At 39.8% G+C, this 59,534-nt stretch overlaps 2 protein-coding genes across 3 annotated transcripts; both read left to right on the top strand.

Moving 5' to 3' along the window:
* Nucleotides 1-6,947: 6,947 nt before the first annotated feature.
* Nucleotides 6,948-9,663, top strand: LOC114770230 (uncharacterized). Its single transcript, XM_028963976.1, has 2 exons — nucleotides 6,948-7,082; nucleotides 8,298-9,663. The coding sequence occupies exons 1-2, from the start codon at nucleotides 7,038-7,040 to the stop codon at nucleotides 9,246-9,248; spliced, it is 996 nt and encodes a 331-aa protein (XP_028819809.1). The 5' UTR covers nucleotides 6,948-7,037; the 3' UTR covers nucleotides 9,249-9,663.
* A 2,591-nt stretch (nucleotides 9,664-12,254) lies between these two features.
* Nucleotides 12,255-58,494, top strand: col22a1 (collagen, type XXII, alpha 1). 2 transcript variants are annotated; one of them, XM_028963915.1, is made up of 66 exons: nucleotides 12,323-12,340; nucleotides 12,480-12,513; nucleotides 14,594-14,739; nucleotides 14,870-15,436; nucleotides 21,971-22,051; nucleotides 26,327-26,438; nucleotides 26,743-26,866; nucleotides 26,950-27,225; nucleotides 27,827-27,907; nucleotides 28,841-28,957; nucleotides 29,189-29,233; nucleotides 29,334-29,396; nucleotides 30,158-30,196; nucleotides 32,809-32,862; nucleotides 33,663-33,716; nucleotides 33,959-34,012; nucleotides 34,792-34,845; nucleotides 35,032-35,076; nucleotides 36,965-37,018; nucleotides 37,104-37,157; nucleotides 37,310-37,336; nucleotides 37,897-37,926; nucleotides 38,010-38,063; nucleotides 38,539-38,592; nucleotides 39,859-39,912; nucleotides 40,022-40,075; nucleotides 40,211-40,264; nucleotides 40,699-40,752; nucleotides 40,849-40,902; nucleotides 41,271-41,315; nucleotides 41,441-41,503; nucleotides 41,619-41,672; nucleotides 41,814-41,855; nucleotides 42,068-42,100; nucleotides 42,681-42,734; nucleotides 43,353-43,406; nucleotides 43,484-43,537; nucleotides 43,906-43,959; nucleotides 44,070-44,123; nucleotides 44,917-45,021; nucleotides 45,526-45,570; nucleotides 46,194-46,271; nucleotides 46,370-46,405; nucleotides 46,497-46,550; nucleotides 46,662-46,706; nucleotides 47,293-47,328; nucleotides 48,494-48,607; nucleotides 49,007-49,060; nucleotides 49,171-49,224; nucleotides 49,324-49,377; nucleotides 50,927-50,980; nucleotides 51,270-51,323; nucleotides 51,408-51,461; nucleotides 51,535-51,588; nucleotides 51,695-51,739; nucleotides 52,884-52,937; nucleotides 53,229-53,282; nucleotides 53,708-53,761; nucleotides 54,035-54,106; nucleotides 54,201-54,236; nucleotides 54,325-54,369; nucleotides 55,067-55,246; nucleotides 55,747-55,813; nucleotides 55,901-56,083; nucleotides 56,169-56,246; nucleotides 56,322-58,494. In XM_028963915.1, the coding sequence occupies exons 3-66, from the start codon at nucleotides 14,649-14,651 to the stop codon at nucleotides 56,507-56,509; spliced, it is 4,854 nt and encodes a 1,617-aa protein (XP_028819748.1). In that variant the 5' UTR covers nucleotides 12,323-12,340; nucleotides 12,480-12,513; nucleotides 14,594-14,648; the 3' UTR covers nucleotides 56,510-58,494. The 2 variants fall into 2 exon arrangements, with proteins under 2 accessions (XP_028819749.1, XP_028819748.1); XM_028963916.1 differs by lacking the exons at nucleotides 29,189-29,233; nucleotides 29,334-29,396; nucleotides 30,158-30,196 and having other exon boundaries at nucleotides 12,255-12,513.
* The last annotated feature ends 1,040 nt before the right edge of the window (nucleotides 58,495-59,534 follow it).

Here is a 59,534-nt window from a genome sequence, read left to right as displayed (position 1 = left end):
CCCATCATATTAATCATGCAGGAAAAGGTGGAAGACACAGGCAAATGTGGGGGAAAAATTTCCAGCAACTATCTCCAGTTTTTATCTGGTCATTTAATTGTCATTTAACTCGCACACATTTACTTTCTCAATAAGTAATATATTTAAATATATTTTATCCTGTATTACTTAACTGAAATTGTGTATGGACCAGTCTGCTCTGAATTGCCTATCTTCCAATTTTTTGTGAATTTTTTCCATTATGTTCAGAAATGGTCTTAAATTTAGGGGATTTGTTCTGTTAGGGTCTGTTAAACCCATTGAAACATTTCTAAGATGAGCTGAAATAAATGATTTTATAATTACAATGTAATTTTTGTTGTTGGATAAATTATTATGAAATTACAATTTTAGCAGCTCATGGTGATCAGATTGTTTATCACATGAAAGCAAATGAAACACAACAAATTATCCCAAATGATGAAGTCTTCCTCCTCGCAAACATTGATGACATCTGGATAGGAGGTACCATTAGACGCTTCCCAGGTGGTCAGAAGGAAACGTCATTCCAGAAATGATGGAGAATTTTGTTTTTTTGTTTTTTTTTTTACCTCACAAGAGACTCTTTGAGCAATGCAGCTGTGGACTCCTCCTTCCACCCACTGTGACCAGTCTCTACTGCCCGACTACTAAACCTGTTCAGATGGGTGGAAGCGAGCTAACAGAACACCCTACTTATTCGGCGCACACTCCCTTCTAATTACTCTGTCAACTACCGACTTGGGCCTGTGTGCATGGGCCGACACAATAAGAGCAGTGGTTGGGGGGTGGAGGAGTTTCAGCATGATCGCAGTCATTAAACCTGCAATTTGACCAACTGTTCAAATGAACGAGTACACTTCGCCAAGTCGCTGTAGGAGGGCTTTTTGGTTGTGTGTTGAAATGTCCTGAGCTGTTTTGGTGTAACCGCTTTTACATTGCGGGCTAATTTGAAAAAACCCATCAAAGTAAACCGTAGCTGTCTTTCGTTTAATGTGTTTTTTTCTCATTACAATAGTTTAAAAATATTAGTGTGCTCTTTTAAACTAGGCTGTCTAATATTCTCTTATGAGTAAATATATATATTTTTTACTATAATTTATTATATTGCTACTGACAGCAGGTTTGTTAGGTTTCGTCACATTACGGCAATGCTGAAGTATTATGTGTGACCGATAACTTCAGTTTTTTTTTAAGTTGAGCCAGTGTTTTCTTTTTTCAGTGTAGTCTGCAGTTCTGCATGGAGTTTCCCCTCAGTATCAAAAAACAGGCGTGGTTGGCGAACTGAGAACGTTAAAATTGGTGTGAGAGTGCCACCTTGCACAAGGATAACAACAACAACATTTATTTCTTATTTAGCCCAAAATCACAAGCATTATCTCTCAATGGGCATTGACAGTCCCCACTGTTGACACCATCACACTTTCTGTACACAAGAAAAAAAAAGTGCTAAAAAAATGGAGAAAAAAGGGGGGAAAAAAAAGAGGCAGAAACCTTGGGAAAAAGGGAGGGACCCCCTTGCATACAAACAGTATCACAGCAGGGTCGATGTTGACTCTACAACCTCCATTGTAATGGCAATAGATTATATGAAGTATTACATTTATTGGTGCTCAATTAAGTTAATTATGAACCACCCAATGTAAACCGGTTACACCCCTTAAATTCAATGAATAAATGTTGACAGAAATTATGCTTTTTGAATGTGTACTTTAAGTCATTGTGGGCAATCAGACGGGTGTACATTAAATATGAAATTATGGTTTTATTAGTCCATGTGCATGTATTTTCTCTGTGTTTGCAAAACACATATAGTCCTATGCACACATATCAGGACTTTAGCCCTAAGCATTTACAGGTACATTTGTGTCTGTTTTTATGATCATATACTTTATATGCATATCACAGTTGACAAATCTGCCAAAGAACTGTTCTAATGTGAAGGAAGCTTCAAATCCCACCACATGCTTCAGTCAGAGATTTTTGACATTAGCAAAACAACCACAATCCCATACAAATGTAAGTGCAAGAGCATTTAAATTAAGCACACAATAGAATGCTAGGCTCTGAAGCCTTGAATAAGTCCTGATCAGCCAGGAAAGGCCTGACTTGTTATGATATATCCTTCAAAGAAAGTAAATTTGACTTTGAGAAACACTCAAGATGTTTCTTGCTGCTGGTACTGAGTGTTCAAATGGATTTTTAATTATAAACAGAGTTTGCCAGTCTTGGCAAGGGACATATTTTGATGCCAAGCGAAATGTAAGCAAATTAACTGACAGTTACAGTGAAACATGACATTAGCGAAGGAACCTTATAACGGCACTGTTCTTTTTTATATTTGTTCAATAAATCAATTAATTTTTATTTGTATAGCACTTTTTTGTTCAGACATCTAATGTACACCTGGTCTCCAAGACAAAGAAGAGTCTAGATGAATGCTTTTCTAGTATCTTGAGAGATGGTGGTACTAGTCAAGTAGTGCTGGAGGATCAGAGAGATTGAGGTGCAGGGTGGTAGTAGCCTAGTGGTTAAGGTACTTACCTGTGAACCAGAAGACCCAGAAGACCAACTTACTACCATTGTGTCCCTGAGCAAGACACTTAACCCTAAGTTGCTCCAGGGGGACTGTCCCTGTAACTACTGATTGTAAGTCGCTCTGGATAACGGCGTCTGATAAATGCAGTAAATGTAAATGTAGGTGCAGAGCAAGGAGTGATCAGAAATAGGAGGGTGTGACCCTTCCTTGGCTTTGTAGGCAAACATCAGGGCAGCTGATGTGGGCAGATATAGGAAGCCAGAGGAGGAAAGGCAGCAGTGGAGTCATGTGGTAGAATTTGGGAAGGTTGAAAACAGGTTTTGTGGCAGCGTTCTAAATGAGCTGGACAGGTTGAGTAGACTAGGAAGACCAGCCAGAAGTGATTTGCATCAGTCCAGTTTGGAGATGACCAGAGATTGGTCATCCATTGAGATTTTAAGGACCTGTTGTGGGGAGGAATCAGAAGGGATGAATAGCAGATGTCAGACAGGCAATCATAGATTTTGGTGGACATCTGATGGCGGAAAAGAAAAAAATAGAGTTGGTGTCATCTGCATTGCAGTGATAGTATAACACATGAAAAGATAGGACCTCACTAAGAGATTTGGTTTAACGGTTGAACAGGAGAGGGCCAAGTACTGAGCCCTGTGGAACACCAGTCGAGAACTTGTGAGATGCAGATCCCCTTCCTAGTCACCTGTTCACCTGGTAAGATCTGTTCTCCAGATAGGAAGCTATCCACTTTCTGCCAATTCCCAGACCCCTAAGGATGATAAGGAGAGTCTTATGGTTAACTGTGTTAAATGCTGCGCTCCATCACATGCCACCTGTGTGCAGGGAGGTGGAACAGGAACCGTGACAGAATCATTGTCATTCTGAAACTTCTACCCTTGTTTCATCTTCATCATCCTGGTAGATGGCGGCATATTTTTTAATTATTCATCTTTATGCCATTTTGCAGATGGTGGGAATGTTCTCTGCTCTATGGTACAGGGAACATTCCCACCACCACAGAAGTCAGAACTAAGGAAGACAGGTATCTGAAGATGGCCCTTAGAACCTGTGGATATTCCAAGTGGGTCTTTAACAAAGCAGGATCCTCCTTCAAGAAAAGGACCACAGAACAACCTGAATCCCAGGGTCAACAGAAGAACCTGATCCTTCCATACATGGCTGGTGTTTTTTTGTTTGTAAATAAACAAACCCTCACTCAACAGAGGTGGAGACCTCAACCACAACCTAACCTATCTCCAACCTATTTTGCTGTCCTTTCTTCCATCCACAAATCAGGTCCAACTCACACGTCTACCAGGTCAGCCACATTTAACGACCCGCTTTATGGGGGTAGGAGGAGCTGCCAGGGCGGGGCTGTCACATCTACCCACCCCCTCTCCCTGCCCTTGTTCCACTTAATGAGCCTAGTCAAGGCGGGATTGAAGTGAAACCAACCTGGAGGATAAATTTGTGGGCACAAGCCAACTTCCCTCAGATTGACAAAGTTCTGTGGATGCAGAATGAAACGTCTCTACATTAAAGAAAGAAAGTCCAGTTGCCACGACTCAACTTTCAGACACCTCACAATAATGCTCCCACCTCCAAAATGTTGATATGGTGTTGTTGGGGTGCCTTTTGACCTCCAAACATTGTGTGCATTATGGCATCCAAAGTATTCAATTGTGATTTCATCAGACCATACAATATTGTTCCAGTATTTTACAGGCTCATCTTCAGCAATTGAGTCCAGCTCAAAGACTGTTCATGAAGGCCATGACGGCCTTTCTACAAATCTTTCTCTGACTCACTTTTTAAATTGTATTACTCAGTATTTTAGGCTCTTGGACAACTTTTTTGCTCATTGGTCTTAAATCTTGCAAAGAGCACCTGGTCGTGGCTGGTTTATGGTCTTGAAAGGCCGCTCTTTGGTTTTACCCCATGTGAGATGTTTCTTCTGTGACACCTTGGTAATGAGACAGCTTTATATAGGCCATCAGTTGGGACCGAAGCAGCTGCTATTAATTGGCACCTTGTGGAAAAAATTGCCTCCAAATTACTGATAGATTTCAGCTTGTGCCAAGACTTTTCATGCCTATTTGCACCTTGCTTTCTTTAATACTTTCCCCCTGTCTCATTCCATTTTATTACACATAAATTTATGGATATATATGGTTTGATATTTCTGCATGTGTGGATTAGATGGATTGTTGCCGGCATTGGTGAGAATTTCATGTCAAAATCATCTTTAGAAATATTTTTGGTGATGTGTTCAATATTTTACCCGTTTGTGATGAATATCACAATATTTTACCCGTTTTGTGTCATTGTGTTTTGTGGACAGTCCCCCCTGGAGCAACTTAGGGTTAAGTGTCTTGCTCAGGGACACAATGGTAGCACGTGGGATTTGAACCCGGGTCTTCTGGATCATAGGCGAGTGTGTTACTCACTAGGCTACTACCACCTGTTTGTGAAGCTGTCTGAATGTGTCCTTCCATGCACCATGCCGCCGTTACACCGTTGTATGAAAGAGTTACCTTATTTGCGGGTATCATTTGATGACTGGTAAGGGCCAAGAAAAACGCTGGCACTGTAATTTTGAATATTTTTTTAAAATCTGCCGTTCAACATGACTGACTCTTATTCTATGGGCCTGTTTGAATTTACATAGAAATGAAGGTGCGCACGGTGCATCTGGTGCCCACTGATTTGATTTAATCGGTGCAAAACAAGATGGAAAAATGCGATTAGGCTTCCATAGAAAGACCTTCCCCCAAAGGGCCGCAGGTGCCAGTGGGCAAGCCGTGTCCGGTTTCTATACCTGTGAAAACTGTATTAGGGTGAAGAATGCACAGGCCTTGCAACACAGCTTTCCACAAAAAAAAAAAGAAAAATATAAAGTTGTGTTCATCTCATTTGTATTCGTCCCAATAGGGGCCCAGTGGCACAGTAACATAAGTGTGATCTCCTTGGATTGAACTTTGTCAGGTTCCTCAAAATATTTCAGAACTTTTTTCACTTTTCGGGGTGCATTATCTTCCTGAAAGAGGTCACTCAGTGCAGGAATTGGGTGCCAAGAGTGTTATCATGCACCAGTTTGAAATACATTTATCCAGGTGATTGGAGAGAATGGGCATTGTGTCCATATTTTCCTCTACCTGCATCTTCAACTAAGACCTATATCATTTAATACCAAAAAAGCATCAGATCTTGATGGTGTGCATTTTCACCACCACAACTTCGGAGAGCATATATTTCCTTATGAAATTATGAAATATGAATTTTTTATGTCAGTACACATTGCAAAATGAGGCTACTGGCTGAACCTGAAGACTGCTCTGAATGAAAAGTCGTATTTCCCAGTAGGTAGACAGAATTGGAAGGTCTTTATAATTAACAATTCAGTTCTTTAAGTTTATTGCCAAGAAATATAAAAATGGCATGCCATATCATATTGTATGTTTAGCTCATATATGTATGAATTATGGCAATTTTTTTATGTTTGTGTGTTTTTTGGGGGGTTGGGAAATAACTTTTTAAAATGATTTTTTTTTGGGTGGGAGGGCTTTGGGAAAACCATCATATCCAAAATCAGAATTCTTTCCTGCAGGATCACCGCTGTGAAATTAATGACCTACACAAAACCAAAGGCACTGCTTGTGGCTTAAGTTTTATTTCTCAACAGTTTAATGCATAAATGTTAGTTTAAACTTGAGCTTTTTGGGTTCATTTTGGAATACTGTGTGTTTGCACTGTAAACAGAACTCTGCAGTCACTCAAACATCAGACAGCAAACATCACATTTCCCACTTATCCTTCTGGCTATAGCTTACAGGATAATGGGTGACCCTCATGCCTTATGAAAGCAATGTCAGCCAATTTCACTGCCACTTTTGCAGCTTGTCTCAATTCCCTCCCCCTCTATTGCTCTTAGCCTGCTCATATTGGCACATTCCAAAACAGATGCTTTTAAGCTTTGCCAGGTACTTAATACTTTCACTTGACAGCCTTGAACCGCATGCAAGCCTTGAATAAAAGACTCAGGTTGAAACCAACAACCCTGTCAAACATTCCGCAGCAACAGACAAGAAACGATATACTTGCCTGAAGCACCTGTAGGGTTGACTTTGTGCAAATCTGACCCTTTGTCTCCATCTAGTGTTCTTCAACAGCACTGAATAGCAACACAGCTTTTAAGTTTTTTTTTTGTAAATCTATTTCAAGTTTAAAATCTGTTTCACTGACTGATAATCATAATTAATCATGTGAAACTGGGAAAAGGTTTCCATGAGTTCTGTTGAGCTGGATTTCAAATCGGTGGAGATCACCGGGCCATCAGGGTGACCCTAATACCCTGTAATAATCTTACAGCAAGGCTCCTTCTGCACTGTCATTGTCACATGACAGTGTGTTGCTGCACTTACGTCAGCAACACACACCTTTCAGCTGAAAAGAAATAAACACACACACAGACTGAGGGCGGCCTCAGATGAGTAGACATAAACTGATGAAGCCAAAGATGATGTCTACGGTGGTAAGTTTTTGGTTTCAATAGTCTGCCTTAAGCATTCGATAACCAACTAGCATTTTTTGCTATAATGCATTGATCATACATAAATCATTAATGCTTTTTTTTTACTAAGGATAGAACATTAGTAGAAAATTAACTTCACTTTTTTGTGCATTCATGCATAGCCCAGAAAGTATTTAATATACAAACATTAATGTTCAAAACATTGTTGTGTGCAACCAGAATATAGTGGATTTGTGTGAGTAAATTTAAACCAAACATTACATTTATAGGTGCAAGTTGCTGTTTTAACTTGCTTGTGTTAATCGTGTATGTTGAAATCCAGCTTTGCTTTACTGTTTGGGTTTGCCATGTTCACATTTTACATGTGGCATTTTATGACATTTTAGCAAACGCCCTTATCCAGAGCAACTTACAATCAGTACTAACAGGGACAGTCCCCCTGGAGACACTGGAGTGAAGCGTAAATGTTTTTTCTTATATTACTCTGATATTGTATCAATTATAAACACGTGGATACTGGGTACAGAAATAACTTTTAGGGCTAATATTTTTTCTTATATATGTATGTGTGTGTGTGTGTGTTTTGAAAATACACATTTTTAATTTACAGAATTCATAATGTAAATATAAAATTACATGTTTTGTGTGGTGTAATGTTTGTTGCGTGATCTCTTGATCTTGAATGTGATAAATGATTAGATTAGTAAGTGTGAGTAAAAGTATTTTATTTTCTATGAAGCAGGGTTAGGATTTTTTACTTTAAAAAAAAAAAAAACTACTTCTAGAACAATAAAAGAATAAAATTCTTTGTGACATAATTTATTCATCCATCCTACCATCTCATTAATCTGGGAATTCATCTAACCAGCCAAAATAACTGTAATTTCCTGTAAATAAATGTACTTATTATAATAATGTATTTTGAAGAAAGTCAATGTACACAATGTTATGTGCACAAAATGTATTTGGTAGACCATATCTTGTTTTAATACAGTTTATTATTTAAATGGAAGATTATTGTGATGTGGTAGGAAACTAGTAGACCCATGTTTCACATTGGAACACAAATAAATGAATATTTATATAATATAAAATGCATTTATTTTATAGATATAAATGTATTGTGTGTTTTATATTGAAGACTGGGCTCTTTCAGAATGTGCATGTACTGCATTATATATGTGTGTGTGTGTGTGTGTGGGTTTTGTTCTCCAGGTCATTGCCAGGACAGATGAGCCACTGGCCCCCGTTTGCAGGAATGCAATGATGCAGCGGAACAGCCCCAACCTGAATCTGCCAACTACAATCCTCGACAGCCTGAAGACACCTGGTCGCCATCTGTTCACCGTCCCATGCCAAGATGAGTCCCAGTGTGCCCCACCGGCTGCTCCTGCCCCCACACATCCTCAGTCTCACACACAGTCGGCAGATCCCGAGAAGGAGTCGGAGAACCTGCCACCCAGACGGCCTCTGAAACTGGCCCCTCTGGATCGCCCCACAGAGGTGAGGGAGCTTCAGAGGAGGAAGATCCAGGGGAGGCCGCAGGAGGTTAAGGCCGTAGTACGGAAACTGGAGGCCGGGGCCAGGAAGGTGAAAACCTGCGGGAGGGAAGGGATGCCCATATCCCCCGAGCGAGCCCCATTTTCTAGGGCCCAGCCGGTTACAGCATTCCCCACCAAATCTAAACAACCAATCACAACGCTGCTCCTCCCTGTCAGCCAGGTCATACCTTTCAGTGAAAGGGCAAAGAAGAAAGAACCCAAAATCAGCCCTCCTGCTCCCATCGGCTGTAAATCAGCTCCTCCTTCACCAACTGTGCGTTCCGTCTGTCTCCAAATGGACAAGCTGGACAACAAGCAGGTGGCACGTGCCGGTGATATCACACCGCAGGGTGCACCCAGATCACGGGAAGTGGCTAAGGCCAGGCCACGTTTGCGCAGGGCCCAGAGGCTGGATGAGGATCAGGGCAGATCAGGCCCTGGATTATCCTCAGAGGAGGATGGTAAACCCAGCCAGCTGGTCCCTGGTGGAGGCCGAAGAGCAGAGGCCGGTCGCGTGCTGGTAAAGGCGTCCAGAAGGAACGTGGTACCTGCAGATGGGGCCCAGAGAAGAGTTCTGACCAGGGAAAAGCCATTCATCGCAGATGATGGAGGAGACTTGATCTGATCTGGCTTGATTTGGAAATTTTACTGACAGATTAACAAATCTAAAAATAAAATCATTTATTCATTTCACAGGTTTAGAATAGAATTACTGAGTCACATGGAACAACTGAGCAGGAACCATGAATATAGATATATACAGTACATGTTATCTAAATAATCGTAAAAGGTGCATTTAGAAATGTCCTAGCTTTGGAACCACGTCAAAGATCTAGCATTTGCTAAACAAGTCTGATGAACAGATTTTTTTTTTTTGGTGGCCAGAAATTCTTTTGTCTCACTGAAAATGTACTATTTATGAAAAAATATGGCATGCTGTGCTTCTTGTAAGTTTTATTGTATTTGCTCGAGTAATATAAAATATGGAAGAGGTTCTGTATCCTGATTACATGGTATAAATAAAATCATCTCTCTCTCTCTCTCTCTCTCTCTCTCTCTCTCTCTCTCTCTCTCTCTCTCTCTCTCTCTATATATATATATATATATATATATATATATATATATATATATATATATATATATATATCTGCCCAGAAGAAAACAGTAAATAAATCACACCTTCTGATATATAAAGCATAATTTATTGAAGTGAGTGAAAACAGTGGGGGAAACAGCCACACAGGAACTTCTCCTCAACTAAACGAAAAAAAAAAAATGGGGTAAGATGTTTGATGACCCTGTTGAGTTTTCTTCAGCCAAGCCTCTAGTGCAATTGCATCTGCAGACTTCCTGTTCTGAACCAAACAAAGAAGAAAGAGAAGCACATGATGAGAAGCACAGGAGAACACCGAAAGTGTTGGAACAAGAGTTTCCACAGAGAAAGAGGAAACCAAGAAACTACTAACTGATCCTTGCCAGATGTGAGACATGCCACTTCAAAAATATCGCTTTTAATAAAACAGGTCATTCCAAATTATGCATTTGAATTAATTGGGACATTGTACTGGAAACGTTGTTTCGACATTTTTTTTAACATGGCTGAACTTTACTCAAAAAAAAAAAATTATCATCCATGCAGCTTTTGCTCTATTAGTTTATTGCTTAAATAAGATGTTGGATGGTCATAGGCCTCCTGGAATCATGTTAAAAAATCTGCATTTCATGAAATTATAGAAAAAACGGTAGAAATGTATGACATTGTTTGCAATTTGGTATTACCTGTTTTATTTTTAGTCTGAGATAATATGAACATACACAACCTCATAATATTCCAGATTTTGCATGCATATTAAATCACATAGTTATGAATATGTGGGTGCATCCATTACTACACGACAACCTTCCGATTATGGGTCGATCTAATTCCTGAAAAATTGACTACATTGGCCGGGAATCGAACATGGGTCAACTGCTGGGGCAGCAGCTATGCTCACCACTATACCACCAATGCACAATATTACTTCAACTTCTTCAAATTGTTTGACCGAAGCCACTTCTTGCAGGCTGCCAGCAGTCATTTGGGCCATGCAGCTATAGTTAGCCTGGCCTGTGACCACTCGAACCATGAAGGGTCAAAAGCTGCAGCTGTTTTATAGCGTCTGAAGAGAAGGAGCTATTCGTGTGAACGAGCATTTGCAGTTTGTGGACAGTAGAGGGGGGTCTAGAAAGCATTAAAAAAGATTAATGGCATTCTGTAACTGTGCTTTCATCCTGCCCTAATTCAGCTGGTAAACTCACAGTCAAGGTAAAGGCATGGAGTCCTGTTGGTGAAGTCCGTTGTATGGTGCAGGATGGGACCATAAGTCTTTGTCTGGCTGACATGGGGGTTGGGTGGGGGAACGGGCATCTGCCAGACAGGAAGTCTGGCACATTCTGTGACTGAGAAAAAGGGATAAGGCCAAGTAGAAAGCAAAACAGTGGAGAACAGGTTTCACGCTTCTGGCCTGACTTCACATTTAGCACTTTTCAGTCTGTCTGTGCTTATTCTGCTCCACATTGCTCAGTGCTCACAGGACAGGAAATGCTGATGCTAGTGCACTCGCGCCCTAAACACATTAACCATAACCTGGGACCAGGTTAAACCATTAAACAATACAGTCAAGTGCAGCATGCGTGCTGTCTGGGCTTCTGTGGAAATGATAGCCTTTTTATGGCTGAAATAATTACTTTTAAATGTACAGCGTTCGGCAGACGCTGTTAACCAGAGCATTTACATTTACACGTATGGCATTTATCCGACGCCCTTATCCAGAGCAACTTACAATCAGTAGTTACAGGGACAGCATCTCAGAGCAGCTCAGGGTTAAGTGTCTTGCTCAGGGACACAATGGTAGTAAGTGGGGTTTGAACTGGTGATTTTGTGGCCTTTTCTTTTCTTTTTTCTGGTGTTTTACCCACTAGGATACTACCACCCTATAATTGTTTTTTCTTTACTGTCTGATACACTGATCCTGATACAAAGAGTCACAATGAGAGAAACAGACAGAGAATGAGAGGAAGAGCGAAAGGTGAAGGTGGGCGAGGGAGAGTGAAAGTGAAAAAAGGAAGGTTGTTCTGAGAATGAGTGTGTGTGTTCAGTGCAGGGTAGATGTACAGTTCTGGGTCTATGCATCGTTGTGCAGAAAACAACAGTGTGACTGAATAGGCTTGCATGTGATTGTCAAAATGGGTTTGTGGGTACAAAAAAAACAAAAAACAAAGAACCCTTAGGAAAAGCAGCTTATCTAGAAAATATAATACTTCATATACATAACTTCACGTGTTTGAGGGGGTCTGTGTGTGAAAGTGTCACGTTTGTGTCCCTCCCCGATCCAGCTGCCCCAGGGCGTCTCTGCTGCGGCTGTATCCCACCGGAGGGCAGGGAGGTCCTGCTGTGGCTCAGCCTGTGTTTAAAGCCGGAACGCTCACATGGGTGCAGCCTTAAACATGGTGGAGAGGCGGGAAAGAAAAGTACTAAAATATCCTGAAGCACAGTCTATAATTGGCTGGGCCTGTCAGACATTTGTGCATTTGTGTGTGTGTGTGTGTGTGTGTGTATAGAGGAGAAAGGTCCAGCCCAGCTCCAGCACCTTGTCCCCAGTGAAACCTTACACTCGTTCCCCTCCTCAAAGCCATCTTCCACCCACAGACAAGCAGCAGAAGCCTCTGTCTCCCTCCGTAAGACAACACACTGGACTCACCTGGAGGATTTCAGGATTATTCACATATGTGCTGTTATTGTTTTTTTTTCCATCATCAATTCATTTTTTTTTTTACCCAAACGGAAGTAACTTTGGTCACTTCTTTCTAAAAACAGGATGCTGCCTTAACATTGGATTGTGCGAAAGAAGGTGTGTATGTGTGTTTGTGAGAACTCATTAAAAACCTCCCAGCAGAGCTTTGGGAACCAATAGTGCAGGTAAGGATGCACCTTATTAACTTCCCAAGGCATGAAATAAGTAGGTCCTGCCCCGAATTGGGATACGTTTTGTAGCTGAAAGAACAGAATCAGATAAGGTGAGGCTTAGCGCTGGATGCTGCTTGCATTATTTTGCTGTTGGAGGAGAGCCGACAGCTGGTTTATGAATTTGCTGGATGATGGAGAGAGGGGATCTGGAATAGACATCACCTCTGTAATCCCAGGTCTGCTGTTCCGGTTTTGGGCAGGAGCAACCAATTGGACCCCAGGTTACAACCTCATTGTGTGAGAGGGGATATCCGGGCTTCAGATTACAGTTGTGTGTGTGTGTGTGTGCGTGTCTGTACTTAAATGATTTGTTTTGTCCCAGAAAGGCTTAGACCTTCTTTTAAGGAAAATGTTGGATTGCATTAACACATCTTCAAGGTTTAAATATGTTTTTTGCAGTTGATTTAAAAAACATGAAAATCATTGTACAAATTAATTGTAAAAAAAAATGTCCAAAACATGCACATATTTACTTTATTTATTAGGGAACATTTGCCTGGGTGAAATAAATGTTAAAATTCTTGTATAATTTTACATGTATTCAATGTGGTTAAATTTGCACCTAAAATACTATGGAGAGTACTGGCTTGTAAACATGAGGATATCACAATTTATTTGACATTTTATTGTAAATGCATTACCAATAAAATATCACACTAAACCAAGTACAATAAAACAAACTGCTTGTGCAAGAAAAGTAATGTCATTTCTGACGAGAATAACATGACAGGAAAAGCCTTATTTTTACTTGGAAAAAAGATTTAGAACTATGATGACAGAATAGGAGGTCTTTGGCAGAAGACCTATGTGCTATGTGGCCCACTGACCAAATAATATCCTTTTTTTAATGGACAGTTTTCTCACACAAGTGAATTTATTTAAAGCATTATCATTGCTACTATTTCAGGCAATTTTTTTTTTTTCATTGTCAGATGATTATAGACATTAACCTTTACTCAGACACCACAACTACCAGACAAGTGTCCTATTATTGTTTAATGGCCCCTGAAACATCTGGCCCCATTAGATGGAACGTGTTATGAAATGGTAAATAATTGCAGTTATTCCTTAACACAGTGTGGCTGATATTGTTTAAATATTTAATGAGCTTGGAAATCATATAAAAAATGAATAAACGGTCTATTGAGAAAATGATGTTCTCTGTTATAAGGTGGAAAGCGCTGGGTTTATGAATCAAAGAGAAAGAGAAATTCACAAAGCATTTGCAGTAGATTAATATTCTTAGTTGTATTGCTCTACATTTCTCTTATTCTTTTGGTTTCACCCTTGACCGGTGGTCTCATGTAAAGAAAAACATTTGAAAAACGTGAATAATTTCATCAGTGAAATCAAATCTACACATTATTGTTGCCCATGAGCTCCATAACTCAGACTTTCCTCAGACAGCATTTTAATCCCTGAGATGACTCCTGCAAAATCATTTAGACATCAACTTCAGATCTGGACAGTTGGGGTCCGTGTTTTATCATTTTTCTTTATTTCCTTGTTAAATTGTTTTGTACTTTCAAAGCATGCAACTAATTTGGGTTTAGTACTAAGTCTCAAAGTTTTTGTAATTCATAGATGAATTTAGCTGGTATGAGCCTCTAAATTATTGAAAACAAATGATTAATTTATGCAGAGAAGGTAGAAGCCTAGTGGGTAACACACTCGCCTATGAACAAGAAGACCCTGGTTCAAATCCCACTTACTACCATTGTGTCCCTGAGCAAGACACTTAACCCTAAGTTGCTCCAGGGGGACTGTCCCTGTAACTACTGATTGTAAGTCTCTCTGGATAAGGGCATCTGATAAATGCTGCAAATGTAAATGTAATCACATAATCAGATCTTTAGCTTTTGCCACCTGGGATCTTTGACTGTAAAATTCCAATTAAAGATATTTATTAAACATCATAATTTAAATCGGATGCATCAATAATCAATGTTTTTTTGTGTTCCCAGGGAAGCTGGATTGGCCTCTTTGTAATATAATCAGCTTTTGGAGGAGAGTGAGGAGATGGAGATCCGGTTTGGTTTTAGGATCTCATTGGTCATCACAGTCCTGGTCTTGACTCTGTCAGGACAGAGAGTCAATGCCCAGAGGGCAGGTAAGATGTTGTTAGTATAGTGCTGAGACATTGAGGAATCAGTAGCCGAGACTTAATCCTTTCCCTGCTGATGATGTCCCTCATGTATCCTCAGTCTATGTTTTATTTTATGCTCATTCATTACTTTCAGGATGTAAGAATGTCCAGTATGACCTGGCCTTCATCCTGGATACATCGTCAAGTGTGGGTAAAGACAATTTTGAGAAGATCCGCCAGTGGGTGGCCAACCTGGCGGCGTCATTTGAAATTGGTCCGGACAAGACCCGGGTGGCTGTGGTGCGTTACAGCGATAGACCCACCATGGAGTTTAACCTGGCACGATACAGCAAAATCGAGGAAGTCAAGAAGGCAGCAAAGAACATCCGGTACATTGGGGGCAACACCATGACAGGGGACGCCATTAGCTACACCATCAAGAACATCTTCAACGAGCGCGGTGGAGCTCGCCCAGCTGCCCAGGGCATTCAGAAGGTGGCCATTCTGCTGACCGATGGCCGCAGTCAGGATTATGTACTTGAGCCATCCAGGGAAGCCAGCAAGGCTGGCATCAGGATGTTTGCCGTGGGCATTGGTGAGGCGCTCAAAGAGGAGCTGGAGGAGATCGCAGCCGAGCCCAAAAGTGCTCATATGTTTCACGTGACTGACTTCAACGCCATCGACAAGATCCGGGGCCGGCTGCGGAGGAGACTTTGTGAAAGTGGGTATCCGCACATACAAACAAGAATTATTACTATAAGCATATAATAAGAGGGGCAGTGGTGGCCTGGTGGTTAAGGCCCCGTAGTCAGAATGTTGCCGTTTTGAATCCTGATCCGCCAAGGTGCCACTGAGGTGCCACTGAGCAAAGCACCGTCCCCACACACTGCTCCCCGGGCGCCTGTCATGGCTGCCCACTGCTCACTCAGGGTGATGGGTTAAAAGCAGAGGTAACATTTTGTTGTGTCACCATGTGCTGTGCTGTGTATCACAATGACAATCACTTCACTTTCACTTCATAAGGTCTGAAATATGGGCGAGAAACATCAACCCCCCAGAAGACTTAGAAACTGCTTAGAGAGCAGCCAACCACAGAGTAGGCGGAAAATGTTCCCAAAGGTTCTAACACTTGACCAGATTTCTGGACCCAGTCCTTACCTCATAACCAACGTTTTATCCCAAAAAGATGTAGCAACCTGAAGCAATGCTTAGTCTACCTCAGACATGTCAGGCCAGCTGAAAGCATGTATATGCTTTCCAAAGTCGAACATTTTTTGGTGTTTTCAGGCCCTGTGGTGAAAGGGTCTGGAGACATCAATCGTCATCAAAACCTCAACAGCTTTTCCAGATCACTGGGATCGAATAGAGTTCAAATAATACAGATTTAAATATCTATGAATGGCTTATCAAAATGTATGATCTCAAAATGTTTCTTCAGTGGGTCTGTGAGTGTCCACTTTCTGAATGCAATCAGGGGCGAAAATCCCTCATCATAGTTGGGGTTGCAATCCAAAGTTGGCATACCAGCTAAAATGAGTAAGAATGGTGTACAAGAGGAGATAATCTCCCACCCCCTAAAAAATAAGTTAAGAAACCTTCAGCACTTCCAGGCAGTGGTTTTCTCCACCATTGTTTTTAGGCTCAATTTCAATGCAGCAAAATGTAGAAGGCCGTGTGATTTTTTGGAGGAAGCTGCCTCACATGGAATGAAACAATGTAATTCCAAAATCATAGTCAACAACTGAAAGTTTCTGACTTGTCATTACTAGATGGCATTACTTAAAAATGCAGGTGGATCAGGCAACCCTCTCAGGATCTGCTCATGACCTTGCACCCAAATATTTCTGGGTGACACTCCAGCTTCACCCACAACCTTGACCTGTATAAGAGTTTTTAGGTAATGTTGGACGGGTAAATGGAGGTCCTTGCGGGTTGAAAGTGGAAACTGGAAGAATGCTTGCCCCCTCCTCTGTTGACCCTCACCCTGACCTTTGACCACTGTGTTTCCTTTTCTGTCCTGCTGCACTTGTGTTACTGGCATACAAAGATTCAGTCAACATGCCTAAGAAGGTTTGACTTAAAGTTGTATCTTAAAGCTTTCTTTTTTTATTTACTTCTTCCTTTCTTTGGCTAAAATTGTTAGCACCGTTGCCTTCCATCCATCCAAGGTCATCTTCTAAGAATATCAGTGACCAGCAGAGTCCACTGGCCGCACAGCAGAAGCTATTTCTGCACAGAAAATTACAGTTCTGATGTTTCCAGTCCACATGCTGCAGAGCCAATCTTCAGATGGGGTTTTTGCACCTTCTAATCAACAGGCTGCATTTCTGAGAGGGGATGGAAAGGCCAGCAGATGAAACATTTAAGCTTGATTGTTTGGTATAGTTTCCTGTGAGCCTGAGCAGTAGGTGAAAAATATTTGGTGAATGTAGGTGAAAGAGACAATCAATGAAAAACTAGAAAAAGCCAGTTATGAATTTGACATAAGTTAGGTGTGTTTCATTTTTCTGGTCTTACCATAAGGCATGTACCTGGTCTCTAATCATATAGGAACAGCCTCTAAATATGAGAGTGGCCCATCACACCCCTTTAGGGATGCCCTGAACCACAAATGTTGACTTTAGCTTCTGAGGCATTTCCCCCCACAATCTGTTCCTAATTTAGAGGCATGTTAGCAAGTGAGTCATGAGAGGGATTTGTTCCATTAGAGACATCCCCCTGATTTCATGGCAGCACAGCCTCGCCCTGAGCCTGTTGTCAGTGAACTTGGACAGGGGCTGGATGAACTGAATGAATGGGGCTGGATGGAAACAGGTTACAATAAAGATTTCAAATGCCCTGCATTATAAACTAAATGGTCTGCCTCTATGCAAAAATGCAATTTTATTGTAAATTCATCTTCAGTCATTCATATTTCTAAATATTTTAGTTGTACTTTACTATATTCTCTAATGTCTTTTATGGTGATGTCTATACCACAAAAGTAATAGGGAGTTTCTAGATAATTAACAATTATTGAACTAATTAAGTTAAATATTGAATTGTCACAAGAAAAATAAACTGTTCAGCAGATCAGATACACTCACTGATGCATCTCATTTCATTCATAGGAAAGGGGCGAATAATATAGACAAAGTAACTAAATATTTTTTTTACAATGAACAGTGCCAGAGTGAAAATAATATCTATGTAAATAAAGTAAAGCAATTTGTCTGTTGTTCAAATGTATTATTATCATCAATAAATCAAAATATAAATAAATAATAATAAAAAAACTGGAAAATTTTGAAAAAAAATCTTATTCTATAAAACTGCTGCTTGATTAGATGTCATTATAATATTTTTATAAAAATATAAAATTTCTGCTCTGTAAATGAAAGATATCATATGTAAATTTACTCGCTTAGCCAGACTTACATAAATGCTTAAAAATGTCCATCATAGAATTTCCTCATTTAGTTCACTAGGAACCAATCTGTAAAAACCATTAATATAAACCCATAACCATAAATATAAAAATATAAAAATAAAGAGTGAATACTTATACTAGATTTGAATGACGGTTGTGGTCTCAAAAACCATCTGAAACAAGACAAAAAACTATTTAGTATGTTATTAGACTTATTTCAATAATAGTGTAATCTAATCTAACTGCTAAAATCAAACTACGAGAAAACTAGTTCATCAACACAGTAGGAATCTTAAGAACAACTGCACATTCTCAGTATACATCGGCGGGTTCACAAGATTGAGCAGAGGTCTCAGATTGGGCAGCCAGATGTTTTACACGTTTGTGTAAGAAAAATAAAGCAATGACCCCATTTGGCAATGCATTTCAAAAATGACATAAATGACATTAATCAAGCACAAAATTGTAGCGTGACCTGATCTGGTTATAGCTGCTGTTGCAGTAACGGAACCTTCTACCACTGGCCAGATAAAGACAGACAATGAGGGCAGTCGTTGGCCTGTTACCACATCAACTGAAATGGTAATAGGTGCTTGGTGCAGTGAGCTCTGGTGGTGTTTCGTCAGACATTCATTTTAACTCTGCCCTCTAAATGACAACATCTGGCCCAGAGCACGCTGCATTTTTTGCTCCCTCCACCTTGTTAAAACAGTGACGCATTACTGAGTACTAAAGCTTGAGCTAAAAGAATAGATCGAATTTTTTTAAATGGTTTTGTTACAGTTCTTCAAGAAAAATTGAATGAGATGTCATGACAGAATTTTTTTTTACAGTAAATTTTCTTTAGAACCAAAACAGTGAAAAAACAGTTAACTATGAAAGCAATGCTGATGCTGTGGTTTTCTCATAAGACAATTACCCTCATTCAATTTTTCTGAAATAAAAAGGTTACTTGCAGCTTCTGACAGAGAAAAACTGACAGAGAATTTTGCTGTGCCAGACAATGTAGCTTACAGTAAAGCCTCTGAAATGACAAAGTGCCTTTTATAGCCACAATTAAAGAAAATTACAGGGTCTGATCCTCCATGATTGTCAGAGATGTGATCAGTTGCTGCGGTTTGGATGTCGGCCTGGTTTATTCCCACAGCAGAGGAATGAAATAATCTTATGCCTTATACACACACTCATACGAATGAACGTGTGACACACGGGGAATTCAAGCCCAGCAGACAGGTGCAATCCAGAGATAAAAGAACGGGGAGGGGGCGAGACAGGTGGAAGCCCTGACCCCCATCAACCCACAAGCACATCTGACTATTTGGGGAAAGAAATAATAAGGTATGAGCTATCTGGGTGGAAATTCCCTTAGAGGGTCACAGAGTGTTCACAATTGCTCCAAAAATAAGGTGCAGTGTTTGCGTTGGCTGTTGTACTGCTGTTTCTATAATGCATCCATCTTAAAATTTTCTGCCAAGCTATATTTATAACAGAATGTTAAATTGACTTTAATTGGCTGCGTTTTGTACAATTAATCTGCTCTTTGGGGTCAATAACCGTGCATATCAGAAAATCTGGGGTCTAGAATAATGGAACAGGACCAGTGATTTTATCTTAAAATTGTTTGATGCAGAAAATTATAAATATTCTACACACTGTCATGCCACTGAGAAAATTCTGATTTTATAAAAAAATAATTTTGAATATTCATGCTAAAATTAGAAAAGTAATCTAAAATCAGAAAATCACAAAAAAAAGAAATAATCCATATTATTATTATTAGTTCCAAAATGATAATACAATAACATAAAAATAAGTTGGTATGACAGTGTTTTGAAGTTTCATGTGGAATGTTCATCTCCCAAGTTTGATCAAATGTTTAAGGTAAAAGGTCAAATCTAAGTTCTCATTTCACTAGGAGCCATGACTGGCATCACCACCATTCTGTTATTACTACAGCATCCAACCCATTATCACAACTTCCCACAAATAGCTTGTGTCTCGTATGCAGGCGTAAGACGATGCTGACTGGTGTGAGGTGTTGGTTTTCTCCCTGTCGCCACAGAGATCACTTTAAGGGGCGGATCCCTGAGTTACGCGTGTGTGCGAGTCTAAAACTGTCACCGCTGTGGCCCTCAAGCTATCTGTCCACTTCTCAGCTGAAGACACTGTCTGGAAGTTAACTTCTCAAAGATGTGAGGCATGCCCAGCTGTGTGGACAAAGAGAGAAGTCCTCGAGGCCCGAGGCTTCATTCAAAAGCACAGACTTCCCCTGCATTTTTATCTGACAGCCATTATGCCCTTACATTTCATATTTTTTCTACTTTTGGCTAAACCTTCAATGGGTATCTGCAGTGGGCATCAACGCAGTCTTCACTTTCCTCTATCCCCTGTACCTCAGTCTTTCACTCCAGTCACCTAAATCTACTTCCTCACATCATCCTCCATCCTTTCCTCTTGCCTGGCAGCTCCATCCTCAGCATCCTTCTCCTAACAGCTTTTCCAGTGTCTCTCCTCTGCAAATCTATGCAATCTCACCTCTGTGAATTTGTGTCCAACACATCCATCTAACACACTTATTCATAATCCTGTCCCTCCTTGGCACTCCCAACACATGTAACGGCATTAGGTAATTTAATTACAAACAGTTCTATATGTAATCTGTTACGTTACTGTCGGGAAATGGGTAATTAAATTACGGTTAGTTATTAAAATATAAATGGCTACAATTTTAGTTTTATATTGTTTGACTGTTTGTGCACTGTATCCTGCCACAGAAGGCCACCACTAAAGGGTTAAGAAAGTAGAGCCCGTAAGGAAGTGACGTGCGTCACAAGCGTCCATGGAAAAGAGCAAAAACGTGTCATTTCCATTCAGAGTGAGAAAAGGACTTTTTTTGTTTACTCTTATGCAAAATCTGTATGTCTTATGTGCAATGCAGAGAAACCAAGGTGGAAGAGAGGTTGATTATAACAGTCAGTATAAATTGGGATATTATTCAGTGCTCTTGAATGTTAAATAATTGATTTAGCAGTGGTTTATAACTGTATGATGTTACAGTATCATGAGCTTTTATAATCATTATTAATCAGTCAATTATAATGATGTTAATTCATGTATTGAAAAGAACTTGGAAGTAGTCAATATTTAGTACTGCTATATAAGGTAAATTCATAATAATTTCATAAATATTTAAATATTCATTCATAATTTACAAAAGTAATGAAGCACAATTAGTTACATTAAAATAGTTTCACTGCTATTACATTTTAAATAGGGTAACTTGTAATTGTAACAATTTACATTTCCAATTAAATCTTCCCAACCCTGTACACATATAAAATCACTGGTATCACTACCTGTGAACCTTCTCTTTGTTGCTGTCTTTTTTAAAAAACCCTTCCACCCTACTCGCACTCTCTTCTCCACCTCTCTTTTGCATTTCCCATTGCTCTACACTTTTGACCCTAAGAATGTGGTAGTATATGGGATGGTAGTAGCCTAGTGGGTAACACACTCGTGTTGAACCAGAAGAAACAGGTTCAAATCCCACCTACTACCATTGTGTCCCTGAGCAAGACACTTAACACTAAGTTGCTCAAGGGGGGGGGACTGTCCCTGTAAATACTGATCGTAAGTCGCTCTGGATAAGGGCGTCTGATAAATGCTGTAAATGTAAATGTATATGAATTCCTCTACATTTGCCAGCTCTACTCCTTATGACCTGATAATTCAGTTTTTCTCCCTCTCATTCATGCACATAGATTCTATGTCTTTGTCATACTACCTTCATTTGTCTGTAGAGCATATTTAAATTTTTCTTTTAAATGTTTTATTTTCCTTCAACAGATGTTCTATGCCCAAATATGCAAGTTCAGCCAGACCGATTCAAGCCCAACAGCACAAGTGCTGGCCTCCAGGAGGTCCCAGGTAATGTGGCATTAAAATACTTCTGATGCTATGCTGTGTTTTCTATCAACGGATCAACCGGTGTAGTTGTCCAACCAACTGACATGCCCTTCCTGATGTAACCCTGTCACCTGCTTCCCCAGCGGCTGGTTTAGGCTGTTTTTCATATTAGTGTCTGGAGTCAATGGCAAAGTGTCTGTACTTTGTTAACCTCCATACGAATTTTCCTCATTTGGTTGATTGGATACATGCAGTTAATGTGGTACAGTTAATTTTTTGGTATAACGATACCACGAGTAAAATAAATTATTGAACTGTTGCTGTCGACATCTGGTGAGAATTTAATGTCAGAAATATTTCCCTTACCAACTTGGTGACATGTTCGATTTTACCCGCTGTAAATATAACTTATGCTTGTAGCAAAAGCGGAGATGGTATGCCCTATTGCAAATGTGAGTGCCAGATGTTTTGACCATTGCTACATTGGAAGTAGCTTATTTCCCACCTGAAATAAGAGCACTAGCAGACAGGTAGGATGTTGTATTTGGATCTTGAGGCCTGAGGCTCCCACTCCTACACATCATTTTAAGAGGAAAAACAGATGTGGACAAAAATGCACTTACAAACTGACTAGAGGGACTTAAGTGGCAAGAGTGAAAATCCCAATGGCCTTGTAGTTAAAAAAAAATGATTTCTATAAAATACTCATGCTTTTGTGGAACATAAAAAATTCTAGGGTGCAGTTCAGAATTAGTGCCAATGAATGTTTTTACATTATCTTAATTTTTCACAAAAAATATGAAAAATTATGGAAGTAACTTCTGCTTCTTGGGGCAGTCGTGGCCCAGCGAGTAAGGATAAGGACACATAACTGGAAGGTTGCCGGAATCTCGATCCGCCAAGGTGCCACTGAGGTGCCACTGAGCAAAGCACCGTCCCCACACACTGCTCCCTGGGCGCCTGTCATGGCTGCCCACTGCTCACCAAGGGTGATGGGCTAAAAGCAGAGGACACATTTTGTTGTGTCACCGTGTGCTGTGCTGTGTATCACAATGACAATCACTTCACTTTCAATCCAAACTGACCTCCGGATGTTGCAGTGAATTGAACATTATTGTTTCATTTACACTTTTGAGATATTTAATCAACATTTGACTCTCAAGATATGCTGGAAGTTGGGGATGAATCCCAGTTTTAGAAATCTATTAGTTTTCACAACTATTAAACATGTATCTCACTAACAAGCAAACATTTGTAAACATATTTTGTGGAACATTTATTGACCATATTACAATGCAAGGACTTTTTGCCAAAAGCATTGGGGAAAAAATGTGGATACTGAGTCCTCAGGAATTGTTAATTTGCTGCCCATGGCTGCCATTTTTAACTTTGGTAATCATTTTGTCATCAGAAGTTCATGATTTGAGTGTAAGATCTTCCACATTAGAAAAGGCCATGCCAATTTATTGCTGTTGCAATTTCCATACCAGTCATGTTTGCTATTGTGGACAATTATGTCCATCATAAACTTTGAATGGCTTGAATTTGTCATCCATATATTTAAATATGTTCAAACATAATGATTTCAGATTGATTGTGTTGTGGCCTGCTCCACTGTTTTGCCATTGCATTAATTTTATGGCAACCCCAAGGATATTTTATGATACAGTCCCAAAATGTTTTTAGTCATGGTAAAGTTAACTGCTGCACTTAATTACAGGCAACAAAAAGCAGCTAGCAAGAAAAAAAGTATTACAGTGATTTAATTAAACCCATACGCACACATGTTACCATCTGTTTGGATCAAAAGAATGCATAATACTGTATACATTGGGACTTTTCAGTCAGCGCACTCATTTGGCCTTACCCGCAGAGATGTTTTTCTGGCCCGATCAGAATGTCGTATTTTGAAGAGATGATTATAAGGCTTCTACTGCCAGTTGAAATTATAGGTCCGTTATTGTGCTTGTCCACAGCGCTGTGGACTAGAGTGTTGAGGTGGGTATTTGCATAGTGCATTGTGCACCGTATCAGAAAAAATGGAAGACAGGTGCCAGGCCGCCATACAGTATGTGGTTTAGAATCAAACATTATAGCTGATAGCATGAATTTCGATTACTGTTGCAGAATTTAACATACATTCATCATTGACATGAATGCAATGTTAATAATTTAACTGTTTATTTTCTGAGGTGGAATAGTTGAATTATTTTAATTTCTTAAACGATAGAAATTCCATGAAAATGGAAATTATCGAAAGTCCAAATAATATTGACATTCATGTCTACTATGAGTGACAATAAATTCTTACGTTTGTTTTACCGACCTTCCTAAAGTCATCCAATCATTTACTGATCTGAACTTTGATGTAGAGCTTCAAAATTTCAAAAGTATCATATGCTATACTTGATTTTTTTTTTGCTTCCTGAACTGAAAAGGCTCATCCAACATTATCCCCCATTGATTTGTGATATGGCTACATGAAGTAAAATAGACATTATGTGGATTTAAAATAAGATGAAGTTACATTCATTTAAAGGAGACAATAGAAGACTGACCTATCACCAATGAAGCAATGCACTGAATTTGAACTAAAAGTGTTGTTGGCTTAGATCAAATGCAATACAGATATATATTTTCTGTTCTATGGCATTTATCAAGATGTTGCTTGCTGGAACACAGTGCATTTAATTGCAAATAGAAATCCAAAATGCTTTACCAGCGGTTGAATCGTGGCTCTCAGACACCCTCACTGACCTGAACAGTGTCTAGATACAGTGTTCTGGTTAACAGTGTCATGCAGGGTTGGCAGTATCGGTTTCTTTACTCATCAAAGCAGCGTCCTTTCAGTTATAGTATTGATGAGTGCCACATGAATAAGGGATGAATGAGGAGCTGTGTGATGGTACACCATGTGTGATCATGTGTGATGGTACCCAGCTTTCAGGCTCTGTTGGAGCACGCCCTGTTGGCCTGCTGACGTTGCCATAGTTACTTGTTTGTTGGTAGATTGGGAGTGCTCAGTCTAAATCCCCCTTCATTTGGCGGGTGGCTAGCTGTAGGAACCACGGACATTTTACATGACAATATACATACACTGGCGCACCGGTGACCTAAATGCACACGGCCTCCTCTTTCAAGAACAAGTGTAGTGTGTGCCACCTTGGCAGTGGATCTGAGGGATCTGACACATAATTACTCAGAGCTGCAATTAGTGGCTTTATATCTTAAATCACAGGAGAAAGTGGAGCTCTGTTCTCACTTATTTGGTAATGATGTGAGTTTAAGTGGCACCGAGACATCCATGAATACACTTCTGTGTGATGACAGGGTGTTCCTGTCCAAACCTGCACTTTACCAGCCACTTAAACTGATACATGCTGTTGTTGTGCTCAACCAGGCGATGGAACTTTGATTTCCAGACTGGTGACACTCTGAAAAGGTCAGGAAAACTGCTACAAGTTCAAGTTCTGATGTTAACACTCAAAGCCACTGTGTGGAATGTTCAAGCATCCGGGGTAAAACAAGGCTGTGAAAGTCCATGCAGGTGGTCCTATTTTCAGTAAAAAAATTCCTCACACTGTCACCGAGATACAAATAAATGGTCATGAGCAAGCAAATAATGCCTGGTGAAAGGATTCTTGTCTGATTTTAGAGCTTATGGTAACTGCACTGAGACCCTACGTATCGGCTGCAGTGAGAGATGAATGCAGTTCTCCCTCTAGTGGCGGAAGCTCTTCTGCAAACCTACAGTTCAGAAAATAGACATTTAACATTAATCAGCATGACAAACGTCTATGTCAGAGGCACTTTTTGAGTTTAGACTTCATTTAAACCAAACATGCGCCACCCATGTTAACTAACGTTAGTTATTTCTCCCAAGAAACAAAACTGTCAGACCCCAAGTAGAATTCAACACTTTGGTCAAACATCAGAGGCTGTTTCGAGTGTCCTGATACGGATTCTGTGGATGAAGCTCCTTTGTGCGAGATAAGCTTCAGATAAGGTCTTCCATGGATTCCAATATACCTGCCAGAGGTATAAATTACTGAACTGAACTCCAGAAGCAAAACATGGAGATCCTGAATTAAGAGTATTATTCTTCTAGTACATGATTTTTATTTTTAAACCAGGACTTGTAGTGCTTTAAATTACAAATGGTATTTGTGTATCAATAGTTACTGTGATACAATTTTGTATTTTTGTGACCATACAAGTTGGTTCCATTCATTTAATTACAAAAACTGGATAATCCTCTCAATTTCTTTTCTCTGCCTACCTCACTTTTCAACTCAGGGTTTGACCTCATGGAGCACTTCAGTGTAAAAGAAATCCTGGGCTCCAGGTTTGAGCCTGGGCAGAGTTCATATGTCCGACTTGGTGCAATGCCCATCGTGCAGCAGACAGAGTAAGTGTACACTGAATTTCAAAATCTTTCAGAATGTTATGTGTAACAATATCCATCCATGCTCACTGAGAAGATGTTGGTTGTCAAGGGTCAAGGTCACTGCACCCTCACATTCAGCACAATAAAATAGGTACAATTTGAAGGAATTTCTTGAAGGAAGGTAAAGGATGAAATTATAAGAATTCATGAAAAGGTCACGGTCATTATTGGTTCGGGGGGTTAATCAGAGACTGAATTGGTTTGGTGAGGCATTGAGGTCATTCAATTTCATTCTTTTTTACTGATTATTATTTTTATTTTGAAGGGATGTGTTCCCTCAAGGGTTGCCAGATGAATATGCATTCGTGACAACGTTCAAATTCAGGAAGACCTCCAAAAAGGAAGACTGGTACCTCTGGCAAATTTTTGACAAATATGGTATTCCACAGGTATTACTGAATACACACCGATAAGAGGGGTTTTCTCTGCTGAATTAGACTACTATATTTACAGCATATATGACACATTCTAGGTTTCTATTCGTTTGGATGGGGATAACAAAGCTGTGGAGTACAATGCCGTCGGACTGACTAAGGACGCGGTTAGAGCGGTCTTCAAAAACCCAGAGATAGACAACCTGTTTGACCGCAGCTGGCACAAGATTGCCCTGAGCGTCCAGGCCAAGTCTGTAGCCCTGTACCTGGACTGCAAGCACATCCAGACGCTTGCCATCGAGCCGAGGGAAGACATTGACATACAGGGCAAGACGGTCATTGGGAAGCGGCTGTATGACAGTGTGCCTATCGATGTAAGTGCCAATAACAATTATTTTCATAGTTTGAGTGTAATTATTACTGGAAAGACACACCATGTGAGTATTGTATCTCTCCATGTTTGAAGGTAGACAGACTTGGCAGGGTTTCACTAGATTTTGTAAAGCAAGTTGAATAAAACAATACAGCTGTAATGGAGGACATTCCTGAATATAGTATTGAATCCAGCCAGCACTAATTTTATTTGTCTATTAATTATAATTAGCAATATGGAAAATTGTATCTCTAATCGGATGCCCAATAACTGATTTCAGCAAAATAATTTTGTATCCACAAAAAACCCTGTTTTTATGAGGTTGATTTGTGTTAGAGCAGCAAGCTTTACGGAATCAGGATCAGAATATACACAACAACACTGGAACACAGTATAAGAGATATAAATACGTGCATAAAAAAATGCACTCCATTCATAATACGTTTAGAACTGTTTAGATCTGGCTTTTTTTCCATTTATAACATTCATTGAGCGGCAGGGGACTTTCTGTGATATGATATTTCACACAATAATATGCAACATAATAATACCCTAACAGTAGTGCAACAAGATAAGCTATGAGAGGATTTCCATTTTTATAGTTTGACCTCCAGAGGATGGTGATCTACTGTGACTCCAAACACGCAGAGCTGGAGACCTGCTGTGACCTGCCAGGAGGACCAGTAAGTGTGTGTGTGTGTGTGTGTGTGTGTGAGAGAGAGAGAGACAGAGAGAGATGCATAAAGGATGTATATAATAAAGACCATGGGCTCTGATTTGGTCCAGATGCATTGTGCTGACATGTCGCTAACCTATTTTGAGTCATATTCAAGAAATGCGCAAAAAGCCGACACGCAGATGGCAACAGAGAGGTTCATGCAAATTAATTTTTTAGGGGGCATTGGGCATCGGAATTTTAAATGAAGTCGAAGGAAAATGCGAATCATTCATTTTGGTCCCATTGAACTTACCAAGTAATACTTTTGAAAAATTTCACCATGTACACACTCTGCCTGTTATGAAAGTTAAGCACAAGATGGCGCTCGAACCTGCATTTTACTATGGCACAAATGAAAATAATTACTTAGTACAGTGCAGGTAATCACACAACACATATTTAAAATATAAAATAAATCACATGAATAAATTAAAGGTTTAAATAAATTACTGGAACATGAGGTTTAAAAACAAATAAATAATATAACTATTACAAGGGCTTCTGGGTCTTACAACTAATAAAACAACTAATTATTCCAGGCAAAGGAATATTATTTACATTTATAAATGTAAATAATGTTCATAATTATTTATATTATTGAATATTTTCAACTTATAATTGTTTTTGCAATTAATTTTATTCATTACCATTGTCTATTTACTGATAATCCATCTTTTTCACCACTGATAACAGACTGTGAATTCTGTTGCAATAGTCGTTTAATTAGGTCAGATTAAAGTAAAGCATCAGTCAGTCTTGGCGTTTCTTTGCATGCATGGCACAATGCTCAGCTCCGCCATATGCGTGAACACACACAAAAATGAGCTATCACTCAGAGCTGGTATGTCCTATATATGACGTGTTTGTGATGTCTCAATTTTCTTCTTTATCTTTCCAGTGCCCCAAGCAGGTTGTGACAGAGGCTCCCCCCATTGAGATCCCCACCCCTGTCCCTACAAGTAGCCAGCAGGTTGGACCCCACACGGTCAACTGCTCCTGCCCAGCTGGGGAAATGGTAAGGACCAGGGTCAAAGTTCACAATTGCAGGGGAAGGAAAAAAAAGCCAGAAAACTCTGCAAAACTTGCATGGGAATTACATGCTTTTAAATTCATTTAAGTATTCCAGATTAGTTGCATGAATACTTAAGATGATCAATGTAATCATGCAAGGTGCCACTTCTGTTCTATTTCCTTGCTGCAATATTACCTTACTGCCTTTACCTGCTGTTTTTCTTACATTCCACAGGGAGAACCAGGGCCACCTGGTGTCCAAGGTTCCAAGGGTGAAAAGGTCAAAAAAAAAAAAAGAAAGATCGGCAGAGAGTTTTTAATAGAATACAGCTTCTTGGCAGCTATGCGTGATGCTATGTTGTCATGTCATGCTCTTTCAGGGAGACCCTGGTATTAATGGTGTGGCTGGACCTCCAGGCCTCAAAGGATCAAAAGGAGAGCCAGTATGAAGCCTGTTCTCCAATTATAGTCATTCAGTAATGAATACATGCTAGACAACATAGTGCTGTTGAGTACTGCAATATCACCAACATTTTCTGTTACTAGGTAACATCTCTCAGACACGTCTTAGTGTTATTTTGTTAAAGGTCCCCTGACATTAAATATTTTTGCTTTTATATCGGTCTCAGTGGTCCCCTAATACTGTATCTGAAGTCTCTTTCCAAACTTCAGCCTTGGTTCAGAATTACAGCCGCTTTGATCCAGTCCCACAATGAGATTTTCCCAGGATGCGCCGCTTCTGTGTCTGTAGTTTTAAATGCAAATGAGGAGGAGAGAGGCGGGATGAGAAGGAGATTATTAAAGTGAACAGGCGTCATCAACACCATTCACCCACCACAATGTTTGGTGCAGACAGGAAGTTGTGTTGTCATTTTCCAGAAAAAAATTCCCCTTGTGATGACATAAGGGGACCAATTCAGATAGCTGCCGCTCTCTGAACGGCAAAGCAGGATGACCAAAGCACTCTTTAAACCTATTGCCATTTCTTGCCACTGCAGGACCATAGACAGGCTGGGGAACTTGTGTCACTTGTTAACCAAAGTGAAATTTTTATGTCATGGGACTTTTAAAAATGACAGATATTTAATTATAACTGGTAATCTTTACATTTGTTTCTAGCATGCCTTTCTCCTTCCTCACTTGCTTTCTTGCTTTTCCTGCTTGCCTGGTGAATAATTGATCCTTGTCGATTGATTATTTGCAGGGCAATGCTGTCTCTATCAAAGGCGATAGAGGTGAGAAGGTAAGCTAATGCTTTTCACTGTCAGATTCGTCCATGGTTGCAATGATGTCTGTCTCAGAGTAATGGTTGTGTGGGAATTAACGCCTTTACACTTTGCTTGAGCAGAGCAGAAAAAGAGACTGATCGTGTACACTACAATTAAGCTGAACTTCTTGAAATCCACCTAATAAAAGCTCGGCTAACTTTGTGTGCACTACGAGCGTTAGACTAAGAGGCAAAGGAAATATGCAGCGAAATATGCGGGTTTGAGTCTTTCTCTGTCGCAATAATTAAAATGCATCACCAGAAGATGGTGGCCAAGAATGGCAAAACAAATGAACATTTAAAAGATTAAGTTAATAAAACCAATGTACAACATGCAAAACACTTTTACAAATCACACAAATAAAATTACTAGCAGCAAATCATACAGAAAGGATGGATACTACAGACCAAAAGTTTGAGTTTGTCGGCTGCTTATTTATTTTAGAATTGTACAGAACAACAAGGCTACAATCTATTTTAAATCAAACTCATAAAAGATATGGGGGGGGGGGGGGGGTCGTAGCCTAGTGGGTAACACACTCGCGTATGAACCAGGAGACCCACTTACAAATCCCACTTACTACCATTGTGTCCCTGAGCAAGACCCTTAACCCTTAACCCTGAGTGTTTCCAGGGGGGGACTGTCCCTGTAGAGTGAGGATGTCGGCCCAGTTGCACTCGCCCTTCCCTTCTTCCCACCATGGCCTCAAATGTGTGTGAGTCTCCACATTGTCCTCAGCCATGAGCTTAATGAGAAGTACGCGAGCCACCTTATGATCCTCGAAAAGGCATACCCAGCGGCTGGTTAGGTCTGCTGCCTCACCACTTTGGCCGACTGCTGGCCAGTTTGCCTCACCAGTTCTGCCATCTGCTGCATTATGGATTGGGTGTAGTCCGTAAACCAAGGGTGGACAAACCCCAAAACACACAAAAAAAAGAGACAAAAAAAAAACGATGACTGCATTCTCTACCAGATGTCGCATGGGAGGCAATAGGAGGAAAAACCACACTTTTGTACTTTTTAACACGCCAAGAGAGGCCGTTAATTCATGTTATCGGGTGAAAAAGTAGTGAGGGCAGTGACGTCCAGGCTATGCACAGACCTTTCTGTTGCTTTGCAGCAAAGTACAAATTAATATTACACTGTATTCAAGACTGCTGACCAATCGTTGCTTGTTGCATCGCTGCTGCTGGCCACACCAGAGGCATGAAAGTTGCTGTAGAGACTTCATTTATGCATCACATTTTAGCGCAGACCCTGACAAGTTTAGAGCTATGACAGCCAGGGCGGAGCTCAGAAATGACAGTGATTTGAAATGATTCCTGGGGATGGAACCTAAACCTAAATCAGTCAGTGTGGTTACATTCCAGTGAGACATTCTCTCCAGAGGTCAATGCATCATGACTGCACCATCATTATGAAAAATGTATTATTTCAAATTCCCTGCCTATTCTTATGGAGACAAGAGTTTCTCATGTGGATCAAAGTAGGCCTTACATTTCATGATGAAGGATTAAAAACTTAAGAGATCTCTTTTGTCTGGCTTTGAAATGAAAAGTCCAGTACGTCATACTGCTTTAAAAGTGCTTAAAGTGAACGAAAAGTTTGGGAATTACAGCTCTTCTCACCACAGAGAATGTGTAACTCTGAGTGTAGGCAGGCCCACGTCAATGCCCACTGTGCTCGATGATAAAACGGCATCAGCCAGTGCCAGATGAGAGAGCTGGGGTATAATTATACTTCGCGAAGCACAGGTCTGACTCTTTTGGGGCCAGCAGTGCTTAAGATGTCTGTACATAGGATGGCGGGGAAAACAGCAATGCTCTTGTATCATTATTTTCATATAAGTACTTATATAAATGACAGGAAAGGCTGAAATGATACTTGCAGGGATCATTCCGGAAGCTCTTCAACTATGTTTTGGACATAAGCAACTGCCCACAACTACAAAAATGTATCCTGTGCTATCTTGAATGGAGTTTAGCTGGAGTTTCCTGTACGATACATGTTTTTTTATGAATCAGAATAAATTGTTCATTCATACAAAGAGACTGTGTGCAGTGGTTGTGTCCAAGTGGATGTCTCTCACTGTGGCTTCCTTGTGGGTGCATGAGCACCGTCCTCCACACACTGCTCCCCGGGCATCTGTCATGGCACGTTTAAACACGTATATACATACACACACACTAGCATTATCTGACTGGACCAAATATTAATATAATAAAAAATATTGTTCAGTTTCTTTCTGATTAATATACATATAGTATTTCATTCATTAATAAAATGTGATTTAGCTTTAATAGACATCTCATGTTGCATGCTCCTGAAGCATAATATATATACACACACACACACACACACACACACACACACACACACACACACACACACACACACACACACACACACATTTATTTATTTAGAGAGAGAAAACAAGAGAGAAAGAAGCTATTTTTTTGTTTGTCCAGATGAAGACATCTACACGTTCTCATATCCTAACTTTGAAATGTCTGCCTTTACAGACTGACCCTCAGTGTTTGAATATGTGGTCCTGGAAGGCTGGCCTTAAATGTATTGTTTTCAACAGGGAGATGGGGGGTTTCAAGGAAAAGCAGGAGACCAAGGAGAGAAAGGAGAGAAGGTGTGAAAAGCTTTTTACCTTGTTTAATTTTGGTGAATGCATGTATAGTCATGGTTAAAAAGCTGAACAAATGTTTTATCACTGGTCTGGCATTAGCGCTTCTTGTTTTGAATGACCCAGGGACAATTGAAAAGATTACTTTTGAACATTTGTGACAATTACAAGTTAGCCAGTTTAATTAAGTAATTACATTTTATTACTTTGATAAATTATGAATGAATATTCTTAACTGTTAACCATTTTGAAATTGTGTAACTTGACAGTGTTTTGTTTTTACAGCAGTACTAAACATTGACTCCTGTCAAACCCCTGTCAATACATGAATTCATATCATATAATTGATCAATCAATTGATCAGCTTTGTTTTGACCTCTCTGGACACATTACAATAGTTTTAATGTATCATTTAATTGGACTAAATATCCACATGGTTAAAAACATGTTTGTAGATGAACACAAATGAAAACTGTTTATTGACCTAAGAAATCTAAATTCAAATAAACTGCATCAAATAAATAAGCAATTTTTCATTGAGGTTTAGCCAAGAAAATTAATTAATGGGGACTTAAAGAAATGGACGTAATACGTTTTATGTATCAAAGCCATTTATAAGAAATTGTTTTCTAATTATTGTCAAATTATTTTGTGATTAGCAAACTGATATGCTTAATATGGGGCAAACTGATTTTGGGAAAGTAAACATTTAATTTTAATTTGAAATATCCCCGAAAGGACAATAACCTATAGACTTTGTCTGATCTATGTGTTCAATTCTTCTCTCTTTCGGGTGGCTGCTTCAGGGAACAAGTGGAGCTCCAGGACTTGCTGGCAAACAGGGCGATAAAGGGGAGCGAGTGAGTGACATAACAAAATGTTTACATTTACTATGATTCCGTTACATTGGCTGAACTGGCTAAAAAAATGTAAGTACTCTTTCAGACCTAATATTTTACATTACACCAATGTTAAAATATTAGGTCTGACCGATTAAATAAAAAAAAAAAAATCATCCAGCTTTAACTTTTTTCAATGTACTAGCCCGAATCTTTGAAGATTCACTGAAGTTTCACTGTCATGAATATTTGTGTTGCAACAGGGTGAAGCAGGGGTGTCAGGTGCAAACGGTTTACCTGGACCATTGGGACCAAAGGTAATGTCCCAATGGAGAACCTCCTGAGACAGGCACTCGATGACAGTGACCTGCCAGGACGCCGTATCACACAAAGCGGCGAAGTCCGCGGGGTTAATGTTTAGCTCAGTCATTATGTCATGGTTCATCACGGTGACGAGATGAAAGAGAGACTGTTTGAGGGGACATGAAAGCCATGTGCGAGACAGCGCAAAGAGGCGGGGGAATTTGCACTGTTGGATCTGCGAGCGTGTTCAGTTGTCGCTGCACTACCCACACACAACAAAAAAATTGAAAGAGTAGCAGGGTTGAGGACGGAAGGAGAGAGGATCGGGCTTACTGGTTTAGAAGAGCTGAGATGTCGCCAGGAAGACAAACAATGACTGAGCACCGACCAGCAGTCAGACACTGATTATACAGGTAGCACGTCACCCGGTCCTGCGTTCGTACCGCCATGTGACAGCTTTTTACGGCATTATCCTAATTAGACATAGTTCACAAGTTTGAAGATCTAAAGCATATCCCCCCAAGTCTACAGATGCTCCAGATGTTTGCAGATTTTGTTGGACATCCTGCTTGTGATGCCATTGCCTCACTTCCCTGTTCCATATTGCTATGTCCTGCATATGTCATGTTGAGTGTCTTATGTTATATTTGTGATTACATTTTGAATGTGTTTCTTTTCTTTATTAAATATTCACATTTGTCCACCATATCGTGCTTCTGTACCTCATGCCTCACCCGCTTGGCATGACTCTGCTGTAAATGCTGAGATTGTTAATTTACTGTGTCATTTACAGGGTGTCCAGGGTGACTTTGGTGTTCCTGGAGGTCCAGGACCTAAAGGAGTCATTGTGAGTATCAGCTTACGTGGCAATAATTTGCATCAATATCATAATTCTGCACTAATAATTAAAAATAGTTGTAATCCTTCATTATTATCAGTAAATAACTCGATCAGTAAGTAACTCGAAATTTAACAACAGAATGCTGAGTGTCATAGGTTCTTAGTTTGCTTCTTTTGTGCTAATGTTCTTCAGGGCAGTCCTGGTGAAAAGGGGGAGAAAGGAACATCAGGCGTCAAGGTGAGAGCTTTGTTTGGTTCACCACATGCAACACGGGTCAGAGGTGGCCTAGCGGGTAAAGAAACAGACCCGTAATCTGAAGGTTGCCTTTCACTTCACTGTCTATTCACATTTAGCCTAAAAGACCTGGACTGTGCTGTGGTATTTCATAATTAATTTTAGGAAGCACCATAAATGTACATATTTACATAAGCAATTTCTTAATGACGTTTCTGACATCCTTTAGGTAAAATACCATAAGGATCACGGATTATTCTAGGTTTAATAAGATGTTCAACTTGCATTTAACAACTGATCCTACAGCAGCAGTACTTGCTGGAAGTTACAGTAACTTCAAAAAGAAAAGAAACAGCATGAACATTTTGAGCTGGTGAAGCTTGTGACCCAATAACTTAAAGATACATTTTCACATGGAACATACCAGCTAAAACCAACTTTGAGACTGGCTTGTTGCTGTTTGGTACTCGTCATGCTGGGCTACATTCTGAGGCTGGCAAAAAAACTGCTAATTCCTAAATAATTCTAGTTTTTCTTCAGAGAAACCCTACTTAAGCATATGCTGGTGGATGGTTGCAGCTATTTATTGCTGAACAAACAGAACTCATGCCAAAATCTGGTAAAGCTGCCTGAAAAACAGTTCATGCCAATAGCATACCGCTAACTGGTCAATTGGCCAAGTATATGGGTGCCAGCCATATGCCAGCCGTAGACCCCAATGATAAAAATGGGTCACATTTTTTGTCTTAAATTATTTACTTGGTTTCAGTTCATTTATTAGCTTATCAGTTATCAGTCTCATCCAGAGTGAGTTATATTCACTTGTTCAAAATGCAGAGTCATGTGCTTAATTCCTTGAGGATCCAATGGCTTGGTTCGACTGCTAGTCATGCTGGTTAATGCATGTATTATCTGGTTTTAGGGATTCACTGCATTTTCATGGAAAAGACCAGACCTGTAAATGCAGTGGGAAAGTAGAAAGGTTGATTGTAGGTGTGGATTGTACACTATGTGTGTGCCTTTGCATTCTTTATGAAGTTAATGATAATGCCAGACGTAGCCAGTCCTGATGAACTCTGCACACTTCCTATGTGGGATCCCCCACCCACACATACCTTTCTGTATTAAGAAATACTAGTTTGTGGTGATTCAGGACAACCAATCAGCATGGTTCATTATTTGATGTGTATTTCTACACTGCTGACAATTTTCAGATGAAGACAGATTTAGTTGGTTCAGCAATTATGTTTTTTATCAGAAAAGTTATCAATAAGTTAGGGAATGAACCTTAGCACAGAATTATCAGAACACATGCCATATGAGGTTCACCTGACAAGGACATTAATGCCTTAAAACCATCATCTCTGAAAGTCAACTCAAACCTGGAGGCTTGTCATGTTTTAGCCATCAGACTGCCAACCTTTAACTGGCCTTCATCCTGTAATGTTGTTTCCAGAAAACTAGGTGTCTAGGGAGGAGAAAAATACCATGCATTCCCAGTGCTTGCAAAGTATATTAAAAACAATCCTTCTCTCTTCAGAGCATGTGCAGGTTCAGGGGGGATTCAGTGAAAGAAATCACAAAAAATAAGGACCCAAATGAAAAGTTCTCGTTCAACCCACGACAATTTGAAGCGGTCTTATGTATTGTTCTGGAAAAATACTGTATATAGCAGCTGATAGGCTTGAAAGAGTATGATCTTTTTTTAAGTTGATTCTGTTGATGCCATCATCTGGTTTCTTTAGTCTGGGCCTTGAATCCAAGTTCCTATTCTTCACACTCGACTCACATGTAGAGGCGGGCTGGAAAATCCTGGTCCATCCCTTCTGTTCTACTGTGATTAAATGATAATAATATGTAATAATGTAATGTATATATTTTTGTTCGTCAGGGAGAACGTGGTCTTGATGGGCATCCTGGCAAAATTGGGGTGCCAGGGAAAGAGGTGAGTATACAAAATCTTTACTCAAAATCCTTCACACATACATACATCATTTCTGGTAAACACAATATATGTATTTTTTTCACAGGGTGCTAATGGGCAAGTCGGGACACCTGGACCTAGTGGTGTTAAAGGACAGAAGGTACTGAAAAGAATGAGTGTTTTGTTGTCCCATGAAGAAACATGAACACAAGCACTGTGGCTCTCTTGACTGTCTTGATGTCTGTCTAGAATTCAACATTCTATGATCTGTTATTTCCTCCCTCTGTAAGTGATTTGTGTTTTTTTTTTCAGGGTGAAAGAGGCCTGCCTGGTGACGTGGTAAATAAAAGCCATCGCCACTGTAGTGTTATTAGACTAGTATTGGAGTACTTACACTAGCACACCTCACATTATACACACATTATGATCTAAAAATAACTGTTAAGTGAATTATTTTTTTTAAAATGTGTAGAATTCAGCATTGTCGGCTTTAGAATGTCTTGTACTTCATGGTTCACCTAATTAAGTAATGTAGCCAAAATTCAAATATTAATTCTGCTGCAAATACTACTGAATAGAAGCCTTTTGGAAACTATAATTCGAAGGTTGAACTCTTAAAAATGTGATTACAGTTGATATGAATCTGCTGATATGAAAAGCCTGTGTACCATACGTTTTGTGTATTTATCTAGTTTACCTTCTCCTTGAAGGCCCATAGTCTTGCAGTTATCTTACATATTTACCATAAATCAATACTTGTGCTGTATTAAACAAGGGTTGGAAGAAGAGCTTAGTTGCTGAAGGTGCACAGGGAAGTTCTATTGAGTATTGAGATGTTACAAAAAACATACAATTTCAGAATTGTACAATGGGTTTGTTCTGTTTGTTTTCCTCAAAAGTTCCAGCAAGAGGGCTTGAAAGGAGAACCTGTAAGTATGCAGAACTGATCATTTTAAAAAAAGTAGTTTCCTATCTAGTTTCCAGTTGAGCCAATCACCATTGTGTTTTATAGGGACCCCAAGGTCCTCCAGGCCCCCAAGGCCCAGAAGGGCCCCCAGGCACACCTGTAAGTTATGACTTCCTCTTTAGATCCATCCTTGCAACCATATGGTGCTGCCATTACATATATTGCTTTAACATGTCTGAACAAGGGCGTGTATGAATTTCACTAGTACTAACGTTTTACTTGACAGAAGTGCGCCAAGCCCTATAACCAGATCATAACTATTTATGCATTTATGTATGTATTATATATTTTGCAGCAGGAGTAGTAGGTTGTTACTCACATAATGTATTCTGGGCATTTTTGCTGTGTGAAAAACCAAAAAAACGTTGTCACCCGAAATATTTCCATTCCTACCCCCAATATTGATCAGCTGTCTACTGAAATAACCTTAGAATAACCTTAAGTAGTAACACATTTCTTATTAAGATTTCTTTTTCTTTTCCATGTTACAGCATCAGGATGGTATACATCAAATCCCCAATTCATGATGGTTTAAGGTGGAAATGGAATACTGTAACATTTTATTTTTTTCCAGGGTGTTCCTGGTGCACAAGGTCCACAGGGGGAACCTGGAGAATTTGGGCAAAGGGTGAGTTTTTTTTTCAGGCTCATGGTGTGGGATCACAGTCATCACCAGTCTGCTTCTGATGATGACAGTTCAAGTTGCACTTGTGCCTTTTGCAAAGTCGCCATGGCAACAGAATGATTATCTAAACAGCAGTAGAGAAAACATGGAATTTTTTGGAAATCCTTTGGGAGAGATTAGATAAAGAAGTGGAAAAACCTAGTGGAAAAACACAGAGTGGAAAACACACAGTATTTAACAGTGAGTGGTCTCAGTATCTGCTTTAAATAATCTGATTGAGGAATCCTGGAGCCTTTTTGCCCTGTTCAGATGTCTAGCATTATTACAAAACCTTCCTGTTAGATGTTACATACTTGTTGATTAATAATTTTGCAATTTAACCTTGAAATAGTCAAGAATTGCCCATCTCTTAGTACTTTGAGCAAGGTGAGCATGTAATGTAGTAATCCCTCTGTTAGTAATGCCACATTTCATGTATCTGGGAATGTCGTCACATGAACTGACGTCCACAGTGACGAGTTGGAGAGTACTGAGTATCTGACAGACGTAATGACAACGACTAAGGCAGATGATCGTTTATCTGGGTTTTACTAAAGCCTTCCAGATACAGGGGGTATTCCTGTTAGACTGCGACATTATCGATATTATTCTTTAAGAACAACTGCCTAGATTTGTTTGTGTAAGATACAATATCAAGAAGTAAAAATTGTACAAAAGTGTACAAGAAGTAAAAATTTCACATTGTAATATGTGGTCATTTTTGTTGGTTTTTTTTTTTTACTTTTGCAATTTAGATTATTCATTCTGTCCAGAAAGTTTCCCAGTTACATTAGATGTGAGAACTTGCCCAGAGAAAGCTTAGCATTAGTTGTCTTTACTGCTCCCTGGCTTGTAATTTCGCTTACAAGACGGGAGCTCAACAGACAGGATGTGTAGATCTGCTCAGTGTGCTTCTGGGCATTTAAGACATGTCATTATATTGAGACACACCCTACGTTCCCTGCCATTTTGAAATTTTGTCATCCCTGGCATGTGTCTGACTGTTTTGAAGACTCACTGAAGGATTTTTCTTGGTTGCCGAGACGCTCTAACCACAATCATATCTCACTGTGTCCCTTGTCTTTTTTCATGTTCACTCCAAAGTGAAATGCTCCATTTTGTCCACCAGATGGCAGTGCACTAACTACTTTTATTAGCCATATATCGTTTGTTTGTTAAATGTATAATAATTGAAATTATGTCCACAAGTATGACTGTTACTGTACACAGGGTAAGAAAGGAGATGCTGGACTGCCTGGTGTTGATGGACTTCCAGGACCCCCTGTGAGGAAAACTCTTTTAAACTCTTTTTTCACTAAACAAATGACAAATTATTGTATATCCCAGTTTGCAAAGAACTGTTCAGTGATTTAACTTTTTTTCTTTCTTTCAGGGTCCCCAGGGACCGATGGGACCTGCTGGTTCTTCTGGACAAACAGGCCCTCCTGTAAATGCAGTTCGAATTCATAATTTTAAATCTATTCTCTACATCATTTTTTCATCAGTGTAATGTGCAATGTTAAACATACTGATCTGTATGACTGAATGAGACAGTTTGAGTGTTTGTACTTTGTTCCCACAGGGGCTGCCCGGTGAAATCGGCTTCTCTGGCAAACCAGGAGAGCCAGGCAAACCTGTAAGTTTGTGCCACTGAACCAAATGCAGACAGGTGAAAAGGAAAAAGCCAGTGTAGATATTGCTGTGCTACAACACATCTTAAAAATGTAAAATCATTATCTTCATGAACTCTATGGGTTGTCTGTGGCTCCTATATTGTTGTCACTCTGGGTTTTATCAACCAACATTTAATGGGATGGGAACCTTTGACCATCTGCATGTGTTCATTCAATGGAATAGCAATGCATGTGAATTGTAGTCATCATGATTTTGTTTTTCCCTAAATATACTTCCCTCTACAGGATTTTCAGGTAAATGGCACATTGGCCATGTCCCGTGAAATGAAACTAAATTCATGTATTCACCCTGAGACATGCTGATATGCTGTGAAATGTAGTGCTGATACCTGAGCCAGTCTCACTGCATCGACAACAAAGCCTACTTCTCTTTCAGGGCCTACCTGGCAAAGACGGACTGGACGGTTTCGCAGGCAATGATGGGGCTAAGGTAAAAATGTGTTGTTTGGAGGATGAATAATATTTTTTTTTATAATATTCTTGTGGAATGTTTTACTTAAAGAGGTTCTTTCTCGTGTCTCATCAGGGCCAGAGAGGGGAGCCTGGAGTCGATGGTTTCCCTGGCAAACCTGGACCTAAGGTATTGTAGTGCTAATGGCTGGTATGCCAATACCACGGGAAATGACACCTGTTAGATTTCTAAAACTGACTTAAAGCCTGCATCAAGACTGATGAGTGCATCAAAATTCAACACACCATCTAACTGCTATTGCAAAGGAATATATTATAAGTAATAAATGGCTAATGATCCTTCCGCAGGTTCACCTACGGAAACCTTGTTACGACTTTTACTTCCTCTAGATAGTCAAGTTCCACCATCTTCTCGGGCACAAGTGACCTTTTTTCTGAGTTATGCAAAACCACCATATAGAAGAAAAACTGAACACCTAAAACTTAATAAATTGTTAACAGGGCTGGTTTTAAGCAGCGTGGTTCCTTTTCTTTCAGGGTGGGGAGGGACCTCCAGGCCCTCGTGGACCTCCTGGAGAGAGAGTGAGTGTGAAATCCACTCCACAGATTTCTAGCAGTAAACTCTCATAGACTCACTCTTTTGTCGAACTTTGTGTGTATGTGCACGTGTGTGTGTGTGTGTGTGTACATGTGCGCCCACTTCACAGGGTGAGGCAGGTTTACCTGGGGAAGCAGGTCTTATGGGACCGAGAGGAGAGAATGGCCCACAGGTAGTAAAAGCTACTGCTAATTGTTCTTTCTTTTTGGAAAATCACTGTGAAATACCACATCAACAGTAAGATTTGTGTTTTGCTGTGGTGCTTACTGCATGGTGCCATTTTACAGGGTGAACGCGGATATGACGGCCCTCCTGGACTAAAAGGAGACAAAGGAGACAAGGTTGGATGTGAAAAAAATACAACGACAACAACTTAACAGTTTAGGACCTTTTCAAGTGTTTATAGATGATGCGCTGCCATGGTAACAGACCATTAATGTTGCACTTTTAACAGAGTTAATATCAGTTTTCCTTTTTCCCAGGGCGAAACAGGACCACAAGGAATACCCGGTCGACCAGGAGATGTGAGTACACCTGATAAGTGGTAGTTTCATGACCGGGTTTATCTTACAAATTTAGACAAATAACACCCGAGTGTCTTGGCCTGGGTTCTTCATCTCATGGCCCTGGAGGTCTGGGAACTGCTGATTTTCCAACCTGGACTCAGACGGTAAATGAGATACTAATTGCTAATCTTGTAGCAAACGTAGATTCTGCTTTGTGTGATGTGATGCAGGTGGCCAATGTAATCCCAACGCCTGGCGAGCCGGTAAGTCTTAATCATTATTACCTACATTAGCACTGTAGGTCAGTAATACTTAAATTATTAACATTTTAAAGAAGTCACTCTGGATAAGAACATCTGCCAAATGTTGTAAATCAATCACACTACTAGTCAAAAGTCAGGACACATGTTTTCTACTGAGGCAATGGCGATTATTACAAAGGTTATTGTGCAGGGTCTAATAGTGGGCAACCATGAAAGGCGAAAGGTGGGGATAGTGCTTTGATCAAGGAGACCTCCTTGGCAGCTCGGGACTTGAACCCGCAACCTTTCAATTATGGGTTTGCTTCCTTAGCCGCTAGGCCACCACTGCCCCTAGACTGCAACCTGAAAGCAACACCTTAGACTGCTTAGCTGTCGTGGCATAATGTGCTATCACATTTACAGTTTGCTGCTGTAAAGAGCCTAAAATTCTGTAATTTTTTTTAATGTAAATGTATAAATAAAAGTAGAAAAAATCTAAAGGCAAATACCCATAAAATGCCTTATGACAGGTTGTGTTCATATTAATGGTGAAATACATACATGTTCTACAACCAGTGTTTTGTTGTTTTCTAACTTCTAGGGAAGGCCAGGAGACAAGGGAGAAAAGGGAGACCAGGGAAGCCCAGGAGAAATGGTCAGTGCATTTAATTATCAAAAAGATACAGCAAACAACATAATTTATGCATTTCGTTTTTATCCAAATTGACCACTAGATGGTGTCATAGAGTTGTACCAACATAGCTTCAGGAACGCTGTCTTTACCTTTAAAGCAATGGGAGGTCCATTGAATATAATTAGATTTTAATGGCATATTTGTATTTTAGGGGTTCAGATTCACTGGACCATTAACTACATGGGCTTTTAACAACTTATCCGATTGCATTTTGTACATTATGACAAACAATATGAATCACAGATTGTGTTTCATTCCCTTTCAGTCTGTGTTTCAGATTGTTTTCAAAAAGAATGTAGAACATGACGCAGTGCGTTCTTTGTGAATAACAGGCTGTTATGTGATACAGTAGCTCTGCAGACTGTACCACAGGTAGTCTTGATATGAACATTTGATTGGCTAAGATACATACTCCCATGTTAGAGTGCCTAATCATACGGAGCATGAAGTGCCCTACAGAGCACTTTCAGACTCAACACCGAGTTGAGGAAGGATAAGGCTGAGTGAACGAGCCAAGGGTGGGGGTGAGATTTAATGTAAATATAAGATTAATATGTATTTCCTGATCTGTTCATGAAGGGTCAAAGGGGACTGCCGGGTGAGCAGGGCTTCAGAGGCCAACCAGGGCCACAGGTAAAGATGAAGGAGCATTACACTATAAAAAAACAGAAGGAAAGGTTCTTTACATTCTGTTCCTTACCCATATTAAGGGTTCCAAAGGTGACAGTGGGGAGAAAGGAGAGGCTGGGAGGACTGGGGAACCGGTACGCTTTTTATCATCTTTATTGGCTTTTTTGGACTACAGTCTGAACTACAGACAGGTTAAATGCCTGATACTGGGAAGGGCATAATTCTGGTTTGTTAAAATCAGACTGGTTTGCTTTACTAGCCTTGGTTCTAGCATCCTGAGCAAAAATAAGAGTTCAAAGCTACTTTATTTAATGTTAAGTATTTAATGGTTTTAACAGAAATTCATTATTTAGAGAGTTTGTGATATGTGAAAAATGTGCCCCCAAGTGCCTTATTACAAAATAAAACATGACATTACAAAGTACATTATATCCATGTTATACAGCATTAAAAAATTACATATGTACCAGACATATGTGTATTAATCCAGTATTTTATTTAGGGTCCGTCTGGAGCTATTGGACCTCCAGGACTTCGTGGCCTGCCAGGCAATGTGGTAGGTGACCAAAAAGAAGCAATGTCATCATTGTTGCAATTACACTGTCATTACATTCTTTCACTATATGATGTGAAACCAACACTATATGATGTGTGTCCTCATTACAGGGCATCCCAGGTAGCATTGGCCCACCTGGAATATCTGGGCCTAGAGGGGAGAAGGTAGGACTCTAAACACTCAGATGCTGCAGAATGCCTGTGGGGTCTCTACTCATTTTGTTTCAATGATCTGACATTCAGAGAGAATCATGAAAAACCAAAGATGCAACACGATGCTTATGAAACTCATATTCGCATTTGCATTTACAACACTAGGCTCCTACCACCCTGGTAGTGATTAGTGAACAAGCAGATCTCACTTCACAACTGACATCACTGACCTGAGATCTGCACAGCACCCTGTCCTGGTTGCCATGTTTAGTAATTTGAAAACTATGATTCAGTTATTCATCTTAATGAATAATTTAACTGAAAATCGATTAATCTCCCCCATCATTATAGACTTATATAGTTATGAGACCATGAACTAATGTTAAAACAGTTCAATGTTTCATGGGAGGGGGGTCCTGGAGGGCCGTAGTCCTAAACAGCATGAATCGTTCCACGTTTCACCACAACTGATCCAAGAAATGGTAATAATGAGTGAAGAGACTGAATCGTGTATGTTAATTGGGGGTAAGCAGAGTTCAATATTTTAATTTATTTATGTCTTCATTTTGGGAACATCTCCCTAGCATGTTATAGTACAGTGCACATATTTCTAAACCATTTAGCATATTATAACATACGCTGGTACTCGTGGAATGAACCCTGGAATGCTTGTAAGAGCATCTTGAACCTACCACCCCTAAATGATCTATTTTATCCATGTTAAAACTATATTATGGAATAATATTGAAAATTGTGAAATATTGGAACTGGTAAATGATGGATAAAATGTTTGTCTTGTGTGAAGGGAGATGTTGGTAAAGATGGCCCTGCAGGCCCAGTTGGACCCTCAGGTCTGCCTGGAGAACCCGGAGAACCGGGGCAAGTAGGAAAAGGGAAGGATGGGCAGAGGGTAAGCTGGCCTCGATCTTCTTTTTCTTTAAAGAAAGCACACAAATCTGTCTGTGTTCTTCAGATTCTTATGATATAACAGCTGAATAACAGTAGTAAGCATGGGGGATTGATTCGCCTGAGAAAGCAGACATTACTACTAAGGACTGAGGTATCAGTATCAGTTGTTGAACAGGATATGTATAACAGAGTTGAGCTCTGGGTTTAAATAAACCTGTTTAAATCTTTTAAGGACCAGTTGGCCCATATCTGTGAGAGTAAAATGTAGTTCCTGTCAAATTACTTGGTCTGTCTAGAGAATCATGGACAGAGAAGGGTGTAGACCACTGATGGTCTTAAACCCATGATCTCTGAACCAAAACTGTTCTCAAGTCTTTTAATAATTATATTATTGGATGAATTAATTGGTTAATCTAAACACACACATTAAAGCATATATTCTAATATATTTGTATCTATGATATATATACAGTTCAACTTCTTATTGGTGCTGTTCAAATGACAGGGTGAACCAGGATCTCCAGGATCTCAAGGAACTCCAGGGCCAAAGGTAACGTCACTTAGAATTTAACATCTTTCTATTCTGTTCAGACGTCTTAAAATGATAAAGTAGTACCAATTTCTGTGGTGGCTTCTTGACGCCTTTGTTGTTGTTGCTGTGGTTGCACATTAAAGATGATCAGAACTTAAATCTTCAATATTTCTCTAGACAGATTGTCAGCTAAAGCAATGGCTTCGTCTGCATGCCAGACCCTCATGTTCATAAAAAGAGGAGAATTAGAACAGAAAACTTAAATTTCTGTAAAAAAAAAACATTCATATTATATAGAACATGCTGACAATGTGTATTATTGGAGTTTTATATAAGATGTAAGACATGATAAATGTATTGTCAGGGGCTGGGTTGGAGGACGCGTGTGCAGACATGGCAGTCGTGGGAACTGCTGGCGGCGTAGCCACTGTTACAGAAGGAGGTAGCACAAGAGTTGTTATCCAGTGGTTGGTGGCGGCGCCCCAGGGGATGATGGGAGACATCGTCAGGCATCAAGGGTTCAGCAATGGCGAGATCAGTCAGGCAGATCACAGAGCAGGAAGCGTGGCCACTGCCCTCTGTTGGCGTGGTGGACGATCAGGACCCGTGACGCGTTTATATTTTATTTATTTTGTGCTTAGGGTCCACCCGGAAATCAGGGAATGCCAGGTCTGCCGGGAGACAGAGGTCAGCCAGGAGAAGGCAAAGTGGGACCACAGGTACAGTACACACGGTGCCTTAAACACACACAAACCAGATTTTTTATCATTGTGATGTGATATTATTAAAGCTAGTTATAATGCTGGGCTTTTTACAGGGTACACCAGGAAGCAGAGGAGAAACTGGACCACCGGTAATATGAGTGTAATCTGTGTTCTCATGAATTTGAAAGGTCACATGGAATTGTGGGTAATGGTGTTCTTTGTGTTCTGTACAATTCTTAGGGACCTAGAGGTCAAACTGGGGTCGCTGGGCCCCAGGGTCCAGCTGGACACAGTGTGAGTCAAGTTCATGATGTCGTCATACTGTGCACATCCATACAACAACATCAGAAAAAAGCAATAATTTAACTTGGCTGCTCATGAAGATCTCACTCTACCTTTCTGCAGGGATCACCTGGAAGGCCAGGAGACAAAGGGGACAAAGGAGACCCTGTAAGTGACTGAACCCAAACAAAACATTTAATATTTTTTATAAAGTTCATATTGGTAACACCTTTTTGCTTATCTGTTCAGTCAGATTAGATTTCTGTTGTCATGTTGAAATTTAGAATCAGTATATTGTGTCATATGAGACATACATGAGTTAGTATTTACGTAATAAACTGTGTATTATAGTCCTCCACATTCATAAAGGACAGTACTATAAATTAAATCTATGTCAGTACTATACCAAATGACGAGGTTCATGGCAACTTTTCTGAAAAAGAAAAAAAAACTTTTTGGCAAAATTTAACATAGGCATGTCACTATAGAATATAGAATATAAAGAGCAGGTAACGTGCAGTGGAGGTCGTCATTAGGTAGCAAGGTGTAGATCGAATCCTATTGGCACACGTCAGTTCAGTTTTTGTTTAACCACATTCACTTTATGAGAAGATTTATTTTCTTATTATGTTTTATTTGAGAGTTAAACATCGATTCTTAGTTCACTTAGAAACTGATTTCTGAAATTGTGACATCCCTAAATAGTCATGGAAATGATTATCCCAACTAACTGTGTACCTTTTGTGTGCATTAGGGCAAACCTGCTGACTTGAGTGAGCTTGACCTGAAGGTAAGGACTTAAACCAGTCATACATTCTTTAACTCATCATCTCATCAACTGAACTGACTGTGCACTGTGTTGGGAAGGTTACTTTTAAAATGTATTCCGTTACAGATTACAGAATACATGCCCCAAAATGTAGTTTGTAACGTATTCCGTTAAGTTACTCAATGTGAGTAACGTATTCTGAATACTATGGATTACTTAATATATTGTCATGCATTTTACAACTACATGAATGTAGCAATCACAGATAAAAAAAAGAGCATTTTCAATGACCCTCTTCCTGATTAGGAGAAAAAAGGTAAAAAAAAATGTTTTTTTAAAAGAACTTACTTCCAGATGTTTCTTTAGGTTGGATGTGGAGTCTTTTGATGCTGAGAGCAGCTTGGTTGCTGGCAAACAGAGTTTGCATTGCATGATTCAACAATTGACCTAAAATGAATTAATTTAATGAATTGAAGTAAATTATATGCCACAATTAATCACTCTACTTTTACTTTTTATACTTACGTACATTTGAAGGCAAATACTTTTGTACTTTTACTCAAGTAGAAATGTAATTTTTTATATTTTATCCTGGGTAACTCTACTTTTACTGTAGTACATGGTTTCTGTACTTTGTCCACCACTAATAGCAGAAAGAAAGACAGTGTTGTAGAGTCTAAAAATTCTGTTGTAAATTGTGTCTACCAAAACGCCACAGTTTTTGAAGCAAGGCACATACAGACACATCTCCATGGTTCTAACGAGTGTGTATACTTTACATGTTGCTCCTCATGTTTACAAGGGGCTTCAGATTTCTGTGAACATGCACTCGCACACAGCCTCTTGGGTATGGTTGTTTGGAGACTTTCTGTTCTTGCACATTTTCACACCATGTTTTGCACGCAGTCATGTAAGGCTATACATGCAGTTTTGGCAGTTGTGTAGTTTCCTGTTTTTAAAGGGACATTTGAATGATGACATGCACATATTCATAGTTCAAGATCACATTACTGACTGTATTTTAAAGATCAGTAAAAGATCAGTCAGGACTTCAAATTTTACTAGAGTCTTTTTAAACACAGGTATCTATCTATCTAACAGAAGAGAGTCATTTTGTCCACACAAATCATTTTGTCAACAGCATGGATGTAATAACTTGAGCACTTACTGATCTTTCCTTTCCAAGGGGATGTGCTCAAATTGTCCTCCTGGCCCAGCTGGACCACCGGGTCTTCCGGGCGCACCTGGGGACAAGGGAGGAGCTGGAGCTCCAGGAAAAAATGGTCAGGATGGGTACCAGGTAAGCAGTAAGCTTTTAAGTCCAGTGTCACAGAACTGTGACCTTTAGGGATATTGCAAGCAGATGCAAGTATATTTTACTACAGTGTGCCATGGAGTCTGACACTTTTTAAAAAAAGATCATCAGCAGGAAGTTCTAACGCTACAGCTTTAACATAATCCAAGATTTATCGGGTAATCTGGTATGTGTTCCCAATCATTTTATGGCTGGAACAGAGAGATTCTGCAGATTCTGATGGGTTGTGGCTGGTCAGACATGCTGCATCAGTTACACTCTCAGTTTCAGTCTGAGAGGCCCGCAACTTCTGATGGGGTCTTCACAAATTGACCTGCTTCTTGGAGTTGGAATTCAATGTGTGTGTGTGTGTGTGTGTGTGTGTGTGTGTGTGCATGCGTGCAGGGTCCTCCAGGGTTGACAGGTCCTGCTGGACCACCAGGACCAGATGGCACAAAGGTGAGTCGTGTTCCACACCAATTTCCAATTCCTAAACATCTGTAACATGTGAAGTTTTTGTTATGTGAATTTTAAGTAACTGATAAAGCTGAACCATTTTTCCCCCACAGGGTATCAGAGGTGATAAAGGTCAACCAGGCACCCCAGGAGATAAAGGGGAAAAGGTGTGTTACTCACTATTAATCACCATTTATTTTTCCACATTAAATCTCTGGTGTTGAGATGCATGTATTTTTCGTAACAATGGATCCTTTTTGATACAGGGACCATCAGGACCTCCAGGATATCCTGGGACTGCCGGTTCTATGGGAGCACCTGTAAGTTTTATTACTTTTGCATCCATCTGGAGAAGACCATTAACTCTGCAGAAGTGCAAATTACACTGTAACAGTTGCAAGAATGTTCAGGAACAAAAGCCAAGTGAGGCAGAGCTGGCCTAGTGGGTAAGGAAGCGGCCCCGTAATCTGAAGGTTGCCGGTTCGAATCCTGTACCGCCATGGTGTCACAGACGTGCCACTGAGCACTGCTCACCAAGGGTGATGGGTTAAAAGCAGAGGACACATTTTGTTGTGTCACCATGTGCTATGCTTCACAATGACAATCACTTCATGATCCATCAAATATAAAGCTACTAAAACAAGTAATTATCTCGTCACCAATTTTCGGAGTAAATACATTTCTAAAGGTGCTATTAACATGCAAAGAAATCAAACGAGAAAAATAGACAGCACACATGAAGAAAGGAAAGTGGCACCAGCTGAAATCTATCAGTAATTTGAAGGCCAAGGACCAATTGTGGGGACCTTCAGAAAGACCTGGAATTAGCAGGTACAATTATTTCAAATAAAACAATAAGTAATGTAATAAACTGTCATGGCCAGTATATAAACAACATTTAAACAACATTCTCTCCAATCCTGTGAAATGCTGGGAAAATATAGACTGGTCCGATGAGACCAAAATCAAACTTTCTGGATGCAATAATACATGCCATGTTTGGAGGTCAAAAGGCCCCAAGAGTGGACAACCGTCCCAAACAGAAAGTCAAAGAGACTCTCAACTGGTTTCAATCACATGAACTGAATTTTAAAAGATAATCCATGGAAAGTATATTGAGCTTTGTCATTTTCATTTTATTACACATACCTTAATTTTTGGACATCTGTGGTTTGATTTGTTTGCTTGTGTGGATTGTTTCTGACATCTGGTGAGAATTTCATGTCTAAAGCACCTTTAGAAAAATATTTACCTGGTTGGTTTTATGTTTAATATACTGCCAAGAAAAAGTATAATTTAGTGATAAATATAATCTGATCTTCATTTAAGTGAAGTTTTTTTTTCCAAAATAATGTGCCTAAAATAATAATTATACAACTCTGATATTTTTGCTCATTATTTAACAACAACCACGACCACCGTAACTAAAGCTTCAGGGATTTTCAAATGGACTAGTAGCATCAGAATGGACACGTATTTTTCTCTTATTGGACAATCAATAAGCACTGCACTGACACCACTCTACCCTGGAAGGGGGACCCTCTCTGGATCACTCCTTCCCAAGGTTTCTTCCTTTCTTTTTTCTCTCTCCTAGAGTTTTTTTGTGTTTAGTTTTTCCTTGTGCGCAGAAGGGTCAAGTGTGGGGGTGTCAACTGGGTGTCAAAGCCCATTGAGACATACTGTATGTGATTTTGGGCTATATAAGAAATAAATGTTATTTAAGGACATCTAGTATGCTTTATACTGTTTTATTTAGGAAAAAGTAAACTTTTAGTTAAACTGGTAAAAGATATTCTGCACAAATGTTACCTATATCAAGCATGGGTTAAAAACACATCATATTATATAACAATTATTGTAATTGTTTAGGGGTCTGATGGCAGCCCTGGGCCCATAGGTCCACCAGGACCCCCTGGAGAGAAGGTAAGTGTAGAATTAAGTGCTGTAAAATTCTTTTAATTCTGTTGAACGTTCCATAAAAAAAGAAAAAAAAAAGATTTCTCAGATAAATTGATTTTTTCTTTGAAGTTAGGAAGGCTCGTTAGCTAAATATTTATTGGGCAATCATGGCAGTCTGTCTTAGGCCAATTCAGTTATCTCTTTTAGGCATAAATCTTCTTTTAGGCATATTGTAAAATGCAAAGATGTTAAATGTCGTAGTTGTTAAATGCAAGTTAAATGCATTGTGATTCCTGTTTGTGTGTGTTTCCAGGGTAAAGAAGGATCTAAAGGAATCCAAGGTCCACCAGGTCTTCCTGGTTTGATGGTAATTCTAGATATATGAAATTATGCAAATGTGTTATGTATGATGTTATGCATCAGCTAAATGCTGATGTGTTCTTGTTTTAAGGGAATAATGGGGAAGCCAGGGAAGGAGGGCCGAGCTGGAGAACCTGGAGAGCCGGTGAGTAGCACAATCATCCCTCAGGGTTCCTTTGATCCATTGGAAACATGATCCATATATTTTTACTGTTCAGGGTAAACAAGGTGAACCAGGTCCATCAGGCCGAGACGGGCTCAGAGGACTACCGGTAAGTATCCTGGTGATTGACTATAGGTGAACTCGAGAATGTTCCAGCATGTTCAGTAGGTATACTAGTCAAGTCTATAATCCATGTGTATGTGTCTTTCACACAGGGATTTAAAGGCCACCGAGGTGAACCTGGAACCCCAGGAGAAAAGGTACATGGTCTCTATGTCACGTCCGCGGGCTGACGGGGGAATGAAGAGTTAGGACATCGTCCAAATGGGATTTATTAATAGCAAAGGAAAAACAGACCCGCAGGCGTGTGGCGATTGACAGGAACTGAAATCATACGTAGAGTAAGTAACAGTGTCCACTGGAATGTCGCAGCCCTGAGCTGTCGGCTGCATTCCGGTTTTATGGGAGTCCCGATCCATTAAGTCCAATTGGAGACACCCTAATCAGGTGCATGGGCACCCGCTGGGACAGCCCCATGGCCCCGGGGCGTCACAATCTACATGAAACATGAACAGTAACGTCCGGTAATTGCCTCGTTTTGTCTCCTTTTGTCCTTGTCTTAGTTCTAATGAAATCTTACCAGTAGAGTTTTGAGCCTTTTCTGTTCTCACTATTTGATTCGATTATGATTATCAATGCACAGATTATCGATGTACCACATACATTTTTCGAAATTTCTTTACATTATGTTTTCATAGACGTCAGTGAGATGAGAGTTATGGCCTTGTTCATACGGGTGTCGTTTTTTCTGGCATTCGTGGCATTAGCTGAGTGCGGACTGAACGCCGACCATTTTTCTGTGTCTAGATTTAAACAGAGACGAGTGAACAGTAAACCAGCGCAGCAGAGAGCGTTCATTTCAAACTCCTACCCGGGGTGGCACTGTACTCAGATCAGGCAGCCACAGTCACTGCTGCAACTACTTTTTAAATAGAATTCTTTTGGCACCCCCAGAAAATCATCAAGCAACGTCATTATGGTATAATTGATTATGTTCTGCAATGCATCAATGCAGAATCATCCACGTCTGCTTCGCAATGCATCGATCATGACAATCATTTCAGCACCAAAGGAGTGTATCTAACTTTTAATTACCTGCATGTTTAAGCTCTCATGCTCCTCCACTCCCTTGTTGCTCGTGTGTTACATATCCCTACATATGATACTTTTATTCTGTTACCATTAAGTGTAGAGATCGCCTGAGATATTATCTTTGTTTGTGTTTTGTTTGTGCAATGAATCTGCAATGCCGTGAAATTGAGCCTTGTGCCTTCACTCGGTCATGACATGGACACTGCTAAAAGACACGTCTAAAAAAGAATGTCTGATTAAATGTGTTTACAGGGAGAAGATGGGAAAGCAGGCCCTCCAGGACATGGAGGCAATCCTGGAAAAGATGTGAGTTAGGATTAATAACATAATGGCATCAATAAACTGCAATTGTTGTTATCTCAATTGTTGTTTTGTAATTTTTTTTTTGATGATCAAATGGGCCAACAATAATGTTGTTATATTCTCTGACTGAGCCCTCATCATCCTGCTTCTCTCACTTAAGACAATCATAAGTAAATTGATATTTAAAGGGAGAGAGAAGAACTGAACACAATATATTGCTGTGGGTTTTAGAAAAGGCACACGTTCAGAAAGAAGCACGAGCGAGGTGTTCAACTGCTTTTTGTTGTGTCTTAGGGTATCCCAGGACCTCCAGGACCTGAGGGCCTTACGGGTCCAAGAGGAGAGCCAGTAAATTAAACACACACACACACACATGTATATTTTTGAATGGGATGAACTACAGACACACAGATTTTAAGAGCTCTTTTATTGATCGAATAATTGCATAGTTAACATAAGCATTTCTTAGGACTATGACATAGCAGCCTTTCATTTGACTTGACGTTGAATTTTATAGAGCAAAGCGCATGTTATAGAATTGGATTTGTTCATTTACATTTACATTTACATTTACATTTACATTTACATTTATGGCATTTGGCATGCGCCCTTATCCAAAGCGACTTACAACGTGCTTTCAAGTTACCATCGATGAAGATGTTCATGTTTTCACTCTTCAATACAACTATACAATACAACCTTGTCAGTAATTGAAATGCTGAATATGGATCAAGTTCTCTCTCTCTCTCTCTCTCTCTCTGTCTCTCTCTCAGGGAAAACCTGGAGATCCCGGTGCATCAGGAAAACAAGGGATTCCAGGCACACCAGTGAGCAACCAAACTGACACAAACCGAACATGTATTAGTAATCACAATACATTCCCTAGATGTTCACCATGAATATAGTAAATGCTCTCTCTCTCTCTCTCTCTCTCTCTCTCTCTCTCTCTCTCTCTCTCTCTATATATATATATATATATATATATATATATATATATATATATATATATATATGTATACACATACACACACACACACACACACAGTGTAGATTTCATTGCAATTACTCATTTTATTATAATAATAATTATTATTTTGTAGGGTCATCCTGGAATAAAAGGGGAGATTGGAAGTTCCGGCTTGCCAGGGTTCCCTGGTCCTAAAGGACCTGCAGTACGTATTAATCTGTGTCTAGGTTACTGGAGTACTGAAGTACTGAAGTACTGCTTTGTAGTAGCTTTCATCTCATTCAAGTTTGGTTTGTTAGGGTCCTGCTGGTCCTGTTGGTCCAGAAGGGAAACAGGTAAGAACTTTTGTGAGTGGATGGATAGGATGGATAGACGGATGAAAGGTCAGGGGACATTGCTCTTGACTGTCTTCTCTTTGTGCAGGGAATGATGGGAAACACAGGAGATCGTGGTTCCAAAGGAGAAAGGGTAAGGACAGTCAGAATCAACAAGCAATGGCTGCATATTTAGGGGCAGTGGTAGTCTAATGGGTAAGAAAGTGAACTCATAACAAAAGGGTGCCACTGAGGTCCGCTTGAGGCAGGTATCGTCCTCACACACTTCTCCCCGGACGCCTTTCATAGCTGCCCACTGATATGAACTACTACACTTTAACAAGTCCAGTGATGTGGTCCACAATAATGATAACGGTCCATCCCTCTAGCTTCAGCACTTATGGTGCTTGAATGCTCTTGGGATCCAGAGTAGCTCAGAAAGTAACAGATTAAACAGATTAGACTTGGGTGGCTGGGACTGAGAGGTTGTGGTAAAGTGCCGCAATGGTCTTGGTGGCTATCTAGGATAGCCTAGGTGAGATGATTGTCATGGTATATGTAGTTTTAACTGTCAAGACAAAGACAAAGATGTGTCTTTAGCCTGGACCTAATAATTGACACTGTGTCTGAGTTACGAAAATTAGCAGGAAAGTAGGGGTGCAATTTTACAATTTTATGAGTTCATTTACTAAAAATGACAGCCCTAATGGATCAGATGTTTCCTCCAAACCGTTTTTGTCCAGCTAACTGACAGCCAGGCACATCTAATCTCTTGGTCTACTGACCTTCCAAGCTGTTTCATGATCAACTTCAATTAGAACCCAGTGTTTTTTTTCTTCTTTTTTTTTCAGGGTGATGCAGGTTTCAAGGGAGACAAGGGCCCTACTGGTGACCCTGGTATGCCCGGCACACCTGGCCCTCCCGGCAGGAAAGGCCACACAGGAATGATGGGAATGTCTGGACCACCAGGGGAGTCCGGACCATCTGGGCCACCAGGATCTCCAGGGCAACCCGGCTTGCCTGGACCAAGGGTAGGTGCTGTTTTAGTTGGCCTTGTTGACAGCCATTGGTTCAGGATGCACTGATCTATGAGCTACACATCAGCATCAGCCTTCTAAGGTGTCATTCACACATTAATGTACATAGCACCAATTGACCTCTGACTAAAAATTGGTTGTTTGTAGCCTGCCATAGACCCCAGTAGCATATAGATTCAGAGATCTAACTAGCAGTATGGCAAAATGGTGGTGCAACTGTTAGCCTTGTGGCCTCGTACCTCCAAGGGTCATGAGTTTGAATTTGGGTCACCATCCTATACCAAACGCCCCAGGATGGGGTCTGACAGCCATGACTTCTGATTAAGGTTCATGGAGAGTGAGAGCGATGCTAGGTTCAGTTAGGCTGAAATACCCTCTTAAACAAAAGTTGGCAGCAATAAATTGAGGGATAGAATCAGTTGAAAAGTTAAGTGCATTTTTAAAACTTCTTTGAATATGCAAATTGCTAACATTGTTAATATGATACATTTCAGGGAGAATCAACATCTCTAGAAACAATGCGTAGGCTAATACAAGAGGAGCTTAATAAACAACTGAATGGTAAGACATGGCTTTACCCCCGTGATACGGCTGTTTTTTATTGCACAATCTTTGCAAATCATTGCTTTTCTGTGTGTGGCACTAAAGAGAAGTTAGCGTACCTCATGGCTCAGATGCAGCCCACTCATGTGAAGAGCACAGCAGGCCGACCTGGCCCACCAGGACCTCCAGGTAAAGATGGCACCACTGGCCGACCTGGAGCTCCAGGAGAGCCTGGCATGCCTGGCATGCAGGGATCGGATGGAGTCAGGGGACCAATGGGTCCTAAAGGTATGAGAAAGGCCACCTTTTGTTGAAATGATGGTTCCTGATGGTAAAGTGGATAAAAAGTGCTTCCATATATACACATTTCAAGGTGAAAAGGGGCCAAAAGGAGAAAAAGGAGAGCATGGAATTGGTCAGAGAGGCGAGCAAGGCCCTATTGGTCCAGCAGGTAACAATCTGGTTGCACTCAATCACACCACATCAGTGTGTTCACTGGTTTCATTCATTGTCTGTGTCCACATAGGTCCAGCGGGTCTGCCCGGGTATGGAAAAGATGGTCAGCCAGGTGCTGCAGGGGCACAGGGAGAGCCTGGAAACCCCGGACCACACGGGCAGCAAGGTCCCCCAGGCCCACCTGGACAGTGTGATCCCTCCCAGTGTGCCTACTATGCCAGTCTGGCATCACGGCCTAAGAACGTTAAGGGGACTTAGGGCCAGCCCCAGCCTGGGAGTGCACATATTTATGAACTCAGTGTTGCAGTGAATCCGAATGTTTAAAGGAAACCTCAGTTGGTGGAGGTTTGAGGTGTGTGCGTTGCCGGTCAGAATGAAATGTTTGGTTTGTTTTCTGTTTTAGGGGTTTTGGGATGGGGCATAGAGAAGTATGCATCAAATATCTACATTACAGGCCAGGAGTTTTGGCCTACCCTCAGATAAAATAAGTTGTTAAAAGTAATAATACATGAAAATAATAAGCTATATAAGAATAGTATATGATATTCTGTCTTGACTAAAGATATCTGACGATGTCTAGCCAGTTTCCGGTATCATTTCCTTTTTTAAATGGTTTAAATGCTTTCAATTTAGTTTGTGTAGCTTTGCACAATAACTGATAAGCTGTTTTGTTTTCCAAAATGTATTACAAGAAAATACAATAAGGCTCAAATGATTTGTAGTTGAACAAAAGCCTTCAGGTGTGTATTCACTTTGCATATTGTCATGTCCAGGCGCGTCATGACCATTGGAAGGCAGCAAATGCCTCTTTGTCCATGTGTCATTAACCTCACCTTTGCCCCCTTGCCTGTGTGTATATGTAACTATTGTGTAGTGTCCAGTCCATGTCAGTTGTCTGTTTTTTTTAGAGTGTGGTTTTGGTTCAGTTGGCGTTCGTGCCCTATTTCAGTTAAGGTTATTTTATGAAAAGGTGCTGGGAGGATGTGGAGACAAGTTATTTCCAAAAAATGATGGAAAGAACGCAGTGAATCTTTGCTGCTGTGATAAAGGCAATGGGTGGTATTTTTTAAAATAATACATAAACTCTGTCATTCATTTAACACTGTATGGTTTTACATTCAAGTCAGACATTTGTTGTAAATGTAATGAGCAGTATATTTTTTCAGTGTGAGGGTGGGCCCAAATGTCTGGCCTGTAATGTGTATATATATATAAATATATTTGCGTGTCAGGGATAACTTTCAGTTATGTTTTCAATTAGAATGGCGGTCTAATGCCACCTTACAAACTGTGGTCTAGAGTGAAGACTAGTGTACTGTCCCAAAATGAGGCACCATCAGGACCAGCGAGGTTGTTAACATGTCGTTCACCTTGCTGTTGCCTGGAAAGGATCTTTCTGCTAATGTTCCACTTTTTTTGTACTTTTGGTAATCTAGTCTGCAGATTTCTCCATTTGATTTTTGCTGATGGACGGGCAGACACATTCTTTGGGGTCATGATTAATTGTGACAATGTATTTTTCTCCTGTAACCTTTTTCAAATGTATGCCCTTCAGAATTGCAGGTCAGTCATGTTATGTGCCATTGTAAATAGCACTTTCTTAAACTGATGAATAGCATTCTGTTGAATTAATGGAATAAATCAGAAGTAATTTACCTTGCAATCTACAGAGTAAGTAGTACAGGAATTTACATATCACACAGGGTTATTTTGGTTTTGTATTTAGTATTTTTTATTGTCTTGGAGGCCTTTAAAGTAACTAAATGTATGAGTTGCGTGTTTTGGCTTATTAAAGCATTGGGAATGTTATATAACATAAATTAATTTATCATCTGAGTGACCTTTCTATAAAAGTTGACAAAAGTTTTTTTTTAGCAAATGACAAATAATTGTGTTTCAAAATATTGAGTTAAACCAAAGACTTCATAAATAGAAATTACAGTGTCTGGTAAAAATGTCTTTTGCAAAAAAAAAAAAAAACAGTATTACTGAAGGAAATAACTATAAAGCTATTTTGTAGCTGACTGAAGATGTCTGATGTCATTAGAAATCTACCGCTGGCGTTTTGACTGCATGTGGTTGACTGCAGATGAAAGGAGAACTCTTCAATTACTGTATTTTCCCCACTGGTATGAGAGGAACATGCATAATTTGTGACAGTTTTGTAATAAAAAGGATTTCATTTCCTCTTAAAAATGTCTTCAATTTTGTCTGTTTATACTGATTAAATGGTGCTAAACTTATCTAACTTAGTATGTGTCATTACTGGAAGTTGTTTCAATAAAAGCTGGATGAAGTTGGTTTTTAAGATGAGCCCATTTTCTTTGTCAATTGATGAATATTTGCCATTTATTTTGTACATGAAAATGAACATGAATGCCTCAGCACCTGCATTTAAAAAAAAAAAAAGACAATCAAAGTCATCCAATGTGTATTTGATCAGCATATTATGGTCATCATATTTTTTCTGTTTTTGGATTTTTCAATCATGTCTAACAAACAGAGCCCAAATATCATATGCTATTACGCGATTCTCAAACTGTTATCTAAAGTAAATATCACTGGTATACAATTCATTAAACATTTTTTTATCTTTGCTTAATTGTACACCACTCATGGAAAAAAGGTAATATGGGATTATGATTATTAAAAGTGAATGATTTAAATAACATTAATCCGAGTTTCTACTCACAGGTATCTAATTCAACTGTCACGGATAACTGTACCATACAGAAAATGTACCAGTAATCGAACTGTATTGTTTCACCTACAATTGACCACTAGGTGGAGTCAGTGGGTTAAATTAAATGAAAGGATGTGTCCCTAATGTAAAGGCATCAAATGCAAATACCACCAATATTCGAACTCGATATTTTATTTCTATATAAATGAACAGAGACTTGATTAAAGCACCATGGCAGTTCTCTGTACTGTAAAATACTGTAATGAACCTCTATGAACCAGGAAACTGAAATCTTACTTCGAAATGCAAAAAAGCAGTGAGGCGTCTCTTTTTTATGGTATGTGGTTTTAAAGGATGTGATGACAGATATTTGAGTTTCAGACAAAGACTGTACTGGATCACTGATGTTCATATTCATGGATCTATTTTAATATCCATATTTAACATCAGGGGCATAGAACCAGAGTATAGGTATGGGATTTCTCTATTTTTCCCTATTCCTGACGTCGCTCAGAATATGTTAGTGCTAGCAACAGGCTTTAACCACCCAGTAAAACTGGGGCGTCTCTTTGCGCTCATCAATGCTTACTTTGAGCTACA

The sequence above is a fragment of the Denticeps clupeoides genome, chromosome 20, assembly GCF_900700375.1.
Source record: "Denticeps clupeoides chromosome 20, fDenClu1.1, whole genome shotgun sequence".
Classification (NCBI taxonomy): Eukaryota; Metazoa; Chordata; class Actinopteri; order Clupeiformes; family Denticipitidae; genus Denticeps; species Denticeps clupeoides.
Note: the sequence above shows the minus strand (reverse complement) of the source record. Positions and strands in the feature narration are given on the sequence as shown.

Excerpts from the sequence above, each read along its gene's own strand:
- LOC114770230 (XM_028963976.1), top strand. The coding sequence starts at position 7,038 with ATGAGTAGACATAAACTGATGAAGCCAAAGATGATGTCTACGGTG. Across the intron at positions 7,083-8,297 it reads CAAAGATGATGTCTACGGTG|GTCATTGCCAGGACAGATGA; the intron begins GTAAGTTTTTGG and ends TTTGTTCTCCAG.
- col22a1 (XM_028963915.1), top strand. The coding sequence starts at position 14,649 with ATGGAGATCCGGTTTGGTTTTAGGATCTCATTGGTCATCACAGTCCTG. Across the intron at positions 41,316-41,440 it reads GTGGACCTCCTGGAGAGAGA|GGTGAGGCAGGTTTACCTGG; the intron begins GTGAGTGTGAAA and ends CCCACTTCACAG. Across the intron at positions 47,329-48,493 it reads TGAGTGAGCTTGACCTGAAG|GGGATGTGCTCAAATTGTCC; the intron begins GTAAGGACTTAA and ends TTCCTTTCCAAG.